General features: G+C 39.7%; 2 protein-coding genes across 3 annotated transcripts; both read right to left on the reverse strand.

Moving 5' to 3' along the window:
- Positions 1–26,484: 26,484 nt before the first annotated feature.
- On the reverse strand, positions 26,485–32,428 carry Rdh14 (retinol dehydrogenase 14 (all-trans/9-cis/11-cis)). Its single transcript, XM_005400336.2, has 2 exons — positions 30,861–32,428; positions 26,485–27,502 (listed from the first exon to the last, which is right to left on the reverse strand). The coding sequence occupies exons 1-2, from the start codon at positions 31,335–31,337 to the stop codon at positions 26,885–26,887; spliced, it is 1,095 nt and encodes a 364-aa protein (XP_005400393.1). The 5' UTR covers positions 31,338–32,428; the 3' UTR covers positions 26,485–26,884.
- A 120-nt stretch (positions 32,429–32,548) lies between these two features.
- On the reverse strand, positions 32,549–45,810 carry Nt5c1b (5'-nucleotidase, cytosolic IB). Of its 2 annotated transcripts, XM_005400331.2 has the most exons (10): positions 45,682–45,810; positions 43,647–43,736; positions 43,202–43,375; positions 42,505–42,636; positions 41,339–41,857; positions 41,043–41,210; positions 39,930–40,059; positions 37,381–37,503; positions 36,803–36,987; positions 32,549–33,563 (listed from the first exon to the last, which is right to left on the reverse strand). In XM_005400331.2, the coding sequence occupies exons 1-10, from the start codon at positions 45,712–45,714 to the stop codon at positions 33,231–33,233; spliced, it is 1,887 nt and encodes a 628-aa protein (XP_005400388.1). In that variant the 5' UTR covers positions 45,715–45,810; the 3' UTR covers positions 32,549–33,230. The 2 variants fall into 2 exon arrangements, with proteins under 2 accessions (XP_005400388.1, XP_005400391.1); XM_005400334.2 differs by lacking the exon at positions 43,202–43,375.
- Positions 45,811–71,392: the final 25,582 nt, after the last annotated feature.

The following is a 71,392-nucleotide window of genomic DNA, read 5'->3' on the forward strand; positions in this document are numbered from 1 at the left end:
TTCATGAACAAAAACCAAACTACATGGGAAATACTTCAAAGAATCAACAACTGATATCTCATCTTATTGAAAAATTTTTCACATGAAAAGAAATCACAAATAGGGTGAAAAGAAAACCCATGAATTGGGAAATAATTTTAGCCAACTATTCCTCAGACAAAGTACTCCTGTCTAGAACATATAAAGAATTTTAAAAAATCAGGCCCCCCAAATTCAAAGATCTAATACAAAAATGTGCATCTGAGATGAATATACACTACTCACAGGAAGAATTACAAATGGCAAATAAATACATGAAAAAATGTCCAACATCATTAGTCATTCGAGAAATGCAAATTAAAAGAACACTGAGATTCCATCTCACTTCAGAAAGAATGGCTATCATCAAGAAATCAACCAGTTACAAATGCTGGAGGGGCTGTGGGGAAAAAGGCACTCTTGTCCACTGTTGGTGGGAGTGTAGAGTGGTGCAACCATTGTGAAAATATGTCTGGAGATTCCTCAGTAAACTAGGATTAGAGGTCCCATTCAACCCAGCTATTCCCCTCCTGGGTATTTTTCCAGAAGAACTGAAAACATCATAGCACAGTGATATATGTGCACCCATGTTTATAGCAGTGCAATTTGTAATGGCTAAATCTTGGAAACAACTCAAATGCCCATAACTGAGGCATGGATAAAAAGATGTGGTATTTTTATACAATGGAGTATTACTCAGCCATAAAGAAAGATAGACTAGAGACTTTTATAGGTAAATGGATGCAACTAGAGACCATAATAATTAGTGAAATAAATCAGATTCACATGTGTACACATCGTATTTCCTCCCAACTATAAGAACTTAAAAAAGTACATAAAATCTGAAAGGCACAATAGATATTGTGAAAGGGAAAAGAAACTGCTCAAATAGGAAGGAGCAACTGGAATGAAGGAGGGGAGAGGAAAAAGAAAGAAGAGGGAAAACATATGTATGTATATACACAGGATAGCTAGGATAATTGTACTACTAATATCTGTTGGTTTATTGAAAGGAACTGTTAATGTATAATTTTTGATCAATCTTGCACCTATATCTGGTTATATGTGCAACCATTTTAAGGATGACATTATGTAATATAACAACCATTGTTAATATCCTATCACCATATGTTGAAGTTCCGTATCATTTTAACTGCTCTCTATGCTGTTTTGTTTATGTACTTGTTTTTGTTATTTTGTTTTTTTTATGAAAAAATTTATATGTATATATAAGGATAGCTGGAATAGGTGTATTGCTGATGTCTGTGGTTTATTGAAAGGAACAGTCAATGCTTAAAATTTTCTTTTTTCTTGACCAATTTTGTACGTTTGAATTTGGTAATCAGAATGACTGATTAAGAATGACTTTGGAAGTACTGCTTCCCTCCCAATTTTATTAAGGTATTTGATGAGTATTAGCATTAACTCTTCTCTACAGTTTTTACAAAAATCAGTGTTGAATTTGATCTTGGGTTTTTCTTGGTTTGTTGGCTTTTATCACTGGTTCAATTGCATTGCCTGTTATTGCATTACTCAGGGTTGTTATACCTTCTTGGTTCAGTTTTAGAATTCATATGCACCCAGTAATTTATTTATTTCTGCTGGATTCTCCAAATTACTGGAGTACAGATTTCTGAAGTAGTTACAAATAATCTTCTGGATTTTGGCAGTGTGCATTGTGATTTTACCTTTTTTGTTTCTAATTGCACTGATTTATGTTTTTTCCTTTTATTTTAAGATTGGTTGAAGGGTTGTCTGTTTTGCTTATTCTTTTGAAGAACCAGTTCTTCAATTCATTAAAACTTTGTATTTTTTAGTCTCAATTTCATTAATTTTTCCTCTAATCTTTATGATTTCCCTCCTTGGGCTAGGTTTGAATTCGGATATTCTAGGACTCTGAGGTGGTTTAGTAGTTTATTTGGCCTTGGTCTGTTTTTCTGATGTAGGTTTCACAGCTATAAACTTTCCTCTTAGGACTGCTTTCATTGTGTCCCAAAGGTTTCGGTTTGTTGCACTTACATTATCATGCATCCTAGGAATTAATTTCTTCCTTGATTTCTTCTGAGATCCACTGACTACTCATGAGTGTATTGTTTCATCTCTGGGTGTTTGCATAATCTCTGTTTCTTTTGCCATTGGTTTCTAGTTTCATTGTACTATGATCTGATAATACCCATAGGATAATTTTGATTCTTTTGTATTTATCTGCACGTTTCATGGGCTAATATATTGTCTATTTTAGAGAAAGTTCCATGTGCTTCTGAGAACTGTGTTCTGTTCCTGGGAGAAACATTCTCTAGATATCTAGTAAGTCCATTTGTTCTAAGGTTTGGTTCAACTCTGATTTTTTTGTTGACTTTTTGACTAGTTGATCTTTCTATTTGTGAATGTGTGGTGTTGAAGTCTAGAGGGTTTGTTTTATGAAGTTGGGTTTTTGATGTTTTGTGCATATATATTTATAATTTTATCTCTTTCTGTTGAATTGTTCTTTTAACTTATATGCAAATAAATTTGTGTAACTTATTTGTGTCTTTTGATTACTTTTGTCTTGATGTTCACTTTGTCTGAAAATAGGATAAGTACTCTTATGTTTTCAAGTCCAATTGCACAGAAATTTTTCCATCCTTTTTTTTTAGTCTATGAATTTCTTTATGGATGAAATATGCTTCTTATACACAGTACCTGGTTGGGTTTTATATTTTGGCCCAGCCTGCCAATCTGTGTCTTTAGATTGAGGGGTTAAGACCATACACACTCAGAATTATTATTGTAAGGCCTTGAGATATTCCTGTCATTGCATTGTTTTTGCTTTTGCTAATTCTTTTTATTCCCCTTTCTGCCTCGTGTATTCTTTCCATTAGACTTTTGGCACTGTTCAGTTCATTGTGTCTTTCTAGGATATCCTTGAGAATTTTTTTTCCAGTGGTGGGGATTGAACCAATGACCTCATACATACTAGGCAAGTGCTCTGTCACTCACCACATCCCCAGCCTGAGAATTTTTTAAGGTGTCAGTTTGGTGTTTATGAGTTTCTTCAGATAGTATTTGTTATAGAAACTCCTTATTTCTCTTTCAATTTTTAAAAATGGTTTTGCTGGATGTATCAGCATGGGCTGAATGTTGTTTTCTTTTAGGGCTCAAAACACCACTCCAAGCTCTCCTAGCCATTACAATTTGTGTTGAGAAGACTGCTGTAATTCTAGTGGGTTTACTTTTATAAGTGATTTGTTGCTTTTCTCTGTGTAAGTTTTTAAGGTGGTGCCTATATATTGGACTGCTGAGTGTTTGAGTAGAATGTGTTGTGGAATTTTTTTTTCTGATTGTGGCTGTTTGATTTCTATATGCCTCACTTTTCTGTATGCTATTTTCCCCCATATTTGGAACGTTACCTGTCATTATTTCAGTAAGCAAATTTTTGTGTCATTTGTGCTGTTTTTTAATTTTTCACTAAGTATAGTTAATCTTAATCTTCTTTGCATTATCTAGCATTTTGATTCATTTTTATGTTTTTTGCTTTTTGAGATATATCTAACTACATAATTACCTGCATATATACTATCTTCTAGTTCTGATACTCTCTTCACATTGGTCAGTTTTGCTGCCCATACTTTTAATAGGATTTTTGTCTCCTGGATTTTAGTTTGGCACCTCTTCATGGACTATAATGCTTTGCTAAACTGGTTGTTTGTGCTTTGTATCATTTTCTTTAGCTCAGCTAGTTTTTTATCAGTGTCTTTTTGAAGCTGGCAGATAATTTTTTTTTTCATTAAGTCAACTATCCTTTTTTAATGTCATCCTTGAGCTTTCCAAGCACCTTACTGTCTTTTTTTGTCTTCTCTTTTATCATTTTGTATAATTCAACTGTTTGGTTTTAATTTCTTTCCTGTCTTTGCCCCATAGATAAGCTCTGGGGCAGCTGGAAATATCTGGAGGAATTTTGTTGCCTTGTCTTCTCACCTTTTATTATTTTTTTGTGTGGTGTTGTGTTATGTTGTTTTGTCTTGTTTTGTTGTGTTTGTTTTCTGTAGAGGATTGCAAGCCAATTATAATAAAGATACTTCATGGATGGAATGGAGAGCTCATTAGTTAGTGTTTGATTCTCAGTTGTACACTATGGGTGTGGCTACCTATAAGCATTTGCTTCTGTCCCAATATCTGACCACCTCTGTTAATTTAGGAGCAGAAAGTTCAATACAAATGGTCCAGAACTCAGATTTTCTGAAATGAACTGCAGTATTGCTAATGATGTGAATACAAACCAGATATTGGCATTTAGTAAAAATAAACAGTTGATAGCAACAACTATGCCATCCTGGCAATAGCAACAAGATTAGTGACAATAACCAAGTTAAAGACAGCTAGTTGTTGACACAGCATTAAAACCAATAAATGGTACCACTGTACCATCTTTAACCGTACTAAAGATATCTGTAATTGTGACATAGACACAAAACAAACCAAATATTGATTTATAGTAAATATCTGCTAAATGCAAGTACTATACCATCATTAAGAGTAGAAAATAAGTCAACAGCAATAGCATAGTATAAACTACATAGCTAAAAAATTAATATAATTTAATTAATACTAGCAAATATGGAGTAGAGAGAGAACTAGAAAATGAAAGAAGTAAAATTTGAAGAATAATAAAAGGGATGATAAGGAGAGAAAAGTGAAATAACAAATTCTATTAAGGAGTAAAAGAAAATTAATAGAAATGAGTAACAGAAAAGAACGAACAAGAGAAATAAGAAAAAGGAAACAGTAAAATAGAAAAATAAAAAAATAAAAAGAGGAAAAAAAGAAAAATTAAAAATCCAAAACATCAATGAAGAAAAAAAAGAAATGAGTTCAAAAAATGTTTACATGTTATTGAATAAATCATTTCTTTCCATGGGCTGTAGTATTGGGATTTTCTAGAAATGTGGGAGTTACTGCTAAGACCTATTTTGTTTCCCAAATGATGTTTTCCTGTGTGAATGCTAAATCCTGCCCCACCTTCCTGCTGGATGTGATTGGTCAGTATTTTCTGACCAAGGGTCATGGTCACCCTAGTAGTTTCCAGTTTCTATGTTCCTCAGTGCACCCCAGGTCACAGGTTTTTTTGCCTAACTTTACACACTGTGAGTTTGTGAGTTGCCTCCCCTGACTCCTGAGGTCCCTCCATCTGTGCACTGCAGGCTCTGGCAATCATCTAAACTGAAGTGTACCCCTGTTCACACTGATAGATGAGGAAGGCAAATAGGCTACTGAGCTGTGTGTTGACTGTAGGCAGTGGGGCAGGGATCAAGCAGACTGCTGGAATTAATGCCCAATACTTTTAAAGCCAGTGCCCTCTGAAAGCCACCCATGACCAGTTTTGCTTCTCTAGCCTGCAGCTCCAAACCTTCCCAAACTCCTCTGGAGATAAATTCCAAAGGCTTCTAAACCACATGGTTAGATATAGTCAAAGCAATAATCCAAGTCCTGATACCAATTTTCTGTATTACTCAGATTTCTCACTGCTGAGATGCAATACCCAGCATACACAACTTAAGGCAAAAGAGGTAAAGTTTGTTCACAGTTTCAGTCCATGATCTGCGGTCAAAGGCCATGGCAGCATGGAGCTGGGCAGAAAGTAAAGCACTGGAAGAGTGCCAGAGTAGATGTCACAAGAGTCTAGACAAAGACCCTCATGACCACGCCTCCACGATCCACCTGGATATACTTGGAATATGCTCCCCCAAACCCCAGGGGAGAGCTTAAAGCCAATCAACTTGAAACTCCACCTTAACAGGCATAAGGCCCACTCCAATAACCTCATTTTAACCTATTTACTCTTTAAAGCATCTCTTTCCAAATGCAGTAACATTTTGAAGTATGAGTGTTAAAGCTTGAACGTTTGCATGGTGGCAGGGGGGTGGGGATGGGCACATGTATAATTCCCATTTCCTTCCTGTGTCCTCCACCTCCTTTGTTTTTTGAAGTCGTATCAAAACCGCTCAGTAAATGTTTGACGATGAAAGAAATTAAAGAATCATGAATGACTGCACAACATTGTGCTGCCTGCTGGTAAAACTGATTCTTTCTTTCTCCTCAATAGTTACTCTATAGTTCCTCCTTTGCTGGGCCTGGGGGAAACCTTTTGAGCTTTCTTCAGTCTTCTGGGGCAGAATTCTTCCTGAGGTTATTGGCACTTCTTCATCTCTGTCTTAGGGTAGGCAGATATTGGAGGGGGTCACTACATGTTAGAGGTAAGAACCAGATCCATGAGTTTAATTCCATTTAATATTTTTCCAATTTCTACTCTCTTACTGTTTTCTCACATCCAGTTAACTTCTCTGAGCTGTCAATTCTCCTCCTAAAGAAGCGTCACTCCTCTTGATTCCTGGAGGTTGACATAAATCCTGAGGCGCTCTTGCTTGGACCATAGCAATAAACTACCTGACTTGGGTCAGCACTATCCTCACTTCAGCACTTCACTGTCCTTGTGATTGTCATCTGTCTAAAGTATAGGATTAACCATGTTGTTCTGCCTCCAAAGCTCCAGTGATTCCTCATCTAGGTCACTTTTATATTTCTTAACACATCTTTCCAGCTTTTCAGGGCACGTTCTTCTCCTCCACCTGTCCAAGGTTCTTGTGAGTCTCCACTATCCTGCCACACCAGATCCAAGTCTCTGTCTCTGCTTGCACTTGCCCCCACAGCCCAGGTCCTAGTTAATTTCTTATAGTTGAGACACAGCTCCAGGCACCCACAACTCTAAGGAGGAAAGGTTTATTTTGGCCCACAGTTTGTAAAGGTTTCAGTCCATAGTTAGCTGGCTCCAAGGCAAGACAGCAGATCAGAGGTTCATGCTGAAGGAGGCTTACTCATGGCACAGCAATGGGAAGCAGAGAGCGAGATCAAGGGAAGAGATAAATTGACCCTTCTAGGCCACACTTCCAGTGGCCCACCTCCGAAATCACATAAAGTCTTCAGTGGGTTAACCCACTTATAAATATCATACTCCCATGATTGATCCGAACACCTCCCAAGAGCCCTGCCGATGAGTGCATGAGGTTTTGGGGGACATCCAGATATAAACCATAACAGCCTGCAGGACTTTCCTCTGCCTTCTCCCTAAGCAGCCCAAACAGCACAGGCTCACTTGAGATCACATGCTTCTCCAAGCCTCCTGGATAACGTGTTCAGTTGTCCTTTGAGCTGTCTATCATAGACTCTTGTTTTTCAGTATAATTTTTTTTGGATGCTTGTATTTATTCACAACTGCTAGCCTGAGTACTTTGATGGGAAAATATCAGTACTGATAATCAATGCAGCACCAACACCTGTGATGGTACTAGAACTTGCTGGTACTGAGAGATACCGCAAAATACAGTGGATTTTTTTCTGGTTGCCTAATATGTGGCAAGCATAAAGACATGCATGATCTGACCAAAAGAAAAGAGACAGATACAACACAGCCCATCCATGACTTTTAGGAGTTCTCTAAGGCTCTGCCAGAGTTATTGATGGAAGAGCTTCATATGCCATGGCCTGTGCTCTCGAGCTCTAGATAGCGACTGTGTAAAGGAAGTTGAAAACAATCCTTCATCAATGCAGGGAAAGACAAGGGGACACAATACCATGGACGTAAACGGTCCTGTTAAAAGAAAATCAGGAGCCACTAAGAAAAAGCTTCAAGAAAAAGTGGCTGAAGTGAGCTGAGAAGTCAGAATTGTGCACTGAAAGTCTTCAGGTTGAAGTAAAAGACCTTGGCTTACAACACAAGTCACATGTTTTCATGATCTTCCAGAGAGCAGAATGAAAAGCAAGAGCCCACATATGGGATGACTTAAGCTGGTGCTAGGGAATGTGTGTGTCACTCTGAGCAGGGGTGGTACATGCTGTATTATTAGGTCCAGCCTGAGGCCATGGTGCAGTCATAAATCAAGAAGCGGGTGTTTAAAAAGCAGTGGAAGTGTTAAGGAAACATGAAGTGGCCGACCTGTGAGGCTGGGCTGTTACTCTCTACAAGAATTTAGATGACTAATGATGTGGGTAAATAAGTGCTTAGCTCTCTCACAGCCACACATGTAATTTATTTAATTCTGGAGGTATGATATAGTTCTAGAAGCCCTCAAGGATGATGGTGCTCAGTTGAAAGGGCTTCCCACTACTCGAAAGGGGCTGGAGTCTTGTTCTCTTAAGTTTTTTTTCTCTGATAAGTGAGATTTGTGTACAGAAGATGGTATTTAGGATATCTAGCCACCTTTCCAGTTTTATTTATAGTACCCGAAGTTCTCTCCAAAGATAATCATACCACTGGGTTATTAGGAGCCTTTAAAGTGAAAATAAAGATAACTTGGAAGGCTCCAGGTCTTACTTTAGGGTTTACTGGTGACATTCACAGTGCTTCATGACAGATGGATGAGAGGAAGGCCCAAAAGTCTATGGAGTTGAAGGATGACAAGCAATTGAGTAGAAGCCTGAGACTGACCACCAACCAGTCACCAGTCAGCTGCCTCCTCACCCTTCTCTGTCTCAGTTTCCGTATCTCTACAAGGGGCTAATGAAACGTGCCTCATGAAGGTTAAAGAGACCACAGGACATAGGCAGGTGCCCATTTCCAAATACAATATGCTTCTCAGATTTGAATGAAAGTCAAATCTACATAAGTTGAGCAAGAAATATGGATATAAATAAGGGCTGTGCCCAGAAAGCTATCAATTACAAAATACCTAATTACACTTTATTATTTGGGTACAGTATTTGATCTTGAAAATATCTTAACATTTTATTTATTTTAAAAGTTTTTCTTAATATTTATTCAATAACCAAACACACAATGAGCTGAAGCCCAGTGGGCACTGAGGTTCACTGAGGTCACCAGCTGTTCATGTTCAGAACAATGTTTTCATGTCATTCATTCATTCATTCCTTTCTCCGATCATTCAATAAAGACAAAACAATGAGTACCCAGTACTTGACAATTTATACTCAAATGTGTTAGAATTATGAGATATACTGATTTATCATTTTCTCTTATTAAAACAGTTCTACCTATTTTACAAAATTGGTAAGATGAAGACAATCTCCAAATGAATTCACAAACATTAGAGTGCACAGATGTTAAGCAGAACCATTGTTAAACAGAACACTTGGCTGCCACAGTGCTCCAGGGACAGCGTCAATTTCTCTTCACTTACAGTGATGAACATCTAAGTGCAGCACAGACATGTGTTAGAAGGATATCAGTGTAAAATAGAGATAGTGGAAGAGTTGAAAGCCATCAGTAATGTTTCTGAAATATTTTAATTGAACCATCTATTTTGGCTTCCTTAAAATCTAAGGAAATATTAGAAATGGGAGACCAGAGGAGGACACCAGGGCAGAAGAAGGCAGAACTCAGAAAGCATGCAGGGAAAGTGGAAGTCCACTCAAAGGCTCCTACTTCTCCTGAGAGCCAGGTTAATCAGGGAAAGATATGATTTAGGCCCTCCTAAGGATCAATTAAAACAGAATTTCTTGGGTGGCATGAGAAGTGGATTCACACCCAAGATTTGCCAGTAAATGTGGTTTTGGGTACATGACTTTACTTCCCTATAAGCCCATTTATTAAATGGCTGGGTTTTCCGGTATCATAGATAAGCTGTTCAGGTTTATGACTGAAACATAGAAACTGGTAAGGACATACTATTTTCCTCTTCATTAGTAGATAATGCTAAAATAGCAGATAGGAAGAGCATCTCTGAGAGACCTTATAAGAGTATCAAATGAACCAGGGTGGAAGGATGAGAGGATGCAGATAGCAGAGGAGGCAGAGAAAATACCATACACCTACAGAAGTCAAGCCACTTCCAACCCATTTGACATAGTCTTCAGCCATAGTCAGAGAGCTGTCGTGAGCCCTTTATCCCTGACCCTGGATGACCACCTGAACTGGTCAAAGGAAGGAATGATCCTGTGTAATTAGATATGGTAGAAGAGATTCAGCACCTTAGATCATCCTAAAGAATAAGGAAATTTAACCATCCTACTTTAGCAATTTTTCTTAGGCCTTTGAATACTTGATAAGATTAACTCTTCATAATTAAAACTCATACATCTTTGGAAATGGAAACATCACTCTTACACTTTTTAAAAATTAAAAATTTCATATGAGATAATGTACATTAAAATGTGCATTTAGTAAGTAATGGAGAAATATCCTATATATTCTTTTTTATTTTTATTAGTACATGTTTGCATTACATACAGCTTACATTTCTTGTGTGGAATTGCACATGTACATTATACATCTTAATTCCTTTTTTTTTTAAGATCTACCTCTCTATATATTCTTTTATTTTGCTCTTTATTTATAATTTAGGTTTCTTATATAAGAGAAACCATGCAATATTTAAGCTTGTGTGTCTGATTTATTTCATTTAACATTATGTTCTCATAATCCATTTTTCTATAAATGACTCAAATTTATCCTTCTATATAACCGAGTTTTACTCCATTGTATATAAATGCCACATTTTTATCCACTCATTAATTGATAGACATATAAGCTGCTTTTAAAATTTATTATGAATTTTTTTGCTATAAACATGGGTTTGCATGTGTCACAGTAACACCATGTCTTTAACTCTTTGGGGAAGATATCTATGAGGGGAACAGCGAGGTCAAATGGAATTTCTAGTTTTTGTTTTTGAAGAGTCTTTATACTGATTTCCATAGTGATTGTACTAGTTTACATTTCCACCAACAATGTAGAAGGGTTCCTTTTCCCCACAGGCTCTCCAGTATTTGTTATTACTTGATTTTTTTGATTTTTTTTATTTATTTTTTTTGATGAAGGCCATTCTTTCTGGGCTAAGATGGAATCTTGGTGTTGTTTTAATTTGCATTTCTCTAGTCACCAGTGATGATGAGCACTTCTTTATGTATTTATTGACTATTTCTAGTTCTGTGAAGTATCTATTTATTTCACATGCCCATTTTTTGATTGGGTTTTTTACTTTGGAACATCTAATTCTTTTGAGTTCTTCATTGTTATCAGTCAATGCTTACTGTCAAACCAGATTTAACCCAAGATATATAAATACATAAGAATTTACAAGACTGGCTTACAATGGTTACCCACAGAGTTAGATGTGGAAAAGCAGAAAAGGGCAATCTGTGTGGTGGAGATCCAAAGCATCCAGTCAAAGACCTGGAGCTTGCTGCTGTGTCCTATGTGGGTCCGTATCAGGAGGCCAAAGCGTATATGATAGATGACCAAAGGGTCTGCACCAGAAGGCTGAAGGGTCTGTGCTGCAAACCAGGAGATCACATTCAAGGTGAAGGTGAAAATTGGAGTTCTTCTGAAGAAACAGAAGCAGCTCTCCTTCTTTGTTTCCCTTTTACTCCATTAAGGCAACAAGCCTATTTGTCGCTGTCACTCACACCTAGGTTGAGTCTTCTGTCTTCGGGAAATCCCTTCAGCCACACCCAGAACTATGCTGATCTAATTTAGTCTGGTATTTAATAAAGTTGACACAATCAGTTAACTATAACATTTATATGTTCTGGATATTCCTTAGTCTGAGGAATAGCTGGCAAAAATATTTTCCCAATCTTTAGGTTGTCTCTTCACTCTGTTGGTTGTTTCCCTTGCGGTGTGGAAGGTTTTTAATTTGCTGTTTCTTGGTACTATTTCCTGTGCATCCAGGGTTCTGTCCAGAAATTTCTTGCCTGTGCTTATGACTTCAAGAATTTAATTTATTTTATCTTCCACTAGCTTATATGTTTTTGTTTTCCACTTAGTTCTTTGATCCATTTTAGTTTAGTTTAGTACACAATGAGAGGTATTGCACATGGACAGATAGTTTTCAAAACACCATTCATTAGAAAAATTACTGTCTTAGTTTTCTGTCATTGCTAAGAGAAAATACCCAACACTCAAAGTTAAAGGAGGAAAGTTTTATTTAGCTCACAGTTTGTAGAGGTTTCAGTCTATAATTGGACATGGCTGAGGGGCAACAGTTCATGGCGGTGGAAGACAACAAAGGCAATGAGAGGGGAGAGAGACACACAGAAAGAAGCCTCTTTTGGTCCCTTATATTGTATGCAGGCTACCCACCCTAGGGTGAGTGTAGCAGTCGTACCATTAATCCCAGCATGGGACCATGGATCCGTCACAAACTGTAGAAGCCCACCCCCATGACTGTATGAGGTTTAGTGGACATATCTAGACACAAAATATAACAGTTATCTTTCTTCTTATGTACTGTTTACTAAATTTTCTCACTGCAAAATCAAACTACAGCATGATGAACTATTAATCTTGGTGGTTAAATTACAGAACATTTCTGTCATTACAAGGGTCTTTTACATTACCCTTCACAGCCACATCCATTTTAAGAAAGTGACAATATCTTGAAAATAAGTTTGAAATAATAGGACAGTAGTATTCCCCAACATTTAGAGGCCTTAGACACTGCCTTTATGAAGTAGTTACTGACGGAAAAAAATCAGTCTGCTCACCTCCCACTTTTGAATCTGTTCAGATGTCATCATTGTAAATTTATTATCTGAAAATAAAATCATATAAAAAGCAATCATATTGGAGTAAAGTCTGATATGTGGTTCCTAAAACCCCTTTCTCTTGGGTTGAGAGCTTCATCCCTTGTCCATGCATGCCCTGTGAATACTTCTGCTTAATAATTCCCAGAATGTCCCCAGGTTAGAAGGAGCTTCTCTACCCCAAGATGAAGCACCCTTCTAGAGACTGATTACATTAATGCAAAGGCCTGACTCCCTTTCCTCTACAGAAAATGTATCAGGAGGGCCATCTTAGGTTTGAACCTATGCTATTGACTAAAGCCTCTACTGTTTTTGTATCACATTCCCTTTCCTGTTTCTGCTTTCCCTACTTCTTTATATGTATTGGTTCCAGGAACTACCTAATAAACGACCTGTTTACCTAGGAATTAAACTACCTATTTGTAGAGTTTTGTTGTTTTTCAGGTGTCTCTTCTTAAAAGGTATGATTACGATGCCCTTAGAATCAGGTGGCTTGTACATAGATGCCTAAGAAAAGAGAATGAAAAATTGGGGGTTATTAATTTCTAATTTGAGGGAAAGTGTGACAGTTGGAGGGATTTTTTGACAGCATAAAAATAAGCCCTCCTCTCTGGCAACCAGGGCCTAGGGGTGAAGAGAGGCAGGTAAATGAATGAAACTCAGGACTTGAGAGTAGAAGAGCCCCATAGAAGTTTGTGCCCAGAACCTTGGCAGGTGAGGAGTTGTTTCTGGAAATAAGGAATGGGAAAATCTGGGCCAGTGAACTCAAAACTTGTAGGTCTCCTGGTTTTTTTTTTTGAAGCATCTGTCTGCATAGCAGTATATCTGATCACCAGTTTTTGTTGAAAGCAATGGCCAAGGCAAGAATATACCATTCATGAACATTGGTAAACAGCTTAGCTCTTTGGTCAGGGACATGGAGAGACAAAGATTAGAGTATTAGGGACAAAAAAAGGAAGGCTGTAGATGGATACATAGACATGGTATACAGTGTAACATCTTTGAAATATGTATCTTAGGACCCATTAGTGAGCACTGGCTATGGAAGAGGTACTGAAATAAAGTAGAGAGGATGGCAGCTGAGTCAACAACCAGCACTCCCTTGTGGCCACTGGCCACAGTACAGGTCTGCAGCACCTGTTCCTTGGTGATGGAGGAGAGAAGGTGCCCAGCGGCATCTGTCAGTTTCTTCTGTGGCTGGAAACTGCTTCTCTAGACCAGATGAAACAGTGCTTAATGTGCTTTGTCTCTAGACAATCTGAAGGCAACTGGTTTTGTTTTGTGTCCAAACATGCTCTGTAAATTCTCAAATAAGTATCAAGAATGCAGTACACTTTATGTACAACTGCTTTAGAAACAAGATACTTTCCAGGATACAAATAGGATTGTTTAGTAATATAATTGCACCATAAGCCTCTGAAAACTAGTTCTAAATTCAAGCATTTTTATTTTAAAAATTATATACATAAGAAAAAAGCATAGCACACATACAAATAGTTTAAAGTCCTTGTACCCTGCCACTCAGATGAACAGCGATTTCCACAATACCTGAAACTCTTTCCTGCTCACCGCTGTGTCCTTTCCGCCTCTCCTTATTCTGTGTCCTGCCTTCAGTGACACCCAGCTCCTCGCTTTGCTGTGCTGCTTTGCCGTCCACCTCCAGGCCGCACTCCCAGCTGCTTGGTGACCTGAAGTCAGCAGCCATTACGTCTCCTCATGGAGTCTCTTCAGAGTGGATCTTCCTACCCAGTGAAGTCGCTACTGCCAGGGGTGGCTGTGTAATTTGTGGGGCCCAGCAAAAAATGAAAATTCAGAGGCTTGTGACCTTAAAGTAAGAGAAAAGCTTTTTCTTTCTCCTGTGGTCTCTCAGGTGACCTGTCACGGGGTTTTGTTTATGAATGTAGCTGAATGTGGACTCAGAGGTACCCCGGCCCCTGCAAGAGTTAAGGGCAGTGGAGGCAGGAATCAGGTGGCCACAGTGGCACCCTAGGAGAGCTGAGAGAAACTGAGATGACATGTGACCCTGTGCTCCAAACCCTCACTGCATGCTCTGCTGCCTTACCAGACTTTACCTTCAAAGCACACATTTAAAAATAAAACTGTTAAGAATTTGAAACCAGAGGTGACAGAGCATGAAAACTCATGTGTGGGGCTCCTGTAACAATGGAACTCGGAAGAACTGCATGGCTTTGGTGTGCCTGCGCTGGGCTGGACTCAGCTCGCGCCAGGAGAAGTGATGAGTCACATCTGCATGTGGTTGTTTGAGTATTTACGACACCCTTTAAAATTACCACTAAAAATCAACAGAGTATGCCCCTGGGTTCTAGGGGCTGTTACAGCAACTTGAAGAGGAAGTGCAGCAACACTCAGTTGGTAACCAATGAGTAAGTGACCAGACCCTGTGAGCAGCCAGGAGAGCCAGTATCTGACATTGGCAGTGGAGGTGGGGCAGACTCTTGGGATGGACCCCTCGCCTTGCAGGTGAGTGGTATTGGATCTGAACCATCAGACGCAGTCAGTCTGTAGAGAACTGGAAAACTGCTTGGTGTAAGAAAAAAAACCCATACATTTGGTATCACAAGTGTTGCTAGTAGAGAAACCATTTATTTGCTTTAAATGTTTAAAAATTTCCCTTAAATTAATATTTGCCGTATTGTGTTTAACTTCTAGAGATTGATACATTTATGTTTGCTTGCTAGTTACTGTCTATATCTAATGTAGTAATTCAAGACTATCACTTCCTTATCATTTTTTCAAAATATTTCTAAACTTTCTTTTTTTTTCTTCCGGTACCAAGAATCGAACTCATGACCTTGCACTTGCCAGGCAGGCGCCCTGCCGCTGAGCTAAATCACCACCCCTAAACTTTTATTTTGGTTCTTATTTTACTCATTCGTAATTTAGAAATATATTTCTTAATTTCAAACAAATGGGAGTTACCAATTACCATTTAGTTATGATGGTCATCTCAGCTGAGTTGTAATTAGGGGATACATCCCATGTACTCTGAAATTGAGGATGTATGTTTAACCTTGCATATATCACAATATAAATGGTTATCTCAGTTCTGCTGTGTTGGGTAGCATTTTAACTTCATTTCCTTTCTTGGTGTGTGATTTCCTGGGAATAGGACTCTAGGTGAGCAGCTATCTCTGCAGAGGTTGATCCTGTCTTCATACTCAATACTCCTGCTGCTGTGAGGCAGGAGCCCATTAGCAACTTTTCTTTTAAAGGTGATCTGTATGTTTTTCTCTGCAACTTTTAAGATCTTTTGTTTCCACAATTTATTATGTATCTAGAAATGGAGGCTTTATGTTTTTATTGTTAATATAGTTCACTTTTATACATTCTGTGGGTTTTAATAAATGTATACAAACAGATATCCACCATTTTTACACAGAATAGGTTCACCACCCTAAAAGTCCTCTGTGTTCTGCATATTCATTTATTCTCATCTCTCCCCTGTAAGATCTGGAAACTAGTCATTTTATTGTCTTTATGATTTTGCATTTCCTGGAATGTTATGTAATTGGATCCATACATATGTAACCTTTTCAGATTGGCTTCTTTCCCTTAGCAATATGCATTTAAGACTCCTCCATCTTTTATAAGTCTTGATAGAACATTTCTTGTTAGCACTGAATAATATTTCATTACTCAAATGTATGAAGGTTTATTTATCCATTTGCTTATAAAAGGACATCTTGATTATGTCTCAGTTTTGACAGTTATGAATAAAACTTCTATGAATATCTGCAGAATATATGTCCATCTGTGTGTGGACATAAGTTTTTAATGTATAACTTTTTAATGTTTCTGTTTAGAATTAGGATCCTTAAAACTGGAGTGTTTTCATCTCGAAGATATATATCATTATTACTCAAATCTGTCACTTTTATGGTTTTCACTCTCTGCTGAAATTTTCAAGTTTATTTTAGCACAGTTATTTTTATCATTTATGTCTGATAATTCACATATCTGATTACAAGGATCAGTGCTATTATTCTCACTCCTGGCATCTGTACCTGAGTCCTTAGCACTGGTCACTGTCCTTGAAAAATTTAGAGAAGTTGCCTAGCTCTTTTATGAAGATGCCTTTTTCTGAGGGGAATTCAGGTCTTTCCCCACTAGTCATTTAGGATACAATCCTTCCCTACCAATTTATACTAAATTCATGGTTTGAGCTTCCTTGAACTGTCCTGGTAAAATTCAGTGAGTGCTTGTGCTTGGAGGTGGCAATGTCTCATTTATATAGTCTTCTGGAGATAAAACAGTTTTTTCTTTATCTATTTTCTCTTCTGCCCAGTATTTGTGGAACTCCTCTGTCTCCTGGCGATTGGGAGTATAATAATGTTAATTCACACACACTCTTGCCTTGAGTATGTAGTTCTTCAAAATCCAGATTAATGTGAATTTGTGTAGTGCCTATCAAACACCAGTTTTGTGATTTTGTGCATATTTTCACTTCTACTTTTCTTCAGCTGCTCACTGGTCATGAGAAAACTTCACCTTCACTGTTTCATGGAGGGAGACAAATTCCCTCTAGGAAAATGTGATTTTGTATTCTTTCTGAGTTTTTAAGAGTTTTCATCTTCATTTTGGTCTAATTTTGAGCTAAACATTTTTCAACACTTGTGACCATTTGATATTTTTAAGAAAATTTGTATTTTTAAATTTCATCCAGAATTTTTACTTTTTCTAAAGCAAGGATTGGTCTACATTGACCTATCTTGTCAGTCCAGACGCCAAAGACCTTTCAGATGTATTTTACATGTGTTGTGTATGTGAAAACACAAAAAAATATTTCATCTGTCACTGCTCACTCTATTTAGAAAAATTTACATGGAATAATACTGATATTCCAAGTATGGTATTGATTGCATAGTAGAAAAACTATTCTAAATATCTATAGTCTTTGAAGGTTTTCATTAATATGACCTGTCTGGTCTCTGAATTCTCAGCAAAGGTTAGGAAGTTAAAACTTGCATTTCAAGAGAATAGTTGCATTTACTATACAGTAATATGGCTCTTTGGATCACTGAATTATGATTTAACTCAGACGTCTTCATTGTTTGTGCACTTTCTCCAAACCTGTGAAAGATGATATGTATACCTCTGGCAGGAAACCAGCACTCTAGGTTGAGCACTGGGTTATTTAACTACCTTGATAAATCATTTACAGTTTGGATATTATGCAGAAAACTTTCTAATTAACTTGTATTGACAGAGAAGCTAAATATAATATAGTGAAAAAACTATATCAGTGAAAAATATCAGCGAAAAAATTAACACATTTTAAACTACTCAGCAGAAATAATCTCATATAAAATAATCTATTCAGGAAATGATAACATTTAAAATAAAGATTGAAAATAATAATTGCAAACATGAAAATAAACAGCTAGCATTTTTTGATTTTTGGAAGAAATTTCAACTTTTTCCATATACACTGTTTTAGTTCACTAAAAGAAGCATTTTCTGGTTAGTAGACAGCCAGAGGCTCCAAATTCTGAAAGATTTTGGTTCAAATCCTGGGTGCCCTGGGCTTCAGGAAAGTCACTTAAGATTTCTGAAGCCCTGTCCCTTATCTATAATTTAGAAATAGAAATACCTTTTAATGTTGTTACAATGCTTAGAAGAGTCACTTAAACAGTAGGTATTGGGCCAGGTATACAGCTCAGTGGCACAAGTGCCTGCCTAGCAAGCACAAGGTCCTGGGTTCAATTCACAGTACCAAACAAAAACAACCAAACAAAAAACCCGCACCAGTAGTTATTGTGCTAGGAAGAATTTCTTTAGTGAGCTTAACTACATTTTATTTTATCTTATTAATTGGTGACTTGTGGTGTTCAAGATTTGTGAGAATGTTGTCTTATTTTAAAAAGAAAACAAGCCTCCTTAAGTTTTGTTCATATATGTAAACTTATTTAAATATTAATTAAGACATAGAGTAAATACATACCAGTTATTGCCAAAATAGAAGTGTTGACTTTGTCAGGTCACATTTAATCTACTGAATGCAGGTTGTTTGGAATACACTAGATCTCCAGAAAGAACTGTAAGGTAGGAGTCAATAATTTAACTGAACTATACAGAAACATCAGGGGAATCTGTGACAGGATCTAACTTATTTTTTCGGCCTGTATGAATTCTTTGTAGACATTCTAGTGTTCCTCACACCAATGCCTAATTAGCAGTGATTATATTTGTCAAAATAGATGATATACTTACTTATAGGCTCGTTCATATTTCCCATTGCTACTGTTGAACAAGATGTGTAGAACCTAGCAGTGCCTTCTCTAGCTGGAAGGCTCTGTTCTTGTGAAGGAGCACATTTCTTAGGGCCCAGGGAGGTCCCTTTATCAGAACAGCTAAATCAGCGTCATCTACCCCCATTATCAACGGGGTAGCAGGCATCAATACTTTCAGGTCGCCAGCTAGCTAATGTTTTGCGAGTAATTGCTGTATGACACCTCTGTGCTAGATGTTAGGATACAGAAAAGGCTGAAACATTCTCCTGCCTTCAGGGTACTTACATAGTCTGGCATTTGGCAACTCAGACCTAATCTTCTGAATCTGTTACCTCTACTTCTCTGACCTGATTTGCAGCAGAGAGATAGAAATAACTATTCCTAAGGTAGCCAAGGATTCCATAATGAATGTCTTTTTAATCTCTGCATGGTACGCAACACAAAAAATTATCTAACACCAGTTATCCTGCAACATCATTCATGTTGCCTGCTCAAGGAATCCTTTATTACATGTTCCCTAAGTGAAAAACATCTGTGATCAATTAATCAGCTCACTGAAACTTCACGAGGGAAGATCTTCAAGTACTGTAGGTATTCTCTAAACTGTCAGTGTTTTTGACTGTGAGTAATATACTCCCTATCCCTATGTGTTTTTTAAGTACAGCTGGCTCATGTGGCCACTTCTATGTCTCTGTGAGGTACAGTAGAGGCAAAATGTTTCCTAAGCCAGACTAGCAGTATTTAAATGATAAACACATATGTTAAAAATGAAAAAACATGTCATGCAGAAGACAGTAAAGCCAGCAAAATGGAACACATAATTACAAAGCCCACTTTAAGAGCCACTTCCAGAGCATAATTTCTGCTCAAAGATTCACCAAACACAAGTATTACTGGTAATGTCACCAAATACTGTGTACAATTTCAGAAATAACTTCCTCTGCTTGGATAAATAATCAAGATTCTGGTTATTATTTGGCTTCCCAGTAAGGATTTCCTTACTGGGATACAATTTATTGCCAAAAGGAAAGAGCTTCTCTGTTCCTTTGTTGGTTTTTCATTATCAACAAAATTCTAACAAATTCAAGTATCTGAGGCTACAAAAGGCTCATTTTATAATGGTAATTTCATCAAAGAAATGCCTCTCTCAGGCATTTCTTTGGCTATCTCTCTGTCATTCCATCCCCTCCTGCCTTCAAGCTCTAATAATCAGTTTCTCTGTGCAAGCCTCCTTGGTCATTTATTTACAAATTTATGTTTTTTCCTCTTGTGTCAATAATTCTGATAGTCTGCTTTCTTTATAGGGCACAGAATCTATCCCAGATATTTTAAAGACCAAAGGATAGGACACAGTGAAGTAGGTAGCTACAAAATAATGAGAAGAGCTGGAAGAATGCGGGAAGAGGTCAAACAGAAATGACTCCAAGTATACTAAAGGGCTGACCTGATAATGGAAGTTACTACTTCTGCCACAATCAGGAAGACGGGAAACCTAGAGGCTGCTGAAGAAAGTGTCAGAGCTATGTTCCAGCTGTGACTAGGAACCTGGGATCCAGGGGCCACCAGCACATCACCACTACTGCCACTGACCTTTCAACATGCACTAGGAGGTGAGTGGACACAGAATCATCCTACAGTTTGCCCCAATTGTTTCCTGTCATCAGAACAAAACATAGAAAACAAACCTGAACAAAAGGATATGATTCTCTTTCCATGGCCTTTCTTATCAGTAGAAAATAGCTAAAAACTGCAAGAAGAAGGTCTAGACCTTAATTCTTCTGTCAAAACTCACTTTAGAGGCATTTGTTTGGTAGAAACTAATTTTTATACACAGTGTAGGCATTGGAGTTCTTTTGTGTTGTTTTTGTTTTTAAACTTTATATCCTATGTATAACCAAAACGGTGCTTTTAGATAGGAAAAATAATTGAACACCACTCAATGGTACCCAAATATTTCCCAACTTAATGTCAAGGTACCACATCTTGCACATAACCTACTGCTTGCATGCAATCCCTTAACACACATGTATATATGCATTTGTGGGTATGATAAACATCGTGCCCTCGATGTGGTTGTTGTAAGTTATTTCACTTAGTGCAGTGCACTACTCAAGGTGCTGCAAACAGCCGATCAGGTATATTATATGTGATCACAGAACACTCCTATATGTGGAATAAAGAAGTCCTCACTCAAAATAGCACACTGGATTTCCTACACCCACCATTTATTTTAACAAGATGTAGACACCCAAATCTGCTCTTCCTTTCCTTTTTACTCTGCTACATATTTTCCGAAAGTCTTGTCACTTTTTTTTAGCTTTCAATTGTTGCTTCCAAAATGTCCAAATACAGTCATCTTCTTTCCAGTTCACTAGGGGAATCACTGAGAAGGAAAAATGTTCATTCAGAGAAGAATAAAAATATATGCATCCATAGCTTCTCGGAGAACGCTTCAGTGACTTCTGCAACATCCTCCACCCCACTTATGTATAGGATGGCTCTTGATGGCTTCGTGTGAGCTTTTCAAAGTTCAGCCAAGCCAGCTGCATGATCAACACAAAGACAATAGCTCCCACACACTGGGTTACATGGATTAAAGAACCCGATCCATCAGTAAATCTGCCAGATGGCAATGGAAGAAAGCTTGTAACTCTCTCACTTTCATTTCAACAGCAGCAAACAATGTTCAGTGTTTAAAATAAACTCTTCCAGATGAGCTAAAGATAAACTCTGAGGTGGGTGGACTTCAGCTTGCTGGGCTGTCGCTCTGAAGTGTTTGATTACATTAACACAAAACCCCTGGGTAGAGCCTGTTTCTGTCAACAGATTGCTTAGACTGGGACACTTACTACATGAAACCATTTCCTGTGCTTTCATGGGTTGGTGGCAGAAACTTGCTTTGCTTTGTTTCACAGACTAATAACGATAATGTATTTCTCCTAGCTCAGCAAGTCCTCAAACCATGTGTACAATTTCAAGATCTACCTAAAATGCCAAAATATACATTGGTCTGCACAGATAAAAATCTTGGAATCTGTTTATAACTTCAAATTTGACTTATTCATCTTGCCACTCTCATGGCAGCAAATGTGGAAAGCTACTAGAGGGGCTTAGAATCAAATGTATTCTGCCAATAGCTGCATAATTACCTAGATCTGTGAATCCGTGAGATACATTAAGGTGGGGGCAGGTACAAGTGCTTTTTTAAAGCCTGAATTTATAAAGGAAGGTAGGGACATCTTTTTTTGTGCGGTTGTTTCTTACTAGACTTAAATACCCAGAACTTTGGACTGACTGGGCTGTAATACATCATTTCCAACATGCAACTCCTCACCACAAAATGACACAGTGAAAAATAGCTCTTAAAATATTCAGGAACTTACCTATTTAACATAATTAGTGAGGCTTTGAAATGAGAGAGAGAGAAGCAAAGCTGATAATGAAATTAAATCTTAAGGACCAGCTGCAAAAACACTTCAGGAGCACATATATCAAACAATCAACTCAGCACACTGGTACATTTAAAAAAATTTGCCAAATTTAGATGAGAGGTCTTTGGGAAAATATGATTAACTACATAGAAAACATTTATTGCCAATTCCTCCAAACTGAAACTCTCTGACATGTGTTAGCGCTATTTTAAATACATGCTCTCTTATTTGAAATTGGCTGGTTACATGAAAAAGTGAATTAAAAAGGGAACTTATACGGATGAATCCTATGTACCACAGTTATTAGATTTTAAAACATGGCATGTTCATTAATTTGCCTTTTTTTGATCTATGGCTAAGGGTTTAATTGCCATCTTTGTTGATTTTTTGAGCATAGATACTCTTGGAATTCCACCTTATACTCACTTAAATAGTGTATGACTCCTACCTTTTGTCTTTAAAATGGTCCAAGTTTAAAGTTACTTACAAAGTACCAAATACAAACATCTTTTATTTTTTACAATGTTTGTTTTTACTATACGGCATTTTGAAGCTTTATTCAACAGTAAATTTCCAGTGATTTGCCTTTAATTGTTGCAAAGCACTCAGCTTCTGTAGACATTTTCTGTTTCCATATTTTATTAGTTTGGATCCTAACTACTGGCTTGTACTACACTTAATAACAACTGTAGCTAACGTGTGTACAGAGTTTGGGGGAGTTTCTCCACTGGCTGCATCTTAGACACAAGGACAATGCTTTGACATATAAATATTTGCACTCAGCTGATATTTGTCAAATGAATGGTATACAACTCACTCTTCCTAAGTATACAGTAGAGCAGAAGGGGGCCAAGGCTGGAGAGTATGCTGGAGAGGAGCTATCAGCCTAAGTCCCGATGATGGCAAACCTTTCAGAGATTTCAGTAACAAACAGCCCACTGCAGCACGTGTGCCATAGGTTTGCCACCACTGGTAGACTATTCACTGGTTATGGGGATCAATTTGTTTGTTTGTTTATAGAGAGAATGGAGAATCAGTTATCACAGCAAGTCCATTAGATGGTAGTTACTTACAAGCAATTCTACTGTACTTTGATTAAACATCTGGCTTACCAAAACTTCTCTCTGCATAAAGTAGCTTGGCTTTTCACTTTCCTTTAGGAATTAAATACCTTCCTCCGTGTTAACCTGTAACTAATTTAACTCCCTACTATCCACAGAAGGGTTTTGAAACTTCTGAAGCTGTCTGTGAGGGCCAAGCTCCTGAAGGGTGATTAGTAACATGTTCCCTCTTCAGTGTTCCTTAGGACATTTGGAATTAATTATATATTCAAATATAGATGCTCTCAGATCTCTGGCCAGGCCCAGCAGGTTTGTCAGGGTACAGAGTAAGAGGCAGATAACTGCTGTTTCTCACATCAGAACCTAGAGCTGAAGATAGATTAAAAAGTACACTCTCTAATCTCATGGGTCTACAAAGTCATAGACAATTAGAAACAATACAGAAAAACAGCAGCAACCTTACAGAAGAGTTTCTATGCACATGATAATAAGACTATGTAACGTACTGTATCTGGCTCACAAGGCGTTAAATATTTATAATCTGGCTGTTATATGTGTATGTATATATGCTAATCTGTGCTTCAGAGTCTAGTTTCCACCTAAATATTCACCTGACTCTAACACCAGTTTCTATTACTATTGGTAGTAGTGATTGGGTGCACTGGGGAAGGACACATGGGTATGTGCCAGCCACTTTGGCTAAATCCTTTCACTGTTCTGTCCCTTTCTTTTAATGAAAGATCCTTTAATGTAGGCATGTATATCTCAACCATAAAGCTAAGAAAACAATAGTTTAGAGAGGTTCAATGTCTTGTCAAGGTCACCAGGAAAATTAATTTGGGAAGCTGTTTGTTAAAATTTATGTGATGGTGTTTAAAAAGTGAAATCACTTTCCTGATCAAATGCTGTGTACAACCCACCATATAAAATATTCTGCCTGGAGTCAAGGCAAAAGCCTAGCAATCTCATCCCTTGTTGGAACAAGATGTTTGAAACTGAAGTCAGTGTATATAAAAAAAAAAAAGAATCAGCATGAAAGATGGGGTTTCAACTCACTCATTCCATTACATGGCACGATGCAGGCTTCCCTCTACCAATATCTTGCCAAGGGTAAGTGAAAGTAGCAAAGTAATAGCATTGTCTTTTCCTATATTCTTTGCCCAGCAAATGAGTGAGTCAACATAAGGAAGTGAGTCAACATAAGGAAGAAAAGAAAGAGGAAAAAGCTATAACAATCTTCAAAATCCAACAGGCAGACTGCCCTTAATGGTTCTTGATTCCATCATACACTGTAGTGGGGAGAACATCTTCCAAATGGCAGCTTATTTTATCTTTATAGTTGGTGTTTCCAGATAAACTTCTGATTTCCCATCACAATAAATTAATAACTTCTATTTTATTGTGGCGCTACAAACAAGAACTCTGAAAGGCTCAAAAGGTCCAAATTCCCTGAAAAGCATCAGATATCAAAATGCAGCCAGAAAAGATGGTATTAAATGAAAAAGGAGCTCCTTTTTAATGAAGTAAGGTGTAGGACAGATTTATTAGCTTTCATTTTTCCAAGTTGCATGCTGGTGCATTTCCTGCCCATATTTCTACGCTTGGCAGGTCTTTTTGTGGGATTACTTTGTAAAAAACAATGGTTCAAAGAACACCATGCAGCTATACCCACTACACCAGCAGACACACCTGTGATGATAGGAAGTTTCTCATATCCAAAACAGTGTGCTAACAGAAAACATACCTGTGTGACTTGCCAAAAGTTTGTCATTCTTAAAAAGAATTGATACTTGTAACCAGATATTAAAAATTGTTTTAAAAATAATAACCAATTAAGGATTAGCCTATGGCCACAATCGTCAATAAATTTAATGGACCTCTCCATAACTCCTTTTCCAACATTAAGAAATGGCACGACAAACAACTAAAATTTTTAAGTAGATACCTGTGATACTATAATATGTAGAATACTATAAATGTCTACAATATTCCTGTCTGGGGTCAACTATTTATATTCACACCATTTATTTACTATTTAATTTTTTACCCTGTTAGGGACTATACTTCGATTCTTAAGGGAGAAAAACTAATAGAAACACCTCTTTTCTTGGAGAATTATTACTCCAATTGCCTTAACTGGGTCAGTGAATGAATAGTTCCTCCACTTTAAGCAAAGTTACCAACATTATGCAAAATAGAACATAGCTGCTTTTGCTGACAGAGATTGGAGAAAGGGGCACATAAGGAACCTCTAGAGCAGGGATGGGGAACCTTTTAGACATCAAGTGCCAAATTGCAACCCCAAACCCAATTATTTACCTCATAGTTCTAACACTGCCATTAAAACCTGAATACTGAGGTTGTAGTTTAGAAAAAGCAATTCCACATTAACATCTTTTTTGCTTGTTTGAGAGAGGGTCTATTTAGTCCAGGATGGCCTCAAACTCACGGTAATCCTCCTGACTCAGCCTCCTAAGTGCTAAGATTATAGGCATGTGCCACCATACCTAGCAACATCTTTTGTTTTAAAAGAAAACATAGTACAATGCGTGTCACAGGTTCACCACCACTGCCGTAGAGTAAGTCTATTGCCAAGGAAAAAGGTATTCCAGACTGAAATAATATGTAGCCTGGAGGCAAGAGAGCAGGTGATTCTTCTACAGAATATCTGAGGGTAGGACTAGAGATGCACTATCCAAGTTCCGAGTCACTAGACATGTCTACTTAAATTTAAACAAATGTTAAAAGAAATTGAGTTCTCAAATACATTTCAAGTATTCACTGTCCACGTGTCCAGTCTACCATCCTGGATTGTGCAGATATAATTTTTCCATTACTTCAAAAAGGGCCTGCTGCCAGTTCAGAAGCTTTAAATAGTAGTTTATAAACTACTATATTCTACAAAGACTTCTGAAATAGCCCTTTCAGACTACAGTCCTACAGCCTTGCTAAAACCTGTTTCACATTTGAGTAAAAGATTCACTTTAAAGAAAGAATTCTACAGCCCAAAGGGGGAAGGGGCTAAAAAAACCCACCATTATGGACAACTGAAAACCATTAAGGTTTCGAAGCAAGAGTGTGACACAGATTGGGGTTTTAGATGTTGTATCGCAGAGCAGTGTAGGATGTGGCAAGAAGAGCACGGAGAAGTTCATGACATGATCAAAGAGGGCATTCAGTGACACTTCTAAAGAAATACACAATGCGGAATGTGCATCAGTAAATTTATTCCAAGTTAAGAGTTGGGTGCACAAACCAGGCAGGTTTCCTCCCCAATCGCACAAAAAAATCAGCATTGTAGTAGAAATACTTAACACTTTAGCCATGAAACTCAAAGATACTTGATAACCTTCTCAGGATACTTTGTTATGAAATTTGTAATCTATACTTGCCCAATTACTACTTAAAATGTGCTTGTATTGCTCATTAAACTTATGTATTTCAAACATATTTGCAGAAATTATCCAAAAATAACTTTATAATAACTTCAACATATCCACAGGTAGCTCTTAGCAGTGCTATTACAGAACCAAAATTTTTCAAGTTGCTTCAATTCACACCATTCCTGACCATAGATATGTTTTTATAAGCAGCTCTTACTACTTGGCTATTTTAATATGCCAACCATCACTTCACTAATATCCCAGAGTTTTCTCGCTACCGACTCATCCATAGCTTTGGGTAATAATTCTTCCTCCTTGCAATCTCCGAAGTACTTTCCTGACACACCTTCTACCTCAGGTGAAGAGGCTAAATAGATGGAAGTCTGGGCACCTTCTAGTGGAGTTTTGAAGAAAGCCCATGACACCAAATTGAAAAGTGGTTTAGCCAGTAGTGGAATGTGTATGTGCCTGCCAAGATTAGTCCGTACAATACCAGGATGTAACACATTGACAGTAACATTGGTGCCTTCTAGGCGGCGGGCTAGCTCTCTAGTAAAAAGAATGTTTGCCAATTTGCTCCGACTATAACAGAAACTTTTATTATAGCTTGCTTCACTGTTTAAGTCTTCAAAGTTGATGTCTCCATACTTATAGAGCTTGGAAGAAACAACCACAATCCTGCTGGGAGCTGAACTTTTAAGAAGTCCAAGCAGAAGATTGGTGAGAAGGAAATGTCCCAGATGGTTCACTCCGAACTGCATCTCAAACCCATCTTCGGTCTTCATATACGGACACTGGAAGACCCCTGCATTATTGATCAAGACATCCAGCCTTGGCTCCTCCTTTAAATATCAAAGAGAATGGCAGCATTATGAACACATGCCTTCAAATGCTCTCTGTTCACGGTAAATACATTTCAATAAAAAGGGAACTTGAAACTAAAAGTATTTCAGTTCTTAGCCTATGGATTTAAGATCTACTTGAAACACTGCCAATTTTGTTTTTAAGTAGTAGGGCAGGGACTCCTTTATAGGATATTCCTCAAACTAGTATTCATAATCTCACTCAATGTTCCTTTTTCTCACGTATTAAAATAATATGAAAATACTTATCTGAAGAAATCTGTCAGTGAGAGATGCAGAAACTGCATCTAAGATTCCAATTTTGGTCTTATGCTTTTGTACCTTCATGATTACAAATATGTGTATCCAGGTGTTTCTTGAAGAAGCTGGTTATCTGATCAGTTCAAAGATCTTTCTTAAAAAAGAAAAACAATAAACAGGGGGATGAGGCATTCAAGTGATTCCAGATTTCTCCCTTTGACTTCGGCTGAACTTGGAAAATAGCAATTTGGAAGTTATAATGTTAATCCTGAGATCATATCAAAATCACAATAAATGCACTAATAATTTTAGAAATTATTGCAAAATACTAAAGTTCCACAAAATGGCTTTTACAAACTTTAAACAACTGAGAGGAAAGTGGAAAAAGATTTCATGTTTAACAAGGGTATGGCCTTTTGCTTTGCACTTAATCCTATGTACTTTCAATAACTCCACAAGCAAGCTAAAGCACAGAAGCTAGGTGTCCTGCGCAGTGTACAGAGCTCTTAAGTGACACAAGAAAAAAATCACACACTAAGGCATAATCTTCTCTTAATTACAAAACTACTTTGTCTTTCAAATTGGGGTTTTTAAAACATAGCTGAAGTCCAGGTGAGCCAGAGACCATACACAGCAAAAGAAAGGTCAGCATGCTTATTCCTAGACATACTAGTATCAACTCCACAGGCAAGGTTAAGACTGCTTTCTACTGTGCTTCTTTAAGTGTAAAGGCACTATGGGAACAAAAGAATAACTTAAAAGGTATTTCCTTGAATGAACAGAGTAAAGAAAAACTTAAGGGAAGAAAAAATTAAGAAAAAATTAAGGGAATATAAAAATATTAGAAACATAGGGACTCATAAATACGAGGCTCACAATGGTAGGACTGGGGAATGGGTATATGATCAACAAAACCTTTAACATCCATCATTTATTCCTCTGTGGAAACTATCTTTCAAACTTCAATGGGCCCTCATTTCGGAGATCCGCATAGCCAGAACTTTGTACTTTGTCATATACTTCTACTTGTTCCCAAACTAAAATCCTAAGATTGAAACAGTTCTCATAGGGATGTCTTCTCATCTCTTAAATTATGTAAATTGGTCTTCTCTAGCCTTTTTCTGGCTTCTGGATGGACAGAGAAAAAGAAAGGCACATGTTGCAGGTGTAAAGATACAGCGATGACTCATGACTCAATTAATTCTAGGTCAAATTTCAAGCTTCATTGGCCCTTTTGCCAAGTACAAGTGAAAAGAAAAATGTGTTAAATTTCACAACTTTTATCAAAGCCTACCTGTCAGAAGATTACCTATTTCTCATTCTGGCCTGTGTAAGAACTTTTAGGTTTTCCAATTGTCAACTTCAAACAGAAGGCAAGAGTTCACCCACGGGGGGAAAGAAAGGAGTGTTCTTTTCCACTAATCCTTTGGAAAGGTTTCTTGAATTAATCATTTCTGAGCTATCATTCTTTGCTGGGCTTGTGTTATTTTAAGACTTTATCATTTACTATTTTTTTAAATTCTAGGAGATAAAGGACATAAATACCAAGAATGCCAACCTGTGGGAAGCCTACACTTCCATTTTTTCCTTCTAATTATAGTCACTGAACAGAGCCAGGCAGGAAGGTAAATTAGAAGCAAGGAAAACATTTGTGTCCCTACTTTTTAATTGATTCCGCGTCAAGTTCTCAAATTAGCAAAGGTGTCAGGTATAACAAGCATACCCAGCCCCATCTATATTTTAATGAAAAACAGGAAGATCCACTTCTAATGCTTCCAAATTTTCTCACAGATTACTACTACATGATAATGAAATACAGGCAATAATAACAAAAACCCCAACTCCCTCAAACTGAAACAAGATGTCTGAGACACAGCAACATAAACACCCTCCTAAAGTAGTGTGGAATATTTTAAAATTTTAAGGGAAGCGATGATATTTTGCTTAATACCTCAGAAATTACTAGCTCCAGATGGTTCACATTCTGCACTCCTTTAGTGAAGTCATTTTTTTGTGGAATTGACTTCCGAGAAGTTATTAAACAAGGGTGGTCATACCTAATTTCATTCAAGGTTGGATGAACTGGTGCAGCGATTAGCAGGCACACATAAACACTGGTAGTTATGATTAAGATTGGAATTATGAGTATTAGTTTTCAAGCAGCTACTGAGCTGTTAAGACATACTTAACTGGTTATTTGGAACTAATTGTTTAATAAGTGAGCTTGTAGATATTCCTTCCGGTCTAAGGACATCATGAAAAACAAAATATGGGAATCTCTACTCCAAGAGATGAAGGTGCTCGGAACTGAGGAGGGTGGCATTTGTGATCATGACACTCAAGAGATTCAAACTCATGAGACTCAAGAGATCCCACTTCATACTGGTACTTTTCCTTTTTCCTGTTCAACTAGCGTCAAATGCCCCAAGTCATCTCCGCAAGAAGTCCTTTGACCTCAGTCTCCACGCAGTTTCCATGCGTGGAATACTGTTCACTATCTGCCCAAAGAAATATTCACCTGTCAGCAGGGGTGTGGAGCAGAGGTAAAGGAACAAAGGCTCCAAAGATAAAACCACAGATAAGTTACTTAGCCTTCTTACGCTTGTTTCTTCAGTTACAAAATGGAAATAATAATGTCTGCCTCACAGCATTACTGTGAAGACCTGATGACAACCACCACTGGCATTTAATTTCATTTAAAACTCAAAAAATACCTGAAATGCTTGGCACACAGAAAACGTTCAGTAATGCTAAGCATTATATGAGCCTTACTCTCCTCTCTGGAGCATGATCCCTAAGATTCCAAACTCCACCCTTTTGGAAATCAGGCCAAAGTCTGGTTAGGGGTGGTGTTAAACTCGTCGGAGGCAGCAAGTGACACTCCCTACCCCTGCGGGAGACCAAGGGACAGGCTGAGGGTAACAGGCAGAGACGCGGAAGGGAGAACAGGCCGCAGAGAGGCCGGCCGAGGTCCCCGCCGCCCGCGGGGAGGGGCGTGGTTTGCACGCGGTCACTTCCGAAAGGAGCGGGCGGAGGAGCAGGCGCGCGACTCTCCCCGCACCCCGTCCCTCCCGGGCACCCGGCCTCGGCGGCCCACCTGCAGCAGCTCACGGCAGAAGGCGCGCACCGAGCGCAGCGAGGCGAGGTCCAGTTCCTTGACGACCAGCTGGCCCGCCCCGGCCGCGTCCTCCTCCTCCGGACCGCCGAGCTCGCGGCGCAGCTGGCCGGCCGCCTCCTCGGCGCGTGCGCGGTCGCGGCAGCCCATGATCACCCGCGCGCCCAGGCGCAGCAGCTCGGCGGCCGTGGCGCGGCCCAGACCGCTGTTCGCGCCGGTGATCAGCACCGTCTTCCCGCGCATGAGACCGGGTTCCGCGCCTCCGTGTAATCGCGGTACCCCGCGCCCCACGAGCCGCCGGACGGCCAGCCAGAGCACCCCGCCCAGGGCGGCCAGAAACGCCGTCGTGGTGGCCACTGCCATTGCCTTCCGGGCCGCCAGCCCACAAACCTCGTGCGGTTCCGGAGCCCTGCGGCAGCGCGGGGAGCTCTGGGGCAGCCGTCTGTGCGCGCGCGGCATGCTGGAACCTGTAGTCTCTTAGTGTCCGGAATGGGTTGGATGGGTCCGGGGCTCCACGGAGACCTGCTCTGCGGCTGGGTAAGTGGGCGGAGCCCGCTGCCCCCCTCGTGGAGGAGACCTTATGAGAATGCCTCGTGAAGCCTTAAGTTTACACATCTCTTCATGGGCTGAATTACAAATGCCACCCTCCTCAGTTCAGAGCACCTTCATCTGGAGAAAGGTCCCTGCTCAACTGGATCCTGAGGAAGAATCTCCTTTCACCCCACAGATGAGACTTAAGAGTTTAGCTATGAAACAGTTGGAAGTGGAATGTGCCAGTGGATCTCAAACTTTAGTTTGTATCAGAATGACCTGGAGGGCTTGAAGTACAGAAGGAGAACACATTCAGGGCCCCAGTCAGAAAGTTCCTGATTGAGTAGGTTTGGGGCAGGGTGGAGAATTTGCACTTCTGACAACTTCCCAGGTGCCGCTGCTGCTCTGAGGTCTACAATTAGGTGACCACTGAAGAAGGTATTATGGACTTGGTCCCTATAGAGAAAGCTATCCTCAAATGATCTTATTTGACACTGGAAGAATACAGTAGAAGTGTTGTGACTTAATATATTTTAGACTGGTTTACATCAAATTAGGGAACATAACAGAAGGTGTGTGTCCATTTTGGTTTTCTCTCAACTAGAGCCAGGAGTGGTTATGTGTGCAGGTTGGGTAGAAATGGAGGTAGGGGCACAGAGAACCATATAGTGTATGAAGACAAGAGGAGGAAGGCAAGTTTTAGATCTGCTGCGTTTCTGCTGTTCAGCTGACAGGTTTAACTTCATGGAATGACTAACCTGCTTCAGACTTGTTTAAAAACACCACCTCTATTTAGAAGGCGGTATAACAGGGAAAAGAGATACATACTGCTTTTATAGTATGAGCTCAATTTGAATCTTGGTCCTACAAGTTATTAGCTCCATATTCTTGGACAAGTTACTAAATATGTTGGACTTTTAATTTCCTCAGTTAAAAAAGGACAGTAATAGTAATTATAATGAAAATATTTAATTTGATAAGAAAATGAAGTAATGTGAAAATTATTAGCTTACTAATACCTAGGATAGGGTATATTATGGTCAACAACCAATCAAGATTTGCTAAAAATAAAACATAAGTCACAACAAATTGACAATGAAAAGCCAAAGTACTACACTTCACATCAAAAGGTATTTGGTTTTTTTTTTTTTCTTTTACTTTTCCACCATGCAAGTATTGGGTCAACCTGTAGCCTCAGCACCAGAGACTTCAAGTATGAAGGTCTGTGATCTCCAGGCAATTAACCCACCAAGAAAGCTTCGAAGTCCCTTCTCAGGAAACTCTGGAAGGTCATTTTAGAATGTGCCCTGTAGGAAATATCAGCTGATTTCCAAATGAGCAGTGTCCAGATCCAGGTGAAGTGGCATTTTCATTTGATTTGGTCAAAGGGCTGGACATTAGAGAAAACAAAACACGAGTTTTCAACAGTGAACTTAGTCATACGCCTTCACCTGTTAAGACCACTCTTCTAGATGATGATGGCTAACAATTCATTCCATCTCCACCTAAAAAGGAGCCATGCTTTGTGAAACCAAGCAAGCTTCTGAAACAGCCCCACGAGCACTCAAGTACTCAAGTTCGAAACATCCCAAAGAATCATCACGACTTACACAGAAATAGGCACAGTGGTGTTCAATAGCATTGACTGCTTGAAGAGAAGTAGCTTCAAGGTAACTTCAGAGTTGAAAATGTTTTCAAAGAAGTGAAGAGAAGCGAAGTTCTGAGGTCCAATCTTCTGAAATACTTAATTACTCCAGATACCCAAAAGGAGTGTCATCTATTGTACGAGACTGTCATTTTTTTATTCCTCTCCATCCATCCCTAAGTTTTGTATTTTTGACTGACGCCATAAGGTACATGAGCTGTGATGGTGCCAAATTTCTGTGCCCCTTCAATGTGGAACATCTGGTCATCAAAGAAGATGTGTGGCCTGATCTTCACCAGGATCGGACCCTTGGGGGCTCCAGCAAGGAAGAGAGCCTCGTCTATCTCTAGGCCCCATCGGCGGAGGGTCTTCAGCACACGGGCACCTGAACTGGCTGCACTTCTGGCTGTAACCAAGTAGGTCCTGATGGGACAAAGTAACCTTTCATCTTTGGCATAAAACTTCTTTTGCAGTCGGCCTAAATCTTCCAGGAAGCCTTTCAGGGGACCCTATAAAAGGAACATATGTCACTCAGTGAGTGAAGGGAAGTAACCACTGAGTCAATAAGTGAAGGCAAGTGACCACTGAAAAGCCAGAGGCTTTTAAGAACTTATTAAATAAGTACTTCTGCGTGGCATGCAGTGTGACCTGGCTGATAACACAATGCTAAACCTTCGTGAGTTTATGTGAATATATTTTTTAATACACAACTGTCCTTGTATTCCTGGGATAAACCTAAGATGATCATGTAATTTATCATGTAAGCCGAGATATTTTACGGGTGAAAGAATGTTCTATAAACAATAAAGACAATAGATGTGAACCAGCCACAGAAACATGCTCACTCTAAACAAACTCTAATTGGTTGTCAAAAGTACTACTTTTAAAATTCTCTGTTTGCACAACTCAGCTCTAAAAGTATATTCTTTTGTCTAATACTATCCCTCTTGTTTTATATTTACAGCTGCTTTATATATCTTCATGCTTTCTTCCATTTTCAACCTTTCTAGATACGTAGTTGTATCCCTTGTTGTACAACAGCAAATTGAATCTAGCTATGTAATCCAATGTGAAAATCTTATATTTAACAGTTAATTTTTAGCACATTTACATTTGTTAATATTGCAAATACACTTGACATTGGTTCTGTGTTTTTATTTTTATTAAGGAGCTTTGCATTATTTCCTTCTACTGGTTATCTTTATAACTATAATCTTTTATAGTACCTATAGATCTCTTGTTTGTAAAATCGTGAGTCTATTGTCTTTATAATGAGAAATAAATAAGGGTTTATTCAACCTCTCTTTACTCCTGTATTTCATCATCTAGTTTTTGTCACCTAATGCCCATCAATATTTACATCTACATTATTAAACAGCCTGTATTTTTATTGCTCAAATATATATTTTTCCCCTTACATTGAACCTTTTGGCTACTATAACTGAAGATAGCAGCATACTGATAGACTTTTTTCCCACATTATCCCATTTTATACTAGCTCTATAACTTTTGCTTTGTTAAAATATAGTATTTGATATTTTTCCCTCTTACTCTAGTCTTCAGCTATTTTAGTTTTAAAGCTGGTCACATATATCCTATGCCCAGTGTACCTTAGAACACCCAGTCATCCTGAGGTTGGCCAGTATACTGTGTTCATAAGTGTATAGCTATTTCATCTTTACTTCAGTGAACTATTATGTTTTTCTCCATAAGATTTTATAGATCATCTTTGCTATCAGGTACAGCTCTTCAGAAGTTTGAAGGGAGCTTCATACCCTCAACACCTTCCCACCAGCTATGATGATTGGTCTTTCCTGTCAGGCAGCCCAAAGAGTTACTCATCTTTGAAGCCAAATAATTTCACTCTGCCATAATCTCAGTGATTGTCATTCTGGCTCTTTCTCCCTATCACATAATGTGAGCCTTTATCTCTAATAATCTAATCCTTTAATATGGGCATTAATGTTTCCTGATAATTCAAGGATATTTTCTTGACATATTTTTATATAAATGCACTTCTTTGTATATAATCTCAACACATCCAACATATTTTTAGGGTTTTTTCCCAGGAAATCACTTATATATATGTTGTTTTTCTTTACTTATGATCTATTTGTTATTTTTTTCTCTAAAATATTATTTTAATAATGTTCATTTCCAGTATTTTTTCACTCTTCACAGTTTGTCATATATTCTTTGATAATTCCATTTCTGCTTTCTGATTCTGCTATATTAAGTTTTAAATGTCATGTAAATATTCAGTTACAATCTTTACTTATGGAACATTTTTCTGTGAGAGTTCTTCATTTGTGATTAGATAGTATTCGTTTCTTTTGTCTGTCTTTTTCTCCTAGCAACTTTGCATATGCTTGATGCTGCTTCTTTTTAAACCAGTTTTACTGGCTTAGACTGCTTTTCCTTGGGATACTTAATCTTACAGAGAAGGCTAAGGGTAGTATTGGAAGATTTGCTCATTTTCACATTTCAAAGACTGTTTTGTCAGCTATCATGAACACAGACTGCTTATTGAAAACATAGTTCTTGTGTGTACATTTGTTTCTGCTTTCTCTGAGGATGTGCATGTCAGAAAAAGCAAGTAAATTTACTTCCTGAAGGTAAGATGTATACATATAGATGCAAAATTGTTTTCTTTTTTTCTTTTGTGGTAATAATGGCAAAATTGTAATGACTGTTGACTTGAGCCATCCTGGGCATAGTTTGTCTCTGAAACACAAAGGGCACAGTTTTGTTGCGTGTGAATACTTTCCAAAAGGAAGAAATACTGAATTTATGTTACTACATTCAGACTGGGAAACCATCCCATCCTCTTTTACTTCTATCTTTAGTTATATTTTACAATTTACATATTTCTACATTAGTAAAATATGTACCTTATCAATAAAATAAGGAAATATTAGGAAAAGTCACTAAAGTGTATGAGGGACTGTATGATTTAGAACATTTTCAATCTGCCGAAGATGTAGAAAGCTTTAAAAATATTTCTTCAAATATAGGAACAAGAACACCAAGACAGTCTGAAACAACCATAACTTCTTTTGCGTCCATCAGAGAGCTCAGATCAAAGGGCTGCCACAAAGCATGAAATCTGAGAAAACTACTAGGAAGATTCATAAAAGTAAATGATCCACCAGTTCAAATTCAGTTTGGAGAACATATTGATGTTTCAAGCTTCCTTTGGTTCACAAGCTGTAGGTTTCATTCATTTTAGACCTTGATTTTAATACTTCAACACATGGATGGATTCCAAAAACCTAAATATTTACTTTCTGTGTGATTAGGTAGTCAGAGTTGCACTTATTTGAGGCTCATTATTTGATTCACATCAAGCTCTGAATTTGCAGATTTTTTCAATTATACCACATCTTTCTTGACTTGGGGGTCAAAGACTGAGAAATCCAACAAATGATTACTAAACCCACTGGAAATGACCTTACTATTTGGAGAACTTACAATCATAAAATAACTTATTGGTAAGCTGTGTCGCCTCTGCTACTCATAATTTGGAGGAAATACACTCATTATTATGGGAAGGATAGTTAAGAGAATATTTTTTAAAAGCTGTTGGCAATAGATTTTTCTAAGTAAGGAATTCACGAATGATAGAATGAAAACTTTAAGGGTAAGACAGTAAGGAGAAGCCTTCCTAAAATAATTTTAAAAGCCAGCAAGCATCTATATTTATATGTTAGAAAATAGGTGGATCAAATTAAGAGCTTACTGAACCTACCTGAGCAAGAGGCTTATTCTCAAACATTGTTTCATGTTGAAAGAATTTGTCCAGCCCGTGCTCCTTGGCAATATGTTCAGACTCGTCTGAGAAGAGGACAGCATCTCCATCAAAGGCCACGCGGAGCTGTGTGTCACAGTAAGCCATGTCTCTGGCTCCATCAAACATTGTTGCAGAGGCAATTCCTGAGAGATCGGGGACTGATTAATTTTCATCTTAGAGTCATGAGTCTGGTTTCCTCCATTTAAAACAAACTAAAGCTCTTCCTGCCTTTAATTCTTCTCTCTAGCTCTTAACTGATAACTCTGGGGCACAACCATACATCTCAGATGTCTATCAGTGTCTCTTGTCTCCTAAGGGATGGGAGTGCTAAATGGGCTGTAGGACAATTACTACAGATATCCACCTCCTGGAAGGTCTAAGGTGCCAGGAATGCACCCAATGGCTGACACATGTGCAAACATCTGAGCAGAACACCCTATAAAAACATAACCCACGTAATCCTACAGAAAACCTAAGTTAAGTAACCATCAGTGCAAACCCCGTTATTAGCCAGAAGGATAAAACCAGACTAATACCTTCTTGTATTGCCTCCTGTACTTTTTCAGAATCCGCAGAAAGATACAAGTTGGTAAGATATGCCTTCAAATAGCCAATGGGGCTTTTTCCACCAGTCAAGCAGAATCGGTCAATGAGTAACCCTATTATCAGGCATGAAAGACTCTGTTATGGCTGAGATTAAAGACAAAACACTGAATCCTAAAGAAAATTATCTTACAAATACAGAGAGTATTTTTACATAGAAGTGAGTTCTTATGTAAATCTAAGTGAAAGTCACCTTAGAAATAGTTGCAGTATTAGAATCTCATTCATGGCACCAGTGCTAAAGAACTTATCAGGTACTACATGTAATAAGGTGGATGTCTAGTGCATTGTAGTTTATGAAGTGCATTCACACAGACTATGCCACTTCCTCTCAACCACTTTGCAGCAGATTTGTACTCACTGCAGAATAGGGCACTGATACAGAAAGACTTGTCTGACACACTGGTTCACAACTGCAGGACAGACTTGAGCCCACACATCTGATTCTTGTCTGGACTAGAACAGAGTGCTTTTCTCCTTGAAGGCCATAGCCTTCTCATTTATTGAAATGGCATTAAAGTGTGGCTGTATTTAAATTACCATTTCTGTATTATTTCAGTAACTATACAATAATAACAATGATAGGATTTGAACTATTTTTTAAAACAACAAAATATTTGAAATTATCGCTTTCCTGATGTGAAAATTTTAATGTCATTAGCAAAATCAATGTTCAAATACTACAAAATTCCTTTCAAGTCAACAACAATCAAAAATACATAGGCTGTTGATAAGAAGTTTGTAAAACAGGCACCCACATATATTACAGATGGAAGTATAAACTGGTACAAATTGTCTAGGAAGTAATTTGACAATATATATCAAGACCTTTTAGAAGTTTATATATCTTGACCTAGGATTCTTTCTTTTTTCCAGGTATTTATCCTAAAGAAATAATATAAAACTGATATTTATGTAAAAAGATCATAGCAAAACATGTTCCACACAGTGAGAATAGATAAAGTATAACATTAGACATGTGATAAAATTTTATGTGTCTAGTCAAAGACTTTTCCAGATATATATAATAAACTGGATAGTTACACATGATATACGTGGACAACTGAGTCAGGTCAGGTATTTGATGTTGGTTTGGGCCAAGGAAGTAGAGAGGAGCCGTGGACAGGGTAGAGGAGGGAATGTGTGCTTTGGTGTTAACAAAATACTCTCACTTTTCACTTAAGGCAGTGTTAGCCATATGTGACATAAAAGTAGACTATAAATCCTGAAATAATATTATTTGAATGATCCTGAAAATACTTGATGACACTTGGACTTCAGAAATAATTAAAACACTGTCCTTCCTCTCAAGGAGATCACAGTGCACGGAGAAGCCAGGCATGTAAAAAGCTAATTATAACATAGCAAAGGCCACATCAGAGAGAGTTACAAGTTGCCTTCAGCACCCAGAAAACGGAAATAACTAACTCTTCCGGGTGAAAGGTTGTTATTCTATAAAGACGGCTGTGCTCATGGGTTAATCACCAGAATTCAGAGTTAGACAACTGATTCCGCAGGCTTCCAGCCTCAATGGGCTAAGCATCGTAACAGATAGACATACATAAGAATCTGCATCTTTAAAGTAATAGTTTCATTTGTAGAGCAATATCACATGATACCTATGCTCAGTCTTTTGTACACATATTCTGCTTTTACTTTCTAATATTATGAAGCTGTATTTTTAAAAGGTAAAATCATTAAAAGTATATTTCTGTAAGGTACCAGCATTATACCTAGAGTAGTACAAAATCAAAACATAGTAGCTTGTAATACAGCTTGCTTATTTACAAATATGGTCAATTGAAATGCAGAATTGAAATGTGTACCATTTAAACCTGATTTTGATTTCATGTATCCAAAAGACTGGGTTGTCACTTAGAAAAGAGGACGATTGTGCCCCAAATAACAAGTCAGGCATCTCACAGTAGGAAAAATGAAGACTTTAAGAAAAAGTAATACACTGATGGAAATGCTCTGGAGATAGAGCCAATCAAATTTTCCATGTAAAGAAATGACAGTTTTTCCTGGCATGAGTAAGGATTTGATGTGTGGGAGAGAGCAGCTGGGAGAATCAGATTTTAAGAGTGGAAAGGAGCGGTGAAAACCTTTAAACCCTTAACATGGATCTGCGGTGAGCAAAAAGTTTGATCACACAGAGAATGCCTTTGGGTTGACAGCTCCTTGAAGTCAAGTTCAGAAGTGAAAAACATAAAACAGAGAAATATACTGCAGGACCTGGGATTAAGACTTTGAAATTCACACTTGACAAGTTAAATCCAGAGCTTTGAGCCGAACTGTGTGCTGAAGTTAAAAATGAACATGGCCTTTCTTGTTCTGACATAGGCAAATAAACATTCCTCACGCAGAAGGGGGTGTCAGTATCAAAGACGCTGCATCGCTTAGGCCACAGTTAGCAAAATAACATGGCTTCTCTCTTCCAGAGCTGCAGGCTGGCCTTCCACATGGTATTTATTTTACTTACCATAGTGATTGACGCTGTTTATAAGCCTCACTCCCACTTGGGCATGGTTATTAGTCATCAGTACAATATCAAATAAGTCCTGTTCATCAGGATACAGCTCACGCAGTCTAGCATTGACATGCTGCAGGGCCTGCGGGTTACAAAGATGAAGGATATAAAGAGGGCCCCGAGGTAGGCCTGGGAGGCTAGTGGACAGCACCTCCTAGGGGCAGATGGAGCTCGAGGAGTCCACTTAGAGACCAGGCTCCTTTCAGGCAGGGCAGCCACTTGGTTCTGCACTCTGCCTCTTTCAGGGGACCTCCGTTCACTGCACAGCATGCTTGCTGAAGACTGACAACCTTCAGTTTGCTAGAATTATCTCTGGGAGAGAGGTAGAGAGAAGGACCAAGCTAGCCCTTTCATGCTGTTTTGATTTATAAAGTCTGCCTTTATTTATCATCTAATGGTCATTTTTATTGTCAAAAACAGGGACTGTTTCAGAAATGCATCATGCATCATTTGCGTACAGTGGCCACACTGGTCCAGGTCTCTGTTGTTCCGATCTTGGCATATGTGCTGCAGAAGGGAGCACTTTGTCTACTTTGTAAACACTGGTCTTTAGAATTGGCTTGCGGTTTCCTCCCATGAGTCTGTCATGTCCCACAAGTACTTCCACCCCAGGACTTGTAGAGGTGCCATTTATTTTTGCGTGGTTCTGATGTTAATGTGTAATGATTGTATGTAGGTAGGGGGTCAGTGCTAAAGCTACATGTTTTAGAACGCATTCATGTCCCTGATGGCAGCTTGATTTTCTTAGTCTGCTACAAAGTGAAGTCCATCCCATTTTAATAAAGCTTTTTTATTTTTAGTACTCAGGATGGTAAACTCATAGCTGTTTCTTTGCACTTCTTCAAGGGAGGGAGCAGAGGCTTCTGCTCAAATCCAAGGACCATAGGTCCACTTAGGGAAGCCTGCAACCAAAATCTGGAACTTCAGTGACATCCCTTTCTAAACAGTCTCCATGAAAACACAACTGGGAGGGTGCAAGGATGGCCAGAATCATTTAGGAATTATCAGAACAGGTGGCTGCGCTGTCCCCAGGGCCGGGCAGACAGCTTGGAGGTGGAGGAGTACCTTGACGAAGCGGAAGGCGGGGCCTGGTGTGAGGACCACGTTCTCATTGGCGAGCTGGTACTCCATGTACTTCTCCAGACCTTCCTCCTCGTAGATGCGCCTGTCATCCACCATGTTGAACAGAGCCCGGGAGGAGACGGCGACAGTGATAGCGTGTTTGGGCTTGGGCTGTAAAGGATCAGGGAAGGGAGGACCATCTCAGGGACAGGACGGAGGCAGGGATGGGTTGAGCCCCAGGTGGGGCGGCATCCCCACCCCAAGGCAAGGCGGAGTGCCCGAGGGAGGAAGGAGCTCACCGGCCGGGGGCGCGCGCAGCTGGGGATCTTTTCGTACAGCTTCTTTACCGAGGCCCAGTAGGCCTCCTCGTTCTCCTTCTCCTCGTCCTCCTCTTCCTCGTCCTCCTGCCCGCCGCAGGAAGCCTTCGATCTGGGCGGTTTCTGCTGCAGCTCTGACAGGCAGTCGCGGTCTTCCTGGTTGGAGCCGTAGAGCGCGCGGCGCTGCGCGTAGGAGCGCCACTCGGTGGGCGGCGTCACCGGGTACTCCTGGGTCTGCGGGCGAGAGTCTCGGGACTCGCGAACCTCGCGCCCGATGCTCTGCGCCCAGGCGTCGGGGCTGTCACGCAACTTGCCGCGCCGGGAGGGCTCGAAGTCAGGGGGAGTGAAGGACAGCGAGTTGACTGATGTGACCGCAGGCGTGGGCGCCGGCGTGTTGGGCACTGGAGGCGAGGGTTGCCCGGACTGCGGCGGCGGAGGCGACTCCTCATGCTGGCTGGGGGAGGCCGAGGAGGTCCGGGAGGTCGTGGAGCTGGGGGGATGCTGGGAGAGAGAAGGGGCGTCTATTCGAGGCCTTAACCAGGGCCCTGGAGGAGCTGCCCCTGAGTCTAGGGTCAGTGCTGGCCAAGGGATAGGCCGGGATCAAGTCTCTCCCCGACACCTACACAGAGCTCTGCTCAGCAGAAGAAAGGACAGTTTGCCCAAGTAGGAAGGAGCCTTTCTAGTGAAAGGTCCCCTTATAAAAGTGTGCGAGAAGTTATCACGAATACATACTTCACTTCTGTTTTTAGAAGTCATTCAAAAGAGACACTCTTGGTGAGATTATTAGGCAAATCTGACCGAGATGGATGCAGTGCCTATGAATACATCTCCCCTATTCTCCGGGGGCTACTCTTTTGAGTCTGCATATCATCTAAGTGTTCTTTTGTGTCGACCTTGCTACCCTTCTTCTGAAAGCCATAGTTAGCATCTGCTGAAGGGGTGAAAGGAGGAAGGAGAACGTGACCAGACCTGTTATCAACAAATGACTACGCTTCAGCTTTCTCCGTGGGGAGATGAGGGTTATCCTGCAGTTCTCACAAGGGTGAGTTCAGTAATACAAGTCAAGCGCTTAGATCGGGACCTGGCATATAGATGCCTCCGAGGGGTACACCTCACTCATCCTCTCCTCCTGGCATCTTGAGCTCTACCTTAAGGGTGCTGTTCCTGCTTCTGGACTCTTCTGGAGGCCTGGTGGATGAGATTCCTGATGTGCGGGACCACTGGTTTCGCCCAAGTTGCCCTCGAGAGTTGGACTTTGGTATGGATAATTCTTGGGATTCCTGTCAAGGAGCAAAGACATCCAGAGTGTAATTCCCTAGTGCCATCCCACATGTGCCTTCCCTGCAATGGCTGGGCCAGGGGAAACAGCAGCAATCAGTGCACAGGCCTTTGGCCTCTCAGATCCTTAGTTCAGCCTCAGACCTCATCTCTTGCCCTGGTTCTGGCTGGATTCTAACTTCCACGTAAAGTAACAAAGTGGGGATCCCCCTGGAAGAACATTGAAAACCAAGAAACAAGTGTGGTAGCTCATGTTTCTTCACCTGTGACTCTTCTCTGACGTTAGTAGAGTGGATATCATTTCCTCCCCAGGCCCACACCGTCTTAAGGATGAGCTTATTTGTAGATGATAAAGAAACATCTGACATGTTGACCAGACTGCAAAGTTGCAGCCGCTGGCACTGACCATGGCTGCAGCAGGCTGTGAGGTGCTGCATCTAAGCACAGGGAGCCTCCGCCCTCTCTCGAAGACCATAGAGAGGAAGTGGAAGAGCTTCCATTCCCACATCCTCTCCCTCCCAGGGGCCTGTGGCTGCCCTCCCAGTTAGCCCTGCAGTCTCTGCTCACCCTGATCATGGTGATCTGCTGGCCCTGCTCCCACAAAAGGCACATGTGAATATAAACACGTGCTGTGCGACAGGGGCCAGCTCCCCCAGCTGCACAGAGGCAGCGTCTACACGACGGGTGACCCCGCATGGGGCAACATCTCAGCGAGTGACTCGGATTGCCTGCATGTCTCATCTGAAAGATTGTGCAGAAAACGGTCAGTGCGATGGCCAGACTCCCCACCCGCCCTGATCCGCACCTAGGCCAAGCAGATCCATGCTCTTTCCTGTGCTGCTTGTTCTGTAGGAAGCAGGGCTGTGGACTGGTGGGGCTTCCCGAATCGCCTTACCCTTCTCCTGAGGACACAGCTGTCCCCAGCGTGGTCTGAGCGAGTCCCATCCCTGGGGCATTTCTAGTGCATTCTCTCCCTGTAATTCGCTCACCACAGCTGTGGAGGTTGGCTCACCTGAGTGCTCAGACGGACGCCCGATTTCTCAGATTCCCGCCTTTTTTCTGAGTCTAGACTCTCTTTTGAATACCTCGTCCCGGGCTCATTCTTAATATGGAAACAAAGGATGTTTGTTCATTTTTAATCTCAAGGGTATTGAAAAAGTTTGAGTTTGGGAATAAAAGGATAAATGTACAATTTGTCTTTTTGTCTGTATCAGAACTACATAAACTTTAGACATTTTGTCTTATTCTAGCAAGCATGAGCAAAAATAACACATTTATAAGTAAGAATTACACAAACAAATTTCATATAAATGTGTCAGTTTACAGTTTCAAGGTAGGAAGCATCATTAGAAATGACAACATGGGAAATACTATGGGAGAATTTTCCACGGCTCTCATGACTTGGTTTAAACATGAAGTTGTTCCCACAGAATAACTTTTATTTTCTCCATTATTCTGAAGATTGTTCCTTGTGGAAACTTTATCATATAGAATTGAAACTTTTCCAGTTTGTTTTCTTAGTAAATATAGCCACAGTGATCTAAGCATCTGTGCCTCACCAACATTAGTCCGATTTTTTTTAAAAAGGAGCCTAGTCCTGTACAGATTGTCTGCCATTCTTAGGATCAGATTACTCGCATAATCTAGAGCAAAGAGGGGCTTTGTTACTGACAGATTTGTAGGGAAAGGTGAGTAGGAGACAAGAAGATGACTCACTTTATGGAAATCTATTCAAAGTTTTTTTCATTTTTAAATGGAGCAGACTATTTATACTCTTCCTGCTGACACAGTAGCATCAGTGTGATTAGATGAGTGTTCTCCTTATTTATTTATTTAGCTATTTTGACTGTTTGACATAGGGTCATTACTACATTTTTCAGGCTAGCCTTGAGCTCACTATGTAGCCTGGATTGACTTCAAACTCACAGTCTTCCTGCCTCAGCTCCTAAACCCTGGGATTATAAGTGTATGCCAGCACACCTGGTTTAATGTTATCTGCTTAAGGAGCTCAAAGTATAGGTCAGACTGAGGTCTTCCCAGAATCATATTCTTTTATCCATTTATGCTCTGTGTCTTCCAATAGAAATATCTCAGCAGTGTTAGTCAAATGAGAATGTGATTGCAGAGAATGTCTTGGCTCCTGGACTATGAGAATATTTCCTTCAACACTCACCATACTGTCACCATAATAATCTGTCAATTCTAACTCCAAAAGATATTCTAAATCTAAGTTGTCTCCCCTATTCTTCTCATTGCCTTAATCAAGGCCTTAGATACTTTTTTAGGCTATGGACCTCCATACTTCCAGATTTGCCCGCTGTATTATAAAATGTAAATCTAATTATGCTTTTTATTTCCTTGGTTAGACAGACTAGGACAGTGGTAGCGAAACTTTTAAGAGACTGAGTGTCCTAAGTGCAATCCAAAACCTACTTATTTATCACAAATTAAACCTGCAATTGAACCTGAATATAGAGGTTTTAGTTCAGGGGAAAAAAAAAAACCCTTCATACATTAGATTTTTTGTTTTAAAAGAAAAACATTGAGGAAGGCGTGCCATAGATTCACCACCACTGGTGTGGGAGTTTTTGACATACTCCGTTCTGCCTCCAATCAGCACACTCACCTCTTTCTGCCAAGTGACATGGCTTTGCCTAAGTCCACCTTCATTACCTTGAAACCACCTCATCCCTCTCTTGAAAATTCAGCTCAGTTCGACATTCCCCTGTGTTCCTGTGTCTTTTGTGTGAATCCTACTGTGTGCTGAATTGTACTCAGTTTATGTATCCTCTGTCCAACCAGGCTGTACATTCCTCAGACAGCTTTGTGTATTGCTCAATAAATGCTGGCTTATTGGATTGACTTATACTATATGCTTAAATCTATTTTTCTACTACTTTAGTTTCTTATCTTCCCCTGTTTTCCTCTATATGTAACCATTACCTGAACAGTTAGTATTTGTGGAACATTTCTGGAGGTGAAAGATAGACTGATATTTACATTTCCTCAGCTGCTTTGTAAGATTCTAGGACATTCAATTCACTAACCTTCTTTTTCTGTTTCAGAGATGTTTGACTCATTTTTTTAAGTATGGGAATCTTTTGTTGTTCTGCAGGTTTTCATCTCCCCAGCTCCATTTCCTGTTTTTCTCTTCTCAGTCCAGCTCTTCATTTAGATGTCAGATTATGACATCACATGTGATGTGACTCCATAGTGACAAACTGACTCTGTGCAGGAGTAACTATGCTTTTGTTCTTTTCATAGAGCAATAGTGTTTGTTCATATCTGAGCACATTCTTGTAACAATTACCTGTGTTTTTAGGAATTAATGTCTAAACATTGTTTACATGTTTGAGATGTAACAGTTTGTCACTTCGTTCCTTTTAAGTCTTTTGAAGGATGGCTCTGTTACTTATCAGATCAACTTCTCTTGTGTCTATGCATTTTATGGTACTGCCAACGTGAGTGGTAAACTCATTGTGGACCCATTTGTCCTCTTCTTGACCTCCAACTCTTGCTTACTGAATCCAACAATGTTCTACATTGTATTTTATTGCTTTGGTTTTCTCTTAACCTAATTTTAGGTAAGAGACATGTGCCACCGCCACCTGAACTGTTGAAATCATCAGGAGCTGAGGCAAATTTCTGACCTCCTTTTTCCTGGAAATTGCTGATACCCAATTTGGGTATCAAAAGTTCTCCAAAGAAGAACAAAGCAGACAGCGTCCAGAGTCTAGTTTAGATTGCCTGAGTTTGAATCCTTCGAGATACTGCAGATCTTGGAAAACTTTTTAAATTTTTCTGAATCTCAGTTGCCTCAATTATAAAATACAATAATAGTCATATAAATATCAAAAATTGTGATGCTGAAATATTATAAAATGAGATAGTGACTGGCACACTTAAATGATTAATAAACATTAACCATTACTTTTTATTCATAAATTTTCCTACTGCTTGACTATCGGGTTAGTAACATCCCTTAGTTGTTGTGGGTTGATCAGGTCCACAATCTCCTGAATGAGTGCATGGTGAAGGTTAAATAAAAAGAGGCAAATAGAATGATTTCAGGGCTCCAGGAGGATCAAAGCCCTCTCACAGAATTTAACATTCTCTCAGGACTAAGACCAAGACCTTTTCTGGGTTGCCTGCCCATATTTATGTGGTTATCAGAAGAAGGGAGGGGAGTATTCAAGAAGGGCGAGGGGCAGAACCACTCAAAGTCTTCCCTAAATAGGGTATTAAGTTAATCTACTCAAGGATGAGATGCCTGAGGCTATAGTCTTTATCCAGTTGAGATCTGATCCAGGTGTCCTTGACTGTGATCTTGTTTTATCCTTTTAGGGTTTCTGGCTTCATTCACCACTACAGGTTTTAGTAGGGATTAGTGACTCACAGAGGTTCACTTACTATGAGTCCACCATTTCCAGATAAGGAGCCTAGGCCTTGGACAGATTCACAAGGGAGCATGAAAAGCCAATTGATTAATTTAAGTTCTGTTCAGGTCTGCTTCATAGTGGTCTTCATCACTTGACCACAGTGCTCACACAGAAAATCTTTAAATAATTTGATCTCCACTGCAATCTAATTGCAGGAGCAGAAATTTAAAAATACTTGTTCATGAACCTCTGTGAACAAGGGAATGTTGGTTTGGTGATTCTTCCCATCCCTCTTAGTGGTACAGACAGCAAAGTAACTGGCTGAGAAGGGGGCATTGGAAGCAATTAGAAACAGAAACTGGAGAGCACTGTACCAAACAAAGGAAGAAGATTTTGTGGAGATGAGGCCTGGAGTCATGATTTCTGACTGGTGCTTCTGAACAACACCCAAGAGCAGCTGTTGCTTTCAATCCATGCAATTACTCCTCTAGGTAATTCTGCATTTATATGTTCAATAAATTCCTTTATTATTGGTCTTCTCCCATGTTACACAGCCTAGGAAAGAACAGCAATTTAACGAGTGTGTTGAATTACTTTCTGAGTTAAGATTAAATATATAACTGCATTGTTTTTGTCTGAGAGCTGAAGGTGAAATTAAATATTATATGCCTTTTTCCAGATTTCCTTATTATTGAATATGAAAATTTGCATGTATATAGGCAATATACCTTTTGTTTGGCAAGGGTTTCTCTCTACATGAGGATAACCTTGTTAATAAAGCCTGTGTGCTGTGTTACTATGATATTGGTATGTGGCTCACCCATACCTGGTTTCCATAATGTAATGTTTATTGTCAGTTCTAGTTGTGAATAACATTAGAAAATAGTTCCATAGGAGGATTTGAAAAACATTTTAGAAAACCACAAACATGGAAAGATCTAAAGAGGCATTCTCTATTTTTGGAAAATCACTTTTTACTCTAGGCATGATTACTGAGTGGATATACCCATTCCCTTGACAGTGCTAAGGGAATATTGCAGAATGAATTTGAGACATAGGTTCCATTTGGCTACCCTTCTCTACTTCTTATTTTCTTAGGGAATCGTGATAATAAACAGAATTTCTGGAGATGCTAGTAGATGCCATGTTAGCTTGGAGCTTTTCAAAAGGTAGGACAGACTGGGTGATATAGCTAGGCATCAGTACTCTGAGAATAATACAAAAGATCCTTTTCTTCACTATGGCCTCTGTTCCATTCTGAGCCATGGAAGTAAATATTGTGGAAAATGTCTTAGTTACTTCTTTCATTGCTGGGACAAGATACCTGATGCCTACAAGTTAAAGAGAAAAGGTTTATTTTGGATCACAGTATACAGTGGTTTCAGTATGTAGTTGGCTGGCTCCAAGGGAGGGCAGCATGGCTGAGAGGTATTGCAGAGGAGGAATGGCCCATGGCAGAGCAGGCAGGAGGCAGAACTAAGCAAACAGAAAAGGAGACAACAGCAGCAGCGGACTTTTCATTTCCCCTTTATATCCCATCCAGGCTCCAAGCCTTTTGAGTGGTGTCACCCATATTCAGGGTGGTGCTTCCACTATCCACACCCAAAACCACAATAAACCTATTTCATTATCATACTCTTAATCCCAATATCACATACCCTGATCCAGCATTACACACCCATCATACAGTCATCTCCCAAAGCCCCAGCTATGACTGCATGAAGCTTTGGGGGGTAGCATCTAGATACAAGCCATGAAAATTGCTGTTATAATTTTTCTACTCTGATTCTATTTAATCTATTGAGTTAAAAACATAAAAGCCACTAACATGTTAGAATTAAACATTTACTATTGTTTTAAAGTTTATAGATATGTGATGGATGGATTCAAAACTAATGAAATTTGTAAAAAATTTAATTAGAAAAAAGTCTCTGTGAATTTCTTATCCTAACATACCCAATATTTCTGCTATTGTAAATAATGTTTCCTATGTTCTTTTTTAAGCCAGAGTATGACTTCCTTAGCATATGCTCTTTATTTCCACAGTTACTAGTACATTCAAACCTGTAGCTGGATGATATCCAGCTTGGCATGGCCACCTCCGCACCCTTAATTTCAACTCTTCCCAGTCAGGGTTTGCCACCTCAATAAATGATAACTTATTAACCCATGTTTTAGGCCACACATCTGAGAATCATGTTAGACTCTTCTCTTTTTCTCACATTTAATCCTTCAGCAGATCATGTTTGCTCTACCTTTAGAATACACCAAAATTCTGCCACACCTCACCACAAACACAACTATTGTCTTGTCTTAATTATCGTCATGTCAGCTCTCACCTGGACAGCTGGAATAGCTAGTCTCCCAGGTCCAATATTTCTTGGTCTATAATAACTCTTACTCAGCTTGCTATTTATTCTTAGCTTTTGTTTTGACCTATTTTATTTCATAATTGTATGTAATTGCATGTATATCTTTTCCACTGTTGTTTTTCTATTTCCTAGAACAGTAACTAGGAAGTACTTCACAGTGATAAACAGGATACAGAGTACTACATGTTTTTTCTTTTACTTTTTCAGCTTTTAAAATTTTTCTCTATGTTTGCAGTGCATAATGATTATATTCCTCATGAGGAGCTCGTTCACATACATCATGCATCTTAATTATTTTTGCACCTGTCCCCTCCTCCATCTCTTGGTTCCCTTCCAATTTGCAAAAGATCCACCTCCCTATTATCTATCTTTTATTTCGCTCTTTATTTATACTTTGGGTTTCTTGTATAAGAGAAACCATATGATATTTAGGCTTGAGTGTCTGACCCCTTCCTTTGGCATTATGGTCTAAGGAGTGTCTGTGTTCACATTAGGGGTGGAGATGACAAAAGCCATCTATCTCCTTGTGCCTTTGAGAAAGACCCTGAGGTCAGGGAATGGGTGATAGAAAGAGAAAAGTGCTTGCTGATCTTTATAAGCTCTGTATCTAGAGCTCAGACACAGAGCTTGAAAATATATCTGAGTTACCAAAGGGCTTGCTAAAATAAGACTGCAACTGGCTAATGGGTAAACAACCACTATGTGGAATATGACGAAGCAATGAGCAGGATGGCAGGACAAAGTGTGGGTACACACAGTAACCCAGAAGATTCTTCAGAGGATCATGGTAAATTAAAAAAAGCCAATCCCCGAAGGTTATATATTCTATGGTTCCATTTATATAACATTCTTTTTATTTATTTATTTCTTTTTTGAGACAGGGCCTCATCAAGTAGTTCAGGTGGCCTCGAACTCACTACTTAGCCCAAGCCAGTCTCAAACTCAAGGCAGTCCTCCTGCCTCAGCCTCCCAAGTGTTGGAATTACAGGTTTGTACCTGGCTACATAATATTCCTGAAGTGACAAGATTGTAGAAATGGACAACAGTGCTTTGTTGCTGGGATCAGGAGAGAGGGCCAAGTGGCCACAGCTACATAAGGGCAACACAAAGCCCCTTGTGGAGATGGACACATTCTGTCTGCAAGTTGAGTATATCAGTGTCAGCATCCTGGCCACAAAATTGCATTATAGCTTTACATGATGTTATGGTTCTCTTCAGAAAAATAGGGCAAAAAGTAATACCATCACTCTGTATTACTTCTTACACTTGCCTATAGGACTACAATTATTTCACAAATATTTTAAAAGTTCAATCAGGAAAAGCCACATTGTTGGTTTTTCCCCTGGACTTTCTTATTCAGGGGCCTAGAATCTGAATGTCTAACAAATTCCCAGAGGAAGCTGATGCTGCTAGACTATGACCCACACTCTGATAATAATTCAACTACGGTAATGAGGAATTCCTTGATCACATTTGAGAATTTTCAAACCACCCTTTGCCTGTCTTAAATATCTGTGAATAAAGCCCATCAACAGTGGAACTGCCTTCAGGACTGGTCCTTGCTCCCCATGCCTACAATGGAGCCTCATGTTTGCTCAGCAGAGTCATGTCTGGCTGGGCTGTCAGCAGTTGGCCAGCAGTAGTTGTGCCCTCTTCTGACTGCCTCAATAGGAAAAGAATTGTCCATACTATAGGTTCACATACTTGGACACATCTTACCATTACCTGAGATCTTCTAAAAATCCCTGTGTCCAGTCCACAGTCACAGTCTGCGGGTGTAGGACTGAGGTATCAGTACCATGTGCATTTGGCTGGAGGTTAAACTTCAGACCTAGGTAGCATTTCTAAAGTACATAACTTTCACCTCTATCCTCATTGTCTTAGGTCCATTTCTCAAGTTTCCACACAGGACCAGGCAGACCCTCCTTAAGAAGCTGGACTCCTCACTAGAGACCCCATCATTCCTTTGTTCCTCCCTTGCCTTTATCTCTTTTCTGTCAGGATTGCTTCTCAGACACTAGACACATCATTATTCCATCATCCTTGGGCCAAGTCTTCATCATTTCCAGGGAGCTAAACATGAGTCTCCTCATCAATTTCCGAGTCTGTACTAGTGCCCATTCTGCACCTATCCTTATACAACGAGTAGAAGGGTCTTTCTAAAACATGAGTGGGACTTTCCACTCTCTGTTTAAAGGAATCAGTGTTTTTTAAGGAAAAATTAGAGATGGCTTAGTCTGATACACAAGGCTGCTTATGATTTAGCCTAATACACACTGCTTCCCTGTTTCCAAACCCTCGTATATCTGGACTTGCTCAGCAAAAACCTTCTCACTGACCTTGAAAAGACCTTCTCTTTTGAGATACAATTAACATATATTCACAGTATACAACTCAGTGGTTTTATATTGTATTTGTAGATGTATGTGTAGCGTAGCCACAATCAATTGTATAATATTCTCATCATCCCCAAACCCAGTACCTTTTAAATATCACTCCCTTTCTGTGCCTCCAGCAATCAGACCTAAGTGGTCACTAACCTGCTTTCCTCACACCCCATTTTATAGACCTTTGTACTATACCCAAAAATGCTCTTAACTTTGGCATACAGTGGCCAAGTTTCAAATCCTACCTTTGCAGTCAACAGTTTGGATCATTTACTTCATTGCTCTCAAAATTGGAATGATTATATCTGCTACTCAGATAGAATGTGAGGAATACCAACAGTACTATTAGGTGCCTCACAAAAGTAGGTAGGGCTTAATTATCATTTTGTTTTTGAAAATTATGAATACAATTTGAAAAAGGAATGACCTGTAACCAGTAACTTATCAGCTATATACCCATTGTAGTGGTAACCATACTTTCAGATTGAAGTGGGAATGTATGTGTTATTGTAATATTTTAGATCAAAACTGTCTTAGAAAACTTCATGTAGTTGGTCATGGAACTGGTCATGTCACAGAGCAGACAGTTTGGGGACTATCAAGTTTTAGGGTAGTCCGTACCTTTCCCAAGCCTCACAGAGTGGGCTGTGGACAAGGGAGAAGAGTCAGGCTTTCTTATTGGCCTCACTCCTTAGATTGACTGGTTATATTAGTTTCATATTTCTGTACAGCTACAGTATTACCTTCAACTCTATGGCTCCAAACCGTACTTATTTATTACCTCATACTCCCGGCCAGTCAAGGGGTGGGGAAGGCTCCTCTGTGTGCTCTGCTTAGAATCTCCTCAGGCAGGAATCAAGGTGTGAGTGAGGCAGGAGCTCTCCCGAAGGCACGTGAAAGAATCTGCTTTCAGGCTCCTTCCGGTTGTGGGAAGAATTCAGACCCTTCTGGCTGTGGGCTGGGGTCCAAGTTGCTGAATGAAACCAGGAAATCCCTCTCAGCTCTCGAGGCCATCCTCAGGCCCCTTGTCCATGGGACTCTTCCCCTCCATCACAACTGTGAACCTTCCTGGTGTCGACCCCCTGTATGCTATGACTTTCTCTAACTTTGTCTTCTGGTACCAGCCAGAGAAATCCCTAGTTTTGAGGGACTCAGATAATTAGGTTATGCCTGCCTGAATCATCTCTTTTTGATTAAATCAAAATCAATTGATGAATAAGTTTAATTATATTTAATAATCCCTTTTGCTATTAGGATAACACATCCTCAGAGTCATGTTCTGTTGTGTTCCAGTGGGAGAAAGTTATAAAAGAGCAGAAGTCATTGAAGGGAACATCTTAACGTTTTTTTATGCACATTCATTTAATTGACTTTACCTGGTTGAACTTTCAAAGTAGGGAACTAAATAAGAAAATGTCAGGCTTCCAATCACTAATCATCACTATCCATTTCAATGAACATAGGCTGAGTATGGAGTGAGTAAGGTGATACGTGGCACAGTGTCTGAGTCCATTGAGAGGGCCCTTGGCTTCCTACATTTGGACAGTTTTGGAGAACAGTGTCCCTTCTCCTGCATTTCTCTGAGGTCTGTGGTTGTCCAGTGGGCAGAGTACAGACCTCAAAGCACCTTAACACCTAAAATAGAGTTCATACCATCAAGATAGTTTCTTTGTAATAGTCCAAAAATTAAATATAAGGAACCCTGGGAATGTGGCTCAGTGGCAGAGTACTTGCCTAGCATGTGCAAGGCCCTGGTTCAGTTTCAAGTGTTGAAAAAAAAAAAGGTGATGTATGCTTTTTAGCTCCTTTTTGTAAAAACCTGGAGGTACCTCTCACGGCTGGACTCCAAAACATACCTGAGACAACAGTATTTGTTCTGGAGTCATGTGATTTTGAGTTCAAAAATCAGCCTTGCTACTAATCACTTGTTTAACACCAGTCTTGGCTTTTGAGTCTACAGTGTGGGGGCTATGACACCTCTTGGGGGGATTTCTAGGGAGAAAGATGTGGGTGGCACATGGAATATGCTTGGCCTAAAGTCTGATACACAACAAGGGTCTGTGGTTGGCTGAATCCCGCACCACACTTTGCATCCCAGTGTGTGCGTGTGTGTGTTAATCTGGGCCTGCCTGTGAATGACTTCAATCAAGGTGCTGCTGGAGAGGTGTGAGCTCCATCCAGAGCACAGGGCAGGGAAAGGCAGCAGCAGCTGCCTTTATCCTCTCACAGAGCTGCTGCCCTGGGGAAGTGTGGGAATCTCCATGAAATCTTCAAACATTGCATAATTTTTTCTACTCTTTAACTACCGAACAGCACAGAGTGACACACTCTGCCTAAAGTTACAAAGTAGTAATTAGCAAAGCCAAGATTCCAGCTCCATTCTGATGCCTCTAATGCTCCCAGCTGTTTGTGTGCTGAAGGACAAACACTTCCTCCCCCACAGTGGGCCTGCCTTTTGTACCCATCTTAACAGTAGATGGGTGTAAATCTGGAATCCTAGCTAACTATGTCATAGTACAAGAAATTGGACTGGGTAAGTCTTCACCGTTTCTAAACACGAGCTCTATCTACTGAGACTTTGTCTCTGAGTCTAAGAGGATGGTTAAGAAGCAGCCTTGTTAGCAATCCTGTGTGTAGCCTACATGCAGAATACTCCTGCCAAACCCTCGTAAGTGGCTATTCCTTGTCCTACATACTGCCCTGAGGCCCATGAGTCTATACAAGGCTCTTCTACAGATTGTGGCTATGTAGGCCGAGGCTGTGAAGTGCAAGTTCTGGGAATTTCATCCGGAGAGAAGAGCATGCCATTCGGAACTCACCAGTGAAGAATGACTTGTCTTTGAGATTTATGGCTCTTGATTCAGGACTTACTGGTTACCCACATGATTCAGGGGTTACCATAGAATCACAGGACTGCAGAACTATGTGGAAACTGGGATAGAATGTCTTGGATAGATTATGAAAGAATATAATTATGCAAAATACTTGTGTAGAATTTAAAATATGCTCTGGCAAAGGGACCTTAAATATAGATATTCTATAAAACATAAGGCCTTGAAAACTAAAAGTGCTTTCACTTGCTGTGCAATTAGGGCTCTGAGGTTCAATCCTTTCATGTGTAAAGCAGAAATTAAATGCATCTCTCCATCTCACAACCATGCTGTAAAACCTCAGTGTAGCCATGCAAGTAAAAGCATATAGAAAGCACACAGGAAGCTCTTTTCCTTTCTCCCCATGCTTGGAATGGAACTCGGGCCTCACATATGCTAGGAAAGTCCTCACTCTTGTCACTGGGTTGCACCCACCACCCAGAAGTCCTTCCCACACATAGCTCCAAGACAACTGGTATTTAAAAACAATCTGCTTGTTGTGCAGGGAGCAAAGTTCAACTGGAAGACAGCCAAAGGGTTTGGAAATTGGGTTGGTTAAGTACAAATTAGTGACCACTCTCTCGTAAAGGCAAGGGAGCTTGGCCCCCATGGAAAATAAATGTCTTGTTCTTTTTAAGAAAATTATGAGAAGTTTTTTTCCATCTTTTATTCAGTTGAGCCAAAATAGTCCATTTTCACCTTTTCCCTCCATCCGGCCTTCAACACTCACTTTCATAGGTAAAATTAACAAATGATCCCATTTTTCCCATTAGCAACAGCCATTAGCAGGAATGTTCAACACTCACCAGCATTAGCTGAACCCTAATTAGCACAAGCTGCCCACCACCCCCTCCTGACAATGCATGCCTTTCTTGCCACAGCCTGTTGCGGCTCTCCTGAGAAAAACGCGTGTGAAACTCCACTGCCTGTCCCGCTCTGCCTCCCATTGTTAATCAGCTTCTTATCCCTCATCTGCAGGGGGAGAGCCTGGTTCTGCTCCCTGCCAGCCAGCTAGATGAGGACTAAGGTGAGCTGGCTCATGCGCCCTTGGTGGCACATCAGCAGCTATGCTTGCAGTGCTGTATGTCTGGGTCTCATCCTCAGAGCCACTCACAGGGCGACCAGTTCTGTATGATGCCCTATGCGTCTGCTGTTGGAGCCATGTAGAAAGATGCCTCTGGGCTCAGGTCTTCAGCATTTTATCAGTTTTCTAGGAGGACCCACGTCTCAGAGGCACTGTGGGGACATAGCCCACCAGGTGGCTTTTAAATGAAGAGACAAAGCAACACAAAAAGCAGTTTGAGATATCTGCACACAGGCTCAATTGGTCACACTGTGCTTGCACTGTCATTGTTACCCCTGCACAGTGACTCTCTTCATTTCCAGGCGCCAAGACCTCCAAGATGACATGCAGCCTCCCAGCAACAGGCAGCATGTCACTGAGGAAAGAAACAACACCACAGCTCACACTTCTTGCCTTATGCTGTCACTTCCTATATGTCTTTGCAGTTTGCATAACTTCACATCCTGTTTCCTTGTTTGTAAAGTAAGAGTAATGATAGCGACTTCACAGGGAGAAAGCACACAGGACTGTGAAGGGTCTGGCGCAATGCCGGGCACAGAAGAGGCACTCGCTAACTATCCTTTCCTGGCCCCCCTGCGTGCTGACTCACCTGCATAAACACAAGTCAGGGATGTGGGTAGGGCTTTCTCTGGCTCCACGGTGATATAGAGAGGGTCTTAGCCTGAACTCAGTGCTCCAGGACAAGAGACTGAGTCTTGTCTCTTTATTTTCTTTCGCTCTATTTTTTTTCTTTTTAAATCCGTGTGACTTCTTGGCAACAGCCCCACTGGCGGTGAGAAAATATGAGTATTTGCTATTTGAGGAGCCCGCAGCTTGCTCCTAGAGTTCCCTCCATCCCCTCTGATATTGTTGCTACTCAGAGCTCAGTGCTAGGAACCCCTGAGAGCAGCACATCTCAGAGTGGAGTCCAGGGTCTGCCTTCTTGTCAGTGAAACTGGCTTCCATAGCATCTTTCGGCTTTCTAAAGCCCAACTTGAGATCAAAAGTCTTCCCTTTCTCTTCCAGTGAGTCTCCTTGGCAGCCCCCTTCCTCCTCCTTAGTACACAAGAGAGCTTGGTTCCACTCCCACTTGATTCCACTTCTGCTCCTGCAATGGTCCCTGCAATGGTGGCTAAGGTACAAGCTCATGTTTTATACTAGGCCACTGAATTCCCCCTTCCATCACTTCATGTCACTCATTGGTATCTTTTGCCTTGGTTTCCTTCATATTCTTCAAAATCAGCCACACCTCCAGCTGGTGCCGTGGTCCCTTCCGTGACTCCTATGCAGTCTCCATTCTAAGCAGCAAACATGAGGAATTATACTCATTTGTTCTCATTTTTTCCATCAGTCTTTGAAAGCTTTGGAGAACAAGACCTACACATTATTCATTTCTTTATCCTTACAGCCTAGTACCCTGTTTGAACTCAATGTTGCATAGAGGAATAAAAGAATAAGGGTAAAGTATTGCATCCTAAATTGGAAAGACTTTTCTGCACCTGAGAACGGATAAGAGTTTGAGGAAACACTGTTCAAAACTATAGATTAGGCTTGGATTCCTATCTCCTCCACCCTGGGCTCCAAGGAGATGATGCCTATTGGATTTTTATCAGCCTTCAGCCAAAATATCTTCAGTAATTGATTGGCCCACTTTGTTGCACAGCAGAGAAGATTCTAAGGAAATAGAATGGCCCAATGACTGGACACTGGCAATTTGACATGTGCCAAGCCAGCGCTTACTATGTTCCTTTAACTCTCTTCCACCTCCTCCATTTCTTATTCCAGAGAGCACGATAGGAGATCATGCTGGGCCTCTCCCTGCTCCAGCATGCTGCCATCCATTTGATCTCCAAGTTTACCACTACATTTTCAAAACATTTCGTGGATCTGTCCTCTCGTCCAAGTCATTGTTTAGTTCCTGCAGTCAACATTATGGATAGGAACTTCTGCACCAAGTGTACTGACTTCCCCCAGCAGACGTGACCACTACTGCAGAGACAGCAAAGTGCTCCACTGACACGGTGCTTCCTACAGCTGTTTAAATGTCTTTCTCTTTCTAGACTGTGAGCTCGTGAATGCAGGAAGTATGCTCATACCATAAATGTATGATTTAGTTTATTTTAATATAACTTGAAACTTCTGGGCAGTAAGTTTATAGTAAAAGAAACTTAACTTTCTTTTCCCATTCATTGTTTATATTTTATTCCACTTAATCTATGTATTTCCAGATAGAGAAATAAGTAGGTAGGTAGATGGATAGATATGTGTTAGGTAGGTTCTTCTTTCTGTTAATCTGAGAATGTTAGAGGCACCAAACTTCTTTAGTGCCAAATATTTCAGTGTGTGTTTAATGAACTAGGATGTTCCTTACATAACCATAATGAGCTTTCATGAACATCATCACATTTAATACTATTATAATCTCACCCATAGTCTATATTGACATTTGCAGCCCTCTCAATATAATTTTCTTTATAGTTATAATTTTTTGTTTTGCTTCAAATGTGGGATCACAAACTGTATTTAGGTTTCATGTCTCCTTGGTCTTGGATCTCTAGTATAGTTCTCCAACTGTTTTCATGTTTTTCTGACTTTGACCTTTTGAAAATTATAAGCCAAATATTTTGTAGTCTCCCTTTATTTTGTGTTTATCTAACTGCCTCATGTTAGTTCTGGTCATGTGACTCAAATGCCCTTGAATAACATGGTGTTTTTCAGCGCCTCTCACTAAGAGGATCATGGTATCAAATTCACCCATATTATCAGTTTGACTACTTGGTTAAATTTGTGTTCTTCATCATCACGTCCAACTTGTCTCTTTGTGAATAATATAAAATCTACAATAGACTGTATGAATATTCAGTTCTTCTCATCATAATTTCACCTCTGCTTTTGGCTTCCACTAATGGCTCTCTAACTTCGTTATTTCATCTATGTAACTAGATACTACTGTTCTTTAATAATGCATTTTCCATTTACCCACATTTACTCATTTCTGTAAGTTTGGACTCATAGATACTTATTTTATTCAATGGGCACAATTCCTTGTTATTATTTTTTGAGTGCTCGGATTGTTCCAGATTTGACCAGTAGATTTCCTTCAAGTGAGTTCCTCTATGATTTTGAAATACACTCCATGTTTCTTTCAGCACTTTCTTTCTAAAATAATGAAATTCTCAGGATTTATCTTGCTCTTTCTCTGCTCCATCCCCAGACTCAGTGGTTTCTCCAGAGATCCGTTTCCTTTTAGTGGACAATAGAATTAGGAAAGCAATATATAGATGATAACAGTACTTAATGCTTTGAGTATGTTATTGTCTTCATGCCCTTTCATTGGATAGAGTATTCACATACACATACACACACACACATGTTTATTTTCATGTCTTAGAATCTGCTTACCTGCCTATGGCATTAAAAGTCATGGATTTATGTTTGTCCTCCAATTGCAATCTCAGTATGCAGGGTTCATTCTAATTTCCTCTTCTGTATGTACAACTCCCTTCTTCTAGTTTTGCTTAATACATTTACTCCTCAACTTCAGAGCCCACACAGGACAGTTTTATAATTGTTCACTTGTATTGTGCTAAGCAAACTGAACTACCTTCTTTATCTCTTTGCTTCTAATATATTTTGCCTCAATTTCTTACCTCCACCAACCTAGTAGACCAAATTTAAAAATCTGACTCTGAAATTTCCTATCTAAAAGCATTTTGTAGCCTTCTTTCCTTCCTCTTTTTAAAAAATTCATTCATTTATTTATTTTTTGGTACCTGGAATCAAACTCAGGACTTTGTACTTCTGAGCAGGCGCTGTGCCGCTGAGTTATATCCCCGGCCCCTTCCTTCCTCTTATACTCTGAATGCACTAGGCTTCTCAACATTTCTGAACAATCTGTGTACTTTTTCTTGTCTATGGCTTTTTGCATTTTTCCTATTGCTGGAATTAGTCTTCTTTCCTCCACTTTTTAACTTCTCAGGCAAGTTTTGCTCTCCATATCTGGTATCCTCTACTCAGGGCTCAAATGACAGCTCAGTCATTGTTGACCCTGAAAATCCAACCTGCGCTTTAAAGAAAAATTTAATATGGCCTTCTTCTTCTGGCTACTTCAGCCTTTTTACCTTTTTTTGTTTGCATTATTCAGCTTAATGTAATTTAATGTCCTTTAACACATTCATTTGACATTCTAGTTAGATGGTAAAGCTTGTAATTTTGCCTCCTAACTCCTCTTAAGCATATGATATTAGCATATTTATGAGGTGCTAAAGTCTAATTGTGTATGTCAGCATATTGTAACAGATTGCAGTTTTTTTGAGACAGGATCTTCCCCTGTAATTTAGGCTGGACTTGAACTCACAGAGTAGCCCAGGCTAGCATCAAGTTCATGGTGATCCTCCTGCCTCAGCCTCCTGAGTGCTGGGATTACAGGTGTGAACCACCAGACCTGGCTGGATTGTATTTTTAACTTAACTACATTACTAATAAATACATTTCTAGGGTTTTATCCTTTTCAAGTAAAACTAGAAGTCTTTGAGAATCTACATGTCTCTGAGTTTTCCAGAGTGGTTCAGTGCATTGTAGGCTCTTGATACCGGCTTTGAAGCACAAAATTTTAAAATTTCAAACTGAAGGCATTCTTTGTTACTGATACACAGTACCTACACAGTGGCTGGTCCCCTCCCAGAATGCAGACGGGGTCAGGATCTGCCCACTGCGACTGTGGCCCTGCATGTTTTGTGTGCCTTGTTACTCTGAGAATGTCCCCCAGGTTCAGAGCTACACTTTGCAGTGCAGTGCCCACTGAGACAGAATGAGAGGATGGACAAGCTACTATGGCCAGGAGGAAAATGTCCAGATGTTAGTAGCTCGTAATGTTTTAATTTAGCACAGTGTTTTCACCCAGTGCCATCACCAAAGGTTTGTCTTTGGTTTATTTGTGTTATCACAGCAGTGAGGATGGACTTGCAGGCAGCCTTTGAAAGTGGATTTTTGCTTGTTTCATTTACATTTTACTGCTCTTTCATGAAACATTTCTAAATATTCACGGGGCCCAATTCTTACAAAAATAAATCAGATAAACCTAGGGCTCTTGCCAAGTCAAATATCTACAGTTTCTGGCAATTATGTAATTTCCAACTCTGCCGCAGGGATCATTGCTGATAAGTCAATCGTCATAAAGAGAAATGTTCCAGACCCATCTTTATTAGTGTGTCCTTCACTGATATATGCAAAGTCTTTTTTTTTAAAGCAGAATTGTGGCTTTTTTGGTGTCTAGCGAGTGGCTTCTCATCATAACAGTTTATATCTGGATAATGTCTTTGTAAAATGTGAAAATAGTGAGTTAAAACCAATGATATTAGGTTCTGCTGTTATTAATAAAAACTGCTCTGATTTTCACCAAAGTGTTGTGATGGTATTTTATGATACAACTCCACAGTAATGTCTTCTGCCATTTCAAGTTGATTTGGCCCAGAGAAATCAATATTTAGAAAGTGACTCTGCGGAGCTTCTCCAGAAAGAAGCAACTGAATAATCATGTGCTAATTCAAAGGCTGCCTTAAGATTGAGGCTAAACACATTGTTGATTCAAAAGGGCATTTATGGAGAGGGGAGCCCCACCTTCTTCCTAGGGGGTGGTATAAGGTAAGCAAAAGGGAAATACCAAATGCTATTGTTTTTCAGTCCCCTTTCTGTTTAGTGCCCATATACATTTGTTAAAATGTTTGTATTAGAACAAAAGCATTACTTTCAAATCATAATTTTTGCTCATGTTTTTAGAAGGGTATCCTCAGATTGCTTCCCTCAGTACTTGGAGCCCATAAGAGTAGGAACTCATTTGATTGGGATCATTATGATATTTTCTCTCATACTATGTCAATTGTCTCCTATAATAGGCTTGGTAGTCAGGCAGTTTTCATTCCCATTCTCCAGATGAGGGAACTGGCATGCGCCCTGGCACTGGGCCAAGGCTCCTGTCTGTTTTTCAGACTTCCCAACTGTTTCTGCTGCCACCCCCATGGCTGTTGAAGGTGGCCAGGGACTTTTCAGAATGCACAGCGGTGGAGTCTTTGAATGAAGGTAGCCAGTAGATAACCAAGCACTGAGAGTTCAGTGAAAGGAAAAGAGCTTCTTAGCGTTCCCCAAGTTTAGATGCTGTCTTCTCACAAAAGAAAATAATGACCAAAGGAAATGAAAAACTCTTTCCCGCTTTACACTTACACAAGGAAGGAACAACTTGATGGGTGTCAGTGCCGTGGAGAGCCCAGTCATTGGCATCTCTCAGAGCAGCAATGATTTGCAAGTTGTTATCAGACTTATTCTGTTCGTGAAAATGCTACTCTTCAGTTTCTTGAAGATTTCCAAAGATAGTTGGGTTTTTTGTCCTTGATGAACACATATCTTTCTTTGTCAGTGTCAGTGAAAAGAAAAGAAAGGAAAAGAAAAGGAAAGGAAAAGAAACCTAGAGAAGATGTAGAGCTTGTTCTAGTGTGAGTCATCATTTTGTTTAGGTCTCTGCTTCTTGGGATTTGTCATGGGCTGATTGTGTGGGAACGTGTAACCCACAGGACATTTAAAGACAGTGAATCCAGATAGGTCAGATAATTTCAAATGAGAAGTGAATAAGCCTAGAAACAAGATCATCCACAAGCTCTTAACACAGTGAGATATAACTGAGGATATGACATTGCAAAGGATGGCATAAAAACATGTTAAAAATGCATCAGGATCACATTGGCTTTGCAGTGAAATCCACAGACATGCACATGAGCAAGCACTTGCACACACATGAAGGTGATAAAAATATGAATCTTTACACATTTTTATTATGGTAAAAGACAAATTGCTATTAATCCACCTTGAAATAACCCCCTCTCTGTATGTTCTTCTCCCATTGTGCTGGCCACTCTCGGAGCAGCTCTGGAGTCTTCCTCTGTGAGCACCTTTAGGTGTCCTGCCATGGTCACCTAGATGTCCTGAATCCACTCAGCACATTGATTTTTCGTAGTTTTTCTGATTTTGGGAAAGAGCCAGAAGTCGTACAGTCCCACATCTGGTTCGTAAAGTAGATAAGGACATACCATAATGTGTATTTTTTTAAAAACATGTGTTACCATAAACATTTTGAGTCAGTTCAGGAAGTCAAGGCAGCAATGAAAAAACACTCACAAGAGCACTTGGGCAACTGTTTCCAGAGAGTGGCAAGAATGATGGGATAAGTGTGTTGAAAGAAGAGATATTTTGAGGGAGATTAATGGCAATGTGTCTTTAACTATAATAATTCTTTTCATTTTAAAATATAAATATTAACCATAATTTTATCACACTTCACATATGCATAGTTTTGGGAAACCAATCTTATTGCAGACATTGAAAGGCAGGGAGAATGATTGGTCTTCCTTGGCTTATACCCTATCAGTACTGTGTTAGTAGTACAGATTTCAGCTTACTGGACTTCATACTTTGTGTGCATAGGACAGTGGCAGGGGGGAGGAAAGCCGTAAGGTAAACTTACAAAGTTTGATTTGACTTGTCAGTTCTTTCTATGGTGGCACAGCAGGCTGACTTGTTTTTCCCAAGAGGCTCACTGACCTACATCCTGATTCCTGGTGCAGCAATTGACTCATAGCCCATTTCAAAAGATGTTTTATGAATGAGTGAAGTTACCTTCAGGCTTTAGGGCAAGATGTTTCTATTGGGAAAATGGCGACCAATCCTCAGTCCTGTGTCATTCTACCAGCACCAGGTTCTGGCCAAGATTCATCTCTTTCTTGGGGCACCTCTTGCTTTCCTGAGCTTCATTCCAGACTCTCCATCACTGGCTCTCCCCACTGCATCTCCTTTCCCTGATGCCTTCCTGATGTTTGTTTGTGAACAGATGCATCTCTTGTCTGTTGTACCTTTTCCCTGTGAACAGGTGAAACTCCGCCTTCAACTCCAACTCATAAATCCACATTCCCATACAATGTTTACACATAGAGGCTGTCCTGGCATCTCAAACTTAACAAGTTGAAGGAGAAGTTTTGACATCTTATCCCTTCTTTACCATAAAATGGGCATCTTTTCTTCCCTTCCTCAGTAAGTGGAGGCTCTGTTCTCTCAGGCTTTCAAGCCAAAAACTTGAAGTCAGCCTCTTCAGCCATTTCTTTCATACACTGTGTTGAATGTTTACCTTCAAAACGTACCCAGAATCTTACCAGCACTTACCTTTCTGCAGTTCTCTGTTGTATGACTTCCATACATTTTTAACTCTGGTCTTATTAATTCTTTTAAATTTATATTTAATTATAAAACACATATAAATTAACATATAAATATTTACAAATATTGTAAATATTATTTATTTATTGCAAATGTTATTTATTTTTCCTTTAGAGTACTGGAGACTGAACTCAAGATCTTCATATTTTGGCATTTTTTCTATTTTGAGACAGGGTCTTGTTCAGTCACTAAGTAGCCCAGGTTGAGGTCAAACTTGTGATCCTTCTGTCTCACCATCCCACAATTCTGAGACTATAGGTGGTGAGGCCCTGTCCAGCTTCACTCACTTTAATTCTACTCTTGCTTCTATTGTGGATCCCTTCACTTCTCGGAGAATGAACCCAGAGTCTCACACATGCTGGGCAAGGGCTGGTACCTACGAAGTGCATCCCCGGAGACTTTCTCATTTTGTTTTTTTTTTTTTTGAGTCAGGGTCTCAATAAGCTGTCCAGGCTGACCCTAAATTCATGTGTTTTTTTTGTTTTTTTTTTTTTTTTGCCTCCATTTCCCAAGTAGCTGGATTTCCTCATCATGTCACATCCAATGTAAGCCTCTTGAAACAGACATGATGGCACTTTGTTCCACTTTTGTCTACGCTCAAGGAATGATCCCCATACCTGAAGTGAAAATAGGTTGCCACACTCTGTGTGATCCGGTCTCTGGATGCCGTCTGCCCCTGTTCTCCCACTGCTCACTGCGAAGAACATTGCTAATCAAGACTTTGTTTCTATTTATTTCCTTTTCCAGGAAAACCATATTCTCAGCATCTCTGGGCTCTTTTTCCACTTATCTCACTGGTGAATTGGGGCTGCTCTCAGAGTGAGGAAGGACTGCAGGGCTCCCACATTTTCATGAAGATGAGCTTGGAAATGAGGGCGCCTGGATTCCCTGGTGCTCTTGTATCTGGGGCTGGGCAGAGGGGTGGCGATGGAGATGGTGAGGGCTGTTCAGGCAGTTACAGCACAGCGAGCAGGTGAGTGCTCCAAGCATGGAGTCCTTTAAACACCCTCCCTGGGGGTGCTTCCCTCTGAATTAGAAAGCTCTAGTTTTAGCTTGATGAACTGATTTCTGGTTAATCCAATTGTTCTAGCCACTGCTGCAACTAGAGTAATGGATGTTCAGAGCGGAGAATGTGACTATTGTAAAAGATACCATGAATACGTTGTCAGATTGAGCAAATGAAAATACAGAGTGATAAGTCAAATTTGTATTCCACATAAAGAATAATTTCTTAGCATATATATGTTCCATATATTTTACACATTTTCTCAAAACTTGCAAAGGACAGGCTTGTAATTAAAAAAAGTATGTGGCCAAAGGTGTAATTCCATGGTTGAGTGTTTGCCTAGCATGGGTAAAACTTCGGATTCAATCCTCAAGAGTGGAAAAAAATTGTTTATCTGAAATCCAAATTTGATTGGACATAGCATATTTTATCTGTCCTCCTAATCATGAATAATAAAAATTTAATATTTTGCATTGTCAAAGACAACAATTTATTTGATCATTTATTTGATTCTTTAGAATCAATAGCTATCTTAGATATTTATCTTCATTTTTTAGAGATGAAGTATGTGTTTTTTCATTGATATCATAAAACTAACAGAAATAGCCACATTGATATGAATATTTGTTATCTACATGTTATTATATGGTACAGGTTAGGTTTGTTTTTGTTTAACTTATGATGAAAGAGAGTGGATATGAAATACTTAACTAAATTTTATGCATAATGGACATGGTGGATTGAATAAGCTCAGGAATTTGAAAAAAGTAGCCATCTCCTGATCATAAAAATGTGTATGTTTCTTTTACAACATTTGGAAAATGTTTAGTAACATATGAAAAATATACCTGTAATTTTAAAAAACATTTTTCATACCTTTTCCAGAAAAACTTAAAGTTTGTGTTGGAATTAGCTATAATACAATTTTGTTCCCTTTTAAAAATTCCCTTTACAAGCAAGGCATAGTGGCATATGCCAGTAATCCTGCAAGATGAGGCAGGAGGATCATGAGTTTGAGGCCAGCCTGGGCTACATAGTGAGACCCTGTCTCAAAAATAAATTACTAAAAAATTTTTAAAAATACTAAATAAAACTCACCACAACAACATGTCTTTCTATTTCATTAAAAACAATCATAAAACACTTTACTGGAGCTATACTATTCTTTCTCCTTAGTGTTTTGATATTTTCTATTCTGATGTTAAAAAGAGGATATTAGCACATGATTGTTTGCATTGCTAAGTATTTTCCTTGGATAAATTTCTGGAAGGCAGTTATTTTTGAAGACATGAAATAGCAGCTACCAGTCCCATGAGGTAGCAGTCCACACTCCCTGTCCTCCACAGATCCGTATTCTGGCAGATGACTCCTCTGGTCTTTTTCACCTTTCTTGTCCCTACTCACTTCTTCCCATACAGACAGATGTGGCTTATGTAACAGATGAGTTTGGTTAAGTTGCTTCTATATTATGTTTCTTTCAGATTTGCCTACCCAGGAGAAGGTATTTCTGTGTCTTCTCTTTGTTATGTGATCGGATTACTAGGGAAGAGTCTGGCCAGTCAAGTATGTCTGCAACTGTTCATTTTGTTAATGAGTAAACTGCAGATGAAAGGGAATATTAACAAGTCAATTGAAACTATTGATCCCATTCATATCCTCCTATCTGGTGATTTTAAGTAGCATATCTTAAGTATGGTCTTTGTTTTCTTGAAGTCACCCATGTCTAATTCTCAGGTAGTCTCAGATGAAAATGGGAGAGGTGCAATTATCACAAATTAAAACCCCAAACATGAGCACGTTGTCAAGAAATCATTGATCCATAGTTAGAAGAACTAGCATTAAGACCTAAATAACATGAAGACAGTGAGATTTGGGGTACAACCAGCACTGTCCTAAGGTGTTAAGAGTTTCCATTGTATGGTTCTTGTGGACTGTGAGCTTTATGCTTGGCAGTTTGTGTGGTGAATATTGTATTTGAGCAGCTGGGATGATCAGCTGGTACAGGCTGTACAACTTCAGTAAACATAAATTGTGTAAACCTTTATATCTCACCTTGCTCTCCTTTACAAAGGAGTGGCTTGAGTGAGATGGGAATTAGGTTGCTGGGGAAAGGAGTGTTTTAATTCCTGTTAGATACTTTTAGAATTGTCTATAGAATTTTTAACTATTTGGTGATGAAATTTTTATCTTCTTCTGCTCTACAGGGGGCCATTTTTAGCATGGGTAGGAGGCCAAGATTCAACACTGCAAATATGGCTGTACTCCACAAAAAGCAGGCAGCATCAGTGCATGCATTTCATTATCTCAGTCTTGTGGGTGGTGAAAGGCACATTTTGCCTGAGTTTTTAACTTCTCAGCTCTTTCCTACATCCATATTTAGTGCCTCCACCTCTGGAGCTCCATTCCAGGTTCCAGAAACTTCCACGTCTAAGCTATGAGAAAATAAATCACATGTTTAATGTTCTTCTGTGGGGCAGGACTAATTTCCAGAGGATGATGAAGCTGAAGAAAAAGAATATAAAACTGTTAATAAGTCTGAGATGCCTCTCCCCACTCCCAGTTTTGAGATTCCTCATTGTGTTACACAGCTTTACAATTGTACAACAAAATACTCAAGGCAACTAACTTATAAAGAGGAAAGATTTGTTTTGCTCACAATTTTAGAAACTCAAAGATATAAGACCTGCTTTAGGTATGTTCTGGTGAAGGTGAGTGGTGGTACATCACGGTGGAACATGTGTCAGAGTACAATGCTTACATCACCAGCTATAGAAGAGAGAAAATGGCAGACTCAGAGACTCACAAGACCCTGGAAAGTCATGGCTTCAATGACCGAAAGACCTCTCACTAGGCCCTGCCTTCCCCAAATCCCACCACTTCCGATGGCACCCTTTTAGGACCAGGCTCTTGATATATGGACATTATTCTCATATTCAAACCATAACTTCCATAAAAAGCAACAACTTACAACCTACTTGTGGTGGATTGACAACTGGTGGTCAACTTGGAACACCCAGCTGAACTGAATCAATGTAGTGCTGGATATGGAAGGCCCATCTGAGAACTGTTGCCAACAAAATTAAAGGAGAACTGGGAAAGAAGAGGTGCTGTTAGGGAGCTGTTGGTTTTCTTTGGGCTGTTGGTTTTCTGGAGGCTGTTGATTCCCCTGGAGGCACTTGTCATGCTGGCCTTCCTGATATGAACTCAGCTGTTCTTATCATCAGATGAGCTCAGGACCTCATTGTCACTGAGGATGGCTGTGGTACTTTTCGGGAAGTTCTGGTTCTTACTTTGAGCATTGCTTTCTAGCTCCAGTGTTAATCCCTCAGCCTGCTGGCACAGATACTTCACCCCATAGACTTTCTAGCTTCCATTGCTGACCTTGGTTCCTTCTCAGTGGAGATCCCTGAGGCAGGTTTTCATGAAACATTATTGTGGGCTCTTGGCCTCCATCTGAACTCAAGGACAGCATTGTTACTGGCTGTAGGTCTTCAGCTGGACTCATGCAGGACATTGCTGTGGGGTCCAGGCCCTTAGCTGAATTCTTTTGGTTTTTAGTGTGTGGATAGATTTCCTGTATTCTCTTTGTATTTGACTCTTTGGATGACTATTACACAATAATAATGTAAATAGCATGTCCTGTATTACGTTACTCCCCTTGAAAACTCTGACTGCAATACTACCTCAGAACAGAAATGTTCCCTTTCACAGAACTTGTGGGCATATGGGGCTGAACTGGACCTCTCCACATTGATATCTTGAAGTGCCTAGAACAAGTCTCCTCCCAGGGTGACATGTCCTTATATGAAGACAGGCATAGAAAGAAGACCATGTAAACACACTGGGAAAAGGATGTCGTTTACAAGCAGAAAGAGACAGAAGAAATCAATCTTCCTGAAACTGTGATCTCAGACTTTTAATCTCTAGAATTACAGAAAAATGGATTTCTGTTTTTTGGGCCACCCAGCCTGTGGAACTTGGTTATGGCAGCTTTAGCAAACTAGCATACTTGCTAAAGGCAGATCAGGGGTTCATTTCTCACAGTACAGTGTGTACTCAACTGGACAGCATCTCACATTGTTCTGAAAGTCAGCAGCCTGCAGAATGATTTGTGCTGAGAGGCCTTTCTGAAGGGTGGAATTGATTCTCTGCGAGCAGCTCACAGTGGCATCTCCCTGCCCTCAGCTGTGCACTCTGTGGACTTGCATTCCAGTCTGTTGCAGAGTCATTATAACAATGCCCCCTGCTGGGTTTTCAGACCTCATTCCTGGTAGGGGTGACCACGGACTACAAGCAGTGGCTATTTTCTAACTGTGCCACCCACTGATCCCTTTTCCGTAAATCCATGCTTAATCACTTGCTACTCAGTGAAATGCTGTATTGTTCAAATAAACATTGCAGGGAAAGCTAAGATCAACAAGTTAGGCCTGTGTGTTAGCTGTCACCTCCAAAAGTGGGTGGAGAGGCACAGTCTTCTAATCTCCACTCTGCTATCCCTGTCTCTGACCATGCACTGCCTTACCGCACCCTCCAATTCAATACTTGGATGCATTAGACTCCTTTTCTTTGGGATTCTGACAAATTAACCTTATGTTCAATTCTACCTTACTGTTTATCACATTATACTGTGGAACTGTATTGAAAAGTCTCCTTTCCTAGACCGTAAGCTTTAACTCATGGATTCTTATGTCTGATTCATCCCTGCATCACTAGGTGTTATTCAGTTCCTATCACAGAGAAAGTGTTAAAAATTTAGAAGCTATGTTCCTGTAGCATTGACGAAGAACACCTTCTCACAGATTTTGCCCTGTTTTTCTCCTTTAGGTCACTTCAACCCTACAAATGTGTTGAATGTCTATCATGTGCCAAGTGCTGCCTCTGGTTTCAAAATGATGAGCTGACCCAAACATTGTCCACTGGAGTGTCCAGTCCACCAGAGAAAGAAGACAAGTGAATGCAAGGCTGTAACACAGCAAGTACCATGTCTATCCTAAGAGGAGTGAAGACAAAACACTGTGTTCTGAGATTCCAAGGTGAGAAGGTGGAAATGAGGTTTTTAAAAGGTGGCAGGAAACACGGGATAGGTGAATGGGTGGTATGCTGGTTTGCTTGAACTCCCATAATGAAGTACCATAGATTGAGTGCCTTTGTCTCACAAGTATGAGATGAAAGTGTCAGGAGGGTTAGTCCTATCTGAAGACCATGAGGGAAAATCTGTTCCATGGCTGTCACCTAACTTCTAGTGATTTGATGGCCATCTTAGCTATTTCTTGGCTTGTTGAAGCATCCCCTTAATCTCTTGTTTTCCAGTGGTGTCATCTCTGTGTTCATGTGTCTCTGTAGCTGGATTCCTCTTTGCATACATAGGATATAAGATATATCTGGGTAGAACCTCACCTTACTCTAACATGGTTCATTGTATCTACTTACACCATCAATTACCCTAGTTCCAAAGGTGTCACAGTTTGAGGTACACAGTGTCAGAGCTTCAGCGTATGAGTTTTGGGGCAGGGTACAAGTCAACTCATGACAAGTCAGTTTTATAGGAGGTGTAGGCTGAAGGCAGAGAACAAAAGGGAAAAGCTCTAGGAAGCAGGAAATATGAACTCATCCTGCTTCTCATATACCGTTGAATAACTCACTCCCTGACCAGCTCTCTTTGCTGCCCCTTTCTTAACATTTGTTTTGTTAATTCCTATGCCAAGAATATTCTACTTTCTCCCTGACTTTACCTTCCTATCCCGGCAAAGTCTGCTCAATCCTATCTGGCCTTGACAATATGAAGAACAGAACTGCCTTCTGGACAGTGCAGGCCCCATACTTCAGAGCACCATCTCTGGCCATCCTTAGTCATTCTTTTTTTTTTTTTAATTTAAATTCATGTATTGAATAAGTGCAATAAACAAATAAACAATGATATAGCAAGTAACAGGCAAATATAAAATGTGGATTTCAGATTTTTTTTAAAAAAAATCTAAATTCTTATTAATTGAGAAGAAAACACTGTTACTTTTCCAAAATACAGAATTGGATTTCAACAAAATGATTTAACAAAGTAAGGCACAATGTTTAACAAGGAAAGATTTACACACAAGGTTGGTGTAAGGTTACAATGTTCTGTTACATCCTGGGAGGTGAGGGAGAGGTACTAGAACTGAAGTATCTTAAATATTCTTTTTAGAGCATTTACCATTATAAGGTAATATACGAATCTGATGCAAAAAACTAAATCTAGAAAATAAAACTTAATTGTTGAATCTTACCACTGTTACTCATTTTAACCATTAACCTTTAGTTAACTATGTATTTATAAAGATATTCCTAATTTACACAGCTTTAAATACAGAACATTGATACCAGATCCTACATAGTAACAAGAAGACAATACATTTTTAATATCCTTTGTTGATACTTTTTTTTTT

The sequence above is a fragment of the Chinchilla lanigera genome, unplaced genomic scaffold, assembly GCF_000276665.1.
Source record: "Chinchilla lanigera isolate Chin_1 unplaced genomic scaffold, ChiLan1.0 scaffold00068, whole genome shotgun sequence".
In the NCBI taxonomy this organism is placed as follows: Eukaryota; Metazoa; Chordata; class Mammalia; order Rodentia; family Chinchillidae; genus Chinchilla; species Chinchilla lanigera.

Coding starts and splice junctions, on each gene's coding strand:
- Rdh14 (XM_005400336.2), bottom strand. CDS start 31,337: ATGCCGCGCGCGCACAGACGGCTGCCCCAGAGCTCCCCGCGCTGCCGC. Junction 27,503..30,860: donor TCTGCCGTGAGCTGCTGCAG/GTGGGCCGCCGA, acceptor TGATATTTAAAG/GAGGAGCCAAGGCTGGATGT.
- Nt5c1b (XM_005400331.2), bottom strand. CDS start 45,714: ATGAGTCAAACATCTCTGAAACAGAAAAAGAAG. Junction 43,737..45,681: donor CTCTGAAACAGAAAAAGAAG/GTTAGTGAATTG, acceptor TTCCATATTAAG/AATGAGCCCGGGACGAGGTA. Junction 42,637..43,201: donor AGCAGATCACCATGATCAGG/GTGAGCAGAGAC, acceptor GCTCCTTGACAG/GAATCCCAAGAATTATCCAT.